This window comes from Notamacropus eugenii, chromosome 1 (genome assembly GCF_028372415.1).
Source record: "Notamacropus eugenii isolate mMacEug1 chromosome 1, mMacEug1.pri_v2, whole genome shotgun sequence".
Lineage (NCBI taxonomy): Eukaryota > Metazoa > Chordata > Mammalia > Diprotodontia > Macropodidae > Notamacropus > Notamacropus eugenii.
In genome coordinates, this window is record NC_092872.1 from 600,054,887 (window position 1) to 600,126,975 (window position 72,089).

General features: G+C 38.5%; 1 protein-coding gene across 1 annotated transcript; it reads right to left on the bottom strand.

Annotated features, from left to right (window-relative positions):
* Positions 1–33,415: 33,415 nt before the first annotated feature.
* CST3 (cystatin C) lies at positions 33,416–41,797 on the bottom strand. Its single transcript, XM_072634621.1, has 3 exons — positions 41,427–41,797; positions 36,350–36,463; positions 33,416–33,678 (listed from the first exon to the last, which is right to left on the bottom strand). The coding sequence occupies exons 1-3, from the start codon at positions 41,649–41,651 to the stop codon at positions 33,595–33,597; spliced, it is 423 nt and encodes a 140-aa protein (XP_072490722.1). The 5' UTR covers positions 41,652–41,797; the 3' UTR covers positions 33,416–33,594.
* Between the last annotated feature and the right edge of the window lie 30,292 nt (positions 41,798–72,089).

Sequence of the window (72,089 nt, forward strand, 5' to 3'; positions counted from 1 at the left end):
CTGCCTCCTGACTGTGGAAATATCAAAAAACTGCTTTCAGGTGCTCTCTAGAAGTTTGATATTTCATTATTTAGACTTTTTAAAGGATACTACTGTTCATGGATGGGTATGCCAATTTACTCTCTCATAAGGCCTAATTATCCTTCCTACCATTTTCCATGCCTTTGCTTTGTTAATTTTGGTATCCCCAGCATTTAGTCCACTGCTTGACATTCAGTAAGCATTTATTCATTCACCACACAATAAATGTCCTGGTTGTGAAAGAAAGGAAAGTTCCAAACGCATATTTGACTGTCAACTTCCAGTGATATTTTCCCCTCAAACTAATTTTTGAGAATTATTTTAGGCCCAAAAGTTTTCTGCTTTTAATTTATTGAAGCAGTTCTCAAAGTATGATTCAAGGACTTCTGAGATCTTTGAAGGTGTAGTCAAAACTATTTTCAAAATAATGCTAAGATGTTGTTTGTCTGTTAAAATACTCCTTTTTCTAGCTACATATCTATGCGAGGCTGGATTTTCTTCATATACTTCAAAGAAAAGAACAAAACACTACAGATCAAATACGGAAGCTGATATGAGGATCCAACTGTCTTCTATTAAGATAGACATTACAGAGATTTGCAAAAATATGTAAAACTACATCATTCTCATTAGCTTTTTGGTTTTGGAAAAATATAATTATTTTTCATAAACATGTTATTTATGTTAACACAATGGATTTATTATTGTGATTTTAGAATGAATTAATAAATGCCCATTTTAACAATTTATCAGTTTTAATTTCTAATATGATAATGATAGAGAACTATGACTCACATAAACAAAACCTCTTTAGGATACTCAATAGTTTTGAGATGTAAAGAGATCTTGAAACCAAAAGACCTGAGAATTTTGTTTATTGCATAAGGATTTAAAAAAAAAGGATGACAGTTTTCTAAAGTGTCTAGAAATGACATAGCCCTGAATTTTTCTTCTCTTAGACTGGCAGATGTATGATGGGTTCCTCATTTGACATACTTCAAAGGAAGCACACAGTTTTTTAATAATCAAATAAAAAATTTAAAGCACTTTGCAAACTTCTGATTGCTAGGTAAATGTGAAGTCATATTTTTTTTTTTTAAATTAGACAATGCTGGGAAATGTTAATTTTTTTCCTTATTAAATTAAGATATTTACACTTGGCTTCCTTGGTAACTGTCTTTTATGCCACCAATCAAGTTACATCCATGAATATCAATTAGTGATCACCCCATGGTTTTCTTGGGCCTGGACAACTATCTTTCCTCTTGAAAGGGCTTCATTTATGGTAAGTTTCTCAGTGGCAATCTGGGAGCCAAGTTCCATGAACTCAGCCAAATTTCCTCTTTTTCACTGAGTGTTACTTTGAGATTAACTTCAATGTGTAATGCTGTCAGATATTTTGAAAATCTCAGGCTGGAAAATCCATTACCAAGGTAACATTTCCCTCTGGGAATTCTAATGAGTTGGCTTAGCATGTTTTTCTTCACTTTCTTCTACCCCCTTTTAATTTCCTGAATACGGAGGCTATTCTTAATCAAGCTAAGGCCTTTGTAATTCTCAGGCTAGCAATGCAAGGTACTTGAATTAAAATATTAGAACTATGAATAAGGCTGTGGAAACCTCTCTCAAATTTTCCCTCAAGATCTATTTCCAAAGTTGTGAATGTCAGGGACAAAATGCTCTCCTGGAAAGAGTAAAATGAGATAATTATATTGACTTGGGTTGGAAAGAGTTACAACCTAAGCAGGTTCCCCATCCCTGAGGAATATATTTTTCCTTCTGATGGACCATGAAATAATTTCAAAACACCAAGGGATAAAGAAATGACAGGAAGTGGAAGTTTTCAAAAACCCTAGTGAATCAAGTGTGAAGAAACAATGTGACATTGTTTGAATGAGTCTAGTCTGGATAACCTAAATATGAGTATTCTTTATCATAAATTTTCTTACAAATTATACCTTAATTCTAGAGTGTAATTGTGGAGTGACAAAATCTATCTTCTATGGGCCTTATCTCACCTTTTCTTTAAATCATTCATTTCTCACAATATCCACAAAGTATTCAATAGAGTATTATTATTATTTACAAATATCTATAGAATATCTAATATGTACCAGATATTGTGCTCTTGAGGGGCATGTGGCATAGTGGATAGGGGCCAGTCTTGGAGTCAGGAACATCAGGGATCAAGTCCTGTTTCTCACCCATACTAACTGTATAACCACAAGCAATTCACTTAATCTTTTAGTGTATGTTACAGAGAAGTGACTGGTCAGCATTAGTAGGGAGAGCTTTCACACCAATATTTCTCAGGAATTCATGAAATCCTAGGTTCAAACTGTCCTCTCATTCCTCTTTCCCCTCCCTGTCAAGGAGAGATGTTTGATAAAACAAATCCATGAATGTAATGGAATAGTAATCCATACTAAGGCATTGACCCTTGTGTTAGAGACTCTTTCATCATAGGAAGGGTCTTCTGTCCACTTTGTTCTCCCCTTGATCTCTTGGCTCATAGCCCCCATCCAGGAAACCTGGAACAATGCATGCATGAGATGCCCTCCCCATTAAAATACTTGTTTCCCATTTGCAAGTATATGGTTTAGAATATCAACTCAAGTCAATTCAAAATGCATTTATTAAGCACTCATCATGTACAGTCTGATGATCTCATTATAAAGTTTTATTTAAAAAAAGCTTAAAATGAAATGGAAAGCTTTGAATAGACAACCATTAGTACTAAAGAAGTACATAATTCCCCTAGTGTGAGGGCTGATTGTTTAATAATAAACAATGAGGAAAACTAGACACTATTATGAAAGAAATTAAGTTCAGATGACCACTTCCCTCCTTATACCAAGATAAGCTCCAAATAGATATGTGACCTAAATATAAAAGATCACATCATAAATGAAGTGAAGAAATATGGGAGAAAATTATTTTTCAGATCATAACCAAATAAGGGATAAAGAAGATTTAAAATAAAATTGAGAATTATGATTAAAAACTTTTAAAAATTAATTTATTTGTTTTCAGTTTTCTACAATCACTTCCATAAGTCTCAGTTTTTCTCCCCCTCCCTCTCCCCTCCCTCCCCAAGGTGGCATGCAATCTTATATGGGATCTACATGTACATTTTTATTAACCACATTTTCACATTAGTCATGTTGCATAGAAAAATTAAAATGAATGGGAGAAACCATAAGAAAAAATAAAACAAAACAAAACATAACACAAGAGAAAATATTCTGCTTCATTCTGTGTTCTGATTCCATAGTTCTTTCTCTGGATGTGGATGGCATTTTGCCTCAAGAGTCCTTTGGGAATGTTTTAGGTCCTTACATTGCTGTGAAGGGCTAGGTCTACCAGAAAATCAGCCACATTGCGTCTGATACTGTATACAAGGTTCTCTTGGTTCTGCTCATTTCACTTGGCGTCAGTGCATATAAGTCCTTCCAGGCTTCTCTTCCTGTTCATCATTTCTTATAGCATAATAGTATTCCATTACATTCATATACCACAACTTGTTCAGCCATTCCTCAATTTCTAGTTCTTGGCCACCACAAAGAGAGAAGCTATAAATATATTTGTACAAGTGGGACCTTTTCCTGTTTTTATGATCTCTTTGGGATACAATCCTAGAAGCAATATTTCTGGGTCAAAGGGGATGTACATTTTTGTAGCCCTTCGGGCATAGTTCCAAATTGCTTTCTAGAATGGTTGGATCAGCTCATAGCTCCATCAACAATGAATTAGTGTTCCAACTCTCCCACATCATCTCCAACATTTATTATCTTCCTATTTTGTCATGTTAACCAATTTGATAGGTGTGATGTAGTACCTCAGAATTATTTTGATTTGCATCTCTTGAATCAATAGTGATTTAGAGCATTTTTCATATGACTATAGATAGCTTTAATTTCTTCCTCTGAAAACTGCCTGTTCATATCCTTCGATCATTTAGCAATTGGGGAATGATTTGTATTCTTGTAAATTTGAATCAATTCTCTATATATTTTAGAAATGATGTTTTTATCACAGACACTAGTGTATCAGTAAGAACCCCAACATACACAGGGGGGCCTGCTATCACAGGTTCTTAGATCTGCATTCATAAAAGGAAAGGCAACTTTTGAGGGTTAACAATCACTTTAATCAAGCACATGAATCATTACTTGAACCACGCACATATATTATTCATCCAGTTCAGGGGAGTCAGCAGCCTGAATTTCAACAGACGTGGCTTCCTCTGCCTGAATTCAACAGACAGGTCCAACTATCTGACCATAGTTATCTGAGAAGGAGGCACCGATATCTGAGTTTTCAAAGCTGGGGGTTCCTCAGCAGCTTCCAAGAGTCTTCATCTGGCCAAACAAACACTTCTAGTAAGCTCCAAAGTAAAACTTCACCCTCCGAGTATTTATACCTTTTTTAGAGTCAGAGGGCATCCCAACCCTTGAGAACCAGTGCCTCCTTAACAAAAGGTGTGGGCCTTCCTACAAATCTTCCCTAATTAAACTCCCCTAATGGGCCTGCCCATTAATGGATGGGGAAGATCTTTAAACACATTATCCATACAAATAAATATACTGTTTCTAGTTAAAGAAATTCTGGATCCATAATAGCAAGATTCAATCAGAGGCACTTGATTATACTATAACAAAAACAGCAAAAGATCCTGTTATGCTTGTTGTCACACTCCACCCTTCCAGGATCCTTGGCCTTATAATCTAAATGGCCATGGATCCTGGAACAGAGGCATTATACTTCTTGATTATACTAAAACAACAGAAGATCCTACTTTGCTTGTCCTTACAACTACTAAAAAGTTTTTGTAAAAATAAATGTAACAAAGCTAATACAAAAGGGAAACAACTGAGAAATTCTTTGCAGCAAATTTCTCTAATAAAGATGCCATTTCCCAGATACATAAGAAACTTATTCAAATTTACAACAATAAGAGTCATTCTCTGACTGATAAATGATCTAAGAATAGCTCCAAATCACTACCAATTAGAGAACTGCAAATTAAAACTCATTAGACTGGCAAAGATCTCATGCTGGAGGTGCTTGGGAAAACAAGCATATTGATGCATTGTTGATGGTAAATGTAAATGGATAGCAAATTTGGAATTATGCACAGAAAGATACCCTCTTACTTTGTTACATCATTGCTAAACATTTACCCACCCCCCAAAAATGAGAAAAATCATATAAAAATATTTATAGTAGCAATTTTTGTGGTACCAAAAAATGCAAAACTAAAGAGATGCCCCTCAATTGAGGAAAGAATAAAATAATTGTGATATGTGAATGTGGTAGAATATTATTATGCTATAAGAAATGAGGAAATAGATGAGTTTACCAACATGGAAAGACATGAGCTAATTCAGAATGAAGTAAGTAGAACCAGAAAAACTAATCATACAATTCAACATCAACATTATAAAAAAAGAATAATTTTAGAGACTTTTGTAAACTAATGAAGAGTGAAATGTGCAGATCTAGGAGAACAATTTATACAACAATAATACTTTCAAGACACACTTGGAAAGCTGTAAGAATCTATTTTATGTCTGATCTATTTTATGTCTGCTCCTGAATCCAGAGGATCGACGATGGATACTAACAGAGAGGTGATAGATTTAGGATGCAGAATGAGACATACATATTTTGGATGTAGCCACTGAAGATTTTTTTTTTTTGCTTAACTATGTATATTTGTTTCAAGGGATTTGTTTTTCTTCTCTCTCTTTTTCAATGGTGTGGAGAGTGTGGAGGAAAAAAAATAGGTTTCTGTTCATTTAAAAAACACTTGAAAAAATAGAAATTGGAAGGCTGCTACAGATGTGAAATAATGCATATATTTTAAGATGAGGTAATGACTGTTACTTTTGCTAAATTGTTTTACTTTATTATAAGAGGCTTCTCATGGAGTATGTGTGGGATATCTGGAAGTATTTGTAATATAAAACCAAAACATATCAATACAATAAGAAAGAAATTCTAAAGGTTAACCCTGAGGGGTTGGGGCTTCTAATGCTATTGCTCAAAAGTCTGTATTTAACTATCCTTTCTACTAAAAATTAGCCAGCTGACATCAATTAGATTTTACAAAGGGATTTTTACTGAGAAGGTATAGCAAGGATAGAAGTTACAGAAACAACTCTATCCCCCAACCTGGGTGGTACAGTCTCCCTTCCTACAACCATAAGGTCTTTGGGGAGAGTGCCCTCAATCATAAAGTACAGAAGGAATCAGGCATCTGTGTAGAAAGCAAAGGCCAAAGGGTGACTTCTAGAGCTGGTAGTACTTTACTCCCTTCATGCAGTCCAAAGCAACCTCACTTTAGGGTATTTCTTTGGCTCTTGCTCACTTGGGCAAGCTCCTTTCTGGGTAATGCTTATGCTGATAGGTCAGTCAGTTGCTGGGTTGAGTCAAGCAAGTCACAACGTTCAACAGACTCAGATGCTGGAGCTACCAGTTCTAGCTGCTAAAGGGACTTCTCTGATGAATCTCCCAACCTCATTTATTCTCTGTACATTCCACTCTTGGAATTCATTTGCTTAAGAGCAGGACAAAATAAACACAAGAGAAACAGAGGTTCCCATACTTCACAGACATGGGGTGACTGTAAAGGAAAATAGAGCATCTGATGCCCACTCATGACTCATTATAATTCTTTTTTGGCTTGTTGTTAGGAAAGGAATAAACCAAAACAAGGGGACCAAGAGAAGGGCCTATTAATCCTTTAGTACATAAACTCAGTTCTGACTCTCTCCCCCTAGCAGAGTTATCATTGGTTTTTCTAGCCCCAAGGCTTTTGAAGGCTTTACATCACCACACAGTCTGAACTGGAATCATCATACCTGATTCAGATGTGTCAGTTAGAATCACCATGGCATCTAAAGTTCTACATTTTGGAAGGGCAGCAGACAAAAAAAAATATTTATGAATGTTTTCAGAACTAGGCCTTTGTTGGCTAATTTGTACCTTATTGTCCCTAGTTGCAGAAATGTGAAGGGGATGGGGTAGAGATGGGACAAATACTCTCAATATTGCAATATTTATCCCCCAGTAAAAAGAAAATTTTAGTTCCTTTAAATTACACTAAATTTTAGATATAATGTTAATATTAAATGCATTTGCATTCACTACCCAGAAAATCTACATCAATTAAATTTTAAATCTTCTCTCTGATGAGGGTCAGGTTGTGATATGGTGGGATGTTTCAAAGAATTTCAGTGACTCAGGCTGACTCTAAGACAGAGAGATTTATTGTGGTTTTGAGGTTTCACACTCTGGTGAATGGCTAAGTTCCTCAGAGGAACTTGAAACTTCAGTAAGGTAAGATAGATAATTTATAGAGTATATCATGTTGATTACACAATAAAAATTTACATTGAACATAAGAATATGATTAATATTAAAAAGACAGGACAGGTTTGTTAAGAGATTAGATAATAGGAGAGGGGGTCGCTTCTATGGTTTGGTGGTCAAATATCCTGGTTGTGCTGCTTTCTGATTGGCTAACTATTGGGGTCCTTGTCTCATCAAGATAGGTGGTTAGGTGTTGTGGTCCTATCTTGGGCTTAAATGGATGATGTGGTTGTGGCTCGGTATAAGAACATACCTGTTCAAATACGTGGATTGGATCTGGGAGCAAGGGGCAGTGGGCATGCTGTTTGCTGTGACCTGTAAGGAAGTTAGAATTTTAATTGGTGTTAGCATTTTAATTGGTGGGGAGATGGGATATTATCTGTTGTCCCATTCCTAAAAACTGAGGGCAGTTTTACTGGGATTCTCTCATGTCCATAGCATGCATTATATTGCCTTCTTCCAGTTGGATTAAGTACTACATGAATGACATTCTCATTCACTTATTCAGACTGTATCCTAACTGTCAGGGGTGGGAAAACTGTGACTTTGAGACCATTTGTGGCCCTCTAGATCCTCAAGTGCAATCCTTTGACTCAATCCAAACTTCCCAGAACAAATCCTCTTAATAAAAGGATTTGTTATGTAAAACTTGGATTCAGTCACAAGGCCGCATTTGAGGACCTAGAGAGCCACATGTGGTCTTGAGGCCACAAGTTCTGCATCCCTGGTAGTCACTGGCTGAATAGTCTGGATATTTCCATCCTAGTACCCTGATCTTTACTTCTGTTCTCTTTTGCTCATTTTTCCTCTTTCTATTTTATTCACTGCACTGCTTTCCCCTTTTTTTCTGGGCATTATTGGCCTCTGTTCAGAGTGACCAAGAGAGAGAGTTTAGCTGAGAAGCTGCCTATGTTTACCATTTCCTCAATCTCCTAGCTCTCCCAGAGAACCACAGCTTTGTGAGTCTTTACTCCATCTTGATTGTACTTCCAAACCAGTTTATGCATCCATGTTTGATTCCACAATCAAGTTCCTACTATGTGCCAGGTGCTGTCCTAGGGGCTGGGCATGCAAAGATAAAGGAATACTAAGGAAGCATCTCTTCCTTCAAGGAATGTGTATTCTACCATGGGAAAATAACATACACACCAAAAAAATAATAGAAAAGACATACAACAATGTCTGGGTGGGGGTTGAAGAGGGGAATTAGCAAAGGCAAACTAGAAAAGGCAAACTAGCAACTAGAAAATGTTTCCTATAGGACATAGCACTAGACCTAAACCTTGAAATGAACTACAGCTTCTAAGAGGTGGAGATTAGAAGAGAGACCTTTTAGGCATGGGAAAGCAAACCTGTGCAAATACACATAGATAGAAAGTAGAATCTCACCTACATGAAATTAGCCTGGAAAGAGGCGTCAGACAAAGCAGGACTGTGGAAAACTGCAGATGTCAAACACTGTAGAGGAGCTTCTTGAGCAGGGGAGTGAAATGGTCAGAATTGTGCTGTAAGAACATCAGTTTGGCAGCTATGAAGAGAGGAGATGCTGGATTCATGGGAGGAGGGGAAGAGGGAAGAGTCCATTAAAAGGACGTTGTAACATGGCCCTGGTACAATGTGATGAAATCCCTGAATTGGGGGTAATTATGTGAGTAAAGAGAAGATATTCAGGGTTTTTTGTTCGTAAAGGCCACTGCAGCAGGCTCTGGCAGCAGCAGAGGCTGCTCCCAGCTCTTGTCCTCCTAGATAAATTATTACTCCTCTAGGGATCTAAGGGACAGGCACTGAAACAGCTCCAGTAAGTTTACATATAAATAAATGTCCTCATTCCCTTCCTAAGAGCCACAAGATCTTGGCAGTGAGTTCTGAAGGGCCCATTAGGGTCCGGAGGCAGCTGCAAGTGATTTACACAAGAAAAAAAGACTGTTTTCTCCCTTTTCCACTTCCTATTTCATTGAAACCAGGCTGAGGAAGGTGATAGAAGTTCTGTTTTCCATTTTCTGAACTTAGTGGTGAGAGTCAAGTAGTTTCATAATTGTATCAAATTTTGATTACGGTTGGGCATGTCTACACAGGGGTGGAATTCCCTTTCCATGATTCTGAATAAAGGCTATGGATCTGGTTCAAACATGTATTACTTGCAGAAAGAATAGTGGTGCAATTTCTCATAGTCTTTTCCCCTCAAAATATAAACTTGAAAATGGGTGTTTTATGGGTGTTTTTTTCACTTAACAACCTTAAGATATAGAAATGTTTGTTATAGTTCATTAGGATTTTAGTCAACCAGGAAACTTGGGGATTTGGAAGAGATTTTTTTTTTAATTTTTAATTTTGGTAGAAGGGTACTCCTATGCTGCTAAACATACTTCACATGGAATACTTTAAAACTACACCAAAGTCTCTCCCATACGAATACAGATGTATCTTACTAAAGTATTCTGAGACACTAACTTAGCATGAAGAAGAAAACGCTGCTGGCTTCTCTCTCAGGTGTCAGGTGTCCGACAGCTGACTGCCTGTAATTACACTCCCTTTCTAGAATTATTTGGGGGTTGGGAGAGTTGCGAAAGGAGGTAGAAGGTATAGTGAAACAATGAACTAAATGCTGGGAGAATACCCATGGCCCTATGTCCCTATGCATACAGGAAGTCCCAAATATCATAGTGAAGTCTTAAGCTATTAAATCTTTAGTAGAACTTTAATAATATAATAAGGGTTTTAAGTTATGAAAGCTTAAAACTGTACTGAAACTTTAGAGACATGCTGTATTTATATCTACTTTACAGTCAAATCCGAATTATCCTCTGCATCTCTTAAATAACACTGCTCTGCTTTGTATGATGGCATATACCAAGACACTGGCATCCTACAAAACCCATGACAGAGACAATGGCCACATGATTTTTATTTCTGTGGCCATAATAAGCCCCTGTGTAAAATTAAGAATCAGTGGATTTCATGTTAGAAGAAACTAATGAGATCATTCTATTTTACTTGCTGGTGGGAAGGAGGGCAATGATCACTGGTTCCATCTGACCAATTTTAGTCCTGCTCCCAAGCTCATTTGCATGGCAAGCAAATGGAGGTGACAGCCAGTGAAAAGAATGTCCTCTGCCTAGATCTACTCAATTCCTTCATCACTTTCTTAAGTACAGTCCCCAGGATAATTTGAAGAAGCCACAGACTAGTAACCCAGGGATATGTCAGGAATTAAAAGCAATTTTAAATTATAATTCAATAAGAATTTAAACTAAGGAACCATGAGTAGAAGCAAGAAAAAAAATTTTAAGGAAAAACAAAAATATCCTAAAAGCTTCTCTATTTAGCTGTCTATATGTGACTGGTTGGGCTAAAGGAGTTCTAAGGCTACAAACTAAAGAGTTAGTAAATCCTCCTTGTCATGGATCACAGCCACATGGCAGCTGCAATCAAACAGGAAATACTAGAGAGTAGCCAAGATATTAGCAGAAACAGCAGTTAACAAGGAGGCCTAGCAGAGAGTATGGCATCACAGAGACAACAGCTCAGCAGAGAAAGTAGTTCTCCTTGATAACATAATAGGACATTAGTGACTGCAGGTTGGAGAGTATGAAGTGCTCTGGCCACATATTTGATTTGGGAGTTGGGAGAGACTGGGTGGGACAAAAGAAGTGATCAAATGTTCTTATCTATATTCCCTTCCATTAGAAAACAAATGCCTTCTAAACTGGTGATTTTATGATAATATGGAAGTCATATGTCTGAAGTCAAATTAATTAGGTTGAAATTTGGGGGTATAGTAATTTGGCCCTTGGTCTGACAGTAAGTTATAGGAATATGTCTACTCGCTGCACTCCCTTCATATTTCTCTTTGGGGATATGAGTTTCTGATAATCCCTTGGAATCTCTAGTTTGGAGCTCATTTCTGATACCTCTATTATAAATGTTATATCTGGACCACATATCAACAAAGAAAGCAATAGCCCAAAGTCAGAGGTTTCTGGCATTCTTAAGAGTTTTTCCCCACCTCTTGATTTTGCTTTGGACTTCTTAGAAGTCTTTGAGGGCCATTAGGCTCCTTTAATGTGGCAAAGCACCCGGTGCTGATTCTATTCCAGTTGAGATTTACAAGGTAAGGGGACCATTGCTCATACAAAAGCTGACTGAAATTTTCCAGGTTATATGGCAAGAGGACGTTATCCCCAGGAGTTCAAGGATGCCTCCACTGTCCATCTCTATAAAGGTAAAGGGAATAGATTATCCTGCAACAATCACAGAGGAATCTCTCTCTTAGTCATTGCTGCAAGATTCTTGCTAGAGTCCTCTTTAATAGCCTGATCCTTCACCTGGAAGATGAGCATATACCTGAGAGCCAGTGTAGCTTCAGAAAGGGCTGAGAAACAGTTGATATGGTGTTTGCAGCCCAACAACTCCAGGAGAAATGCAAGGAGCAGAACAGAGGTCTGTACACAATGTTTGTAGATCTGACCAAGGCCTTTGACACTGTTAGTCATGAAGGCTTATGGAAAATTATGTCAAAATTTCATTGCCCAGAGAATTTCATCAGTATTGTATGTCAATTTCATGATGGCATGTTGTCCCAGGTTCTGGGTAGTAGACAATGCTCTCGTGCCTTCCCAGTCACCAATGGAATGAAACAGGGCTGTGTGCTTGCTCCCATGCTTTTTAGCATGATGTTTTCAGCCATGATGTCAAATGCTTTCAATGAGGATGAAAACAGCATCAAGGTCAACTACTGTACTCATGGTAAGTTCTTCAATTTGAAAAGACTACAAGCCAAGACAAAAGTGGAGGGAATGTTGGTGCATGATTTTCTGTTTGCAGATGATTGTGTACTCAATGCAGCCTGTGAAGTTGAGATGCAACAAAGCATGGATCAATTCTCTGCTGCCTGTGCTAATTTTGGACTAATAATTAACACCAAGAAAACACAGGTGCTCCATCAGCCACCACCACACCATCCATATGTGGAACCATTGGTGACAACAAATGGAGAAGTTTTGAATGCTGTGGATAAGTTCACTTACCTTGGTAGGGTACTTTTCAGGGATATACACATTGACAATGAGGTTGATGCACGTATTGCCAGAGCTAGCTCAGTGTTTGGGGGGCTCTGAAGAAAGGTTTGGGAGAGAAGAGGTATTTGACTGACTACCAGACTGAAGGTTTACAGAGCCATTGTGCTGACCTCATTGTTGTATGCCTGTGAAACATGAACAGTCTACCAGTGCCAAGCCAGGAAACTGAATCGCTTCCATTTGAACTGTCTTAGGAAGATTCTGAGGATCACCTGGCAGGATAAGGTACCAGACACTGAAGTCCTTGCTCGAGCTGAACTGCCAAGCATTCAAACTATACTTCAGAGAGCGAAACTCTGATGGGCTGGCCATGTTGTTAGAATGTAAAATGTACGCTTGCTAAAAGGACTATTTTATGGAGAACTCTCATGGGGCAGGTGATCACATGGTGGTGAGAAGAAGGGATACAAGGATATTCTCAAGGTCTCTCTCAAGAATTTTGGATGTGACTGTGGGACATGGGAGACATTGGCACAGTACCGCTCATCATGGCGTGCCCACATTAGAAAGGGTGCTGTGCTCTATGAGCAAAGCATAATTGAAATAGCACAAAGTAAATGTAGGATGAGCAAATTTGGAGTATCCAACCCAAATGTTCACACAGATTATCCGTACTCAACCTGTGGTAGAACATTCTGAGCTCGTACTGGTCTGATCAGCCACAGTCAGAAACACTGAAACTTGAGTTTATTATGGTGAGGTCATTTTGGTCATCTTTGAGAAAGAAGGACAACCACCAACCAGCCAATATTTTGTCCCATTCCTAAATTTGTGCTTTGCGATCTTTGAGCATCACAATTAACTGAGGCAAGAAAGATGAAATAAGGAGTTGGGAGGTGAGGAATGGCAGAAAGACATATCTAGCCTATTCTATAGACTTGAGCTGAGAAATGTGAGACATTCTTATTTACATATTCACAATGCCAAAGGGCCTATCTTTCCACACAGTGTCATTACCTATATAGCTGTAGCTCCACAGGAGTTTGGACAACATGACTTGTGGCTCAGCTGCACAAGAGTGGTGATATTATCCACCCTAAATATGCCTCAACTCTCCTGAATCAGTCTACAAACTTTAAAGTGAACTTTATAGATCAGGTAAACAGATAACAATTTCCTCAGGGCTTTCTCAGGTGATTTTTATCTATAAAGTGAATCAGAAGTAAAGTACCGGGTGCTAAAAAAGAATCTATTACTTTTATATTTTCCCGTACATATCTATTTTCTCTGTGTATGTCCCCCTAAGCCCATTCTTTGATCACTCCTTCCTCATGTTTTCCCACTCCCTAATACTGGTATGTGAGTGCCTGTGAGAGAGCACAAACCTGTGAATAAAGGAAAGAATGATTTATTTAAACTTCTATTAATAGATCCTATTTATTAAGTCTTACTAGGTATAAACAGTACTAAATTAGAAATAGAAAAGCAAGATAGTCCTTTTTCTGAGGGATCTCACATTCCAATGGGAAGATTTTACAAGGAAGGTTTTAGCTGCAATTTATAAGGAAATGTAGCATAGTCTAGGGAGCAGCAACAAAACAGATGCTCATGTCTCTTCTTTCATGTCATTTCTGCAAATAAAATCATGTAGATTTCTGATGTGTTGGAAGTCAAATTAACTAGGTTGAAATTCTGAGATATAGTAATCTGGCCCTTGGTCTGACAGTAAGTTACAGGAATATGTCTACTTATTGCACTCATGGCTATGAGTCATATCCAGACTCCTGTGGAGCTACAGCTATATAGGCAAAGGCCCTCTATGCAGAGAGATAGGTCCTTTGGCTTTGGGAATATACAAAGAAGAATGTCTTCCACACCCCAGCCCAAGTCCGTAGGATAGGCTACATCCATCTTTTTGCCATTCTTACCCCTCAACTCCTCATTTCATCTTTGCTGCCTCTGCAAAATTTGCATTTGACAATGCTAAGGAGTTGGGTGACAAGAACTTTCTTTTCTGGGTTTTCACTAGATGTGGTTGTGGCAAATGCATGAACAGCTGCCAGGCCCCATCTCTGCAAAGCTTGCCTCTCAGAATGACACTGCAGATGCTGGGGTGGAAGCATTGATCTTCTAGTGCCTTTTTGTTTTAGAGTCCTAGGCTACATCCACCAGGTTCTGAGAGGAAATGGCAGTCAAGTTGTTGTTCATGGTTTGACCATGCTGCCTTCTGTCTCATCCTAAAGGAACTCTGCTTCTTGGCACGGGGTGGGGGTGGAGGTGGGGGTGGGAGAGGGTTGAGGAGGGAATTTCTCTTGTCATTTATTTGCTATACTATTGGGTTAAACATCTTTTAAATGGTTTTTGGTTGAGTCATTAAAAGTAAACACATTCATTCGGATTTATGAGTTTTGAGTGGTTGCTGATCCATAATGTATCTTGAACTTGGGCTAGCTGTCTGAGGATCCCTGAGTGAAGGGGGTCCTGGGCACTACATACTATTAGAGATACTGAGAGGCTGAGACCTGCCCAAGATCACACAAATTCTAATTGATAGATACAAGATTCAAAGCCACATCCTGTGACTCGAAATCCAGCACTCTGAGTAGACACAGTTTATCTTTGCTCCCTTTCTACTTCCCCTATTAGCCTCTATTCTTTCCTCCTTCCTTGGCACCTTTTTTCAGAAATGGTTCTAAATGGTGGATTATGCATTTTTTTTCTAAATAGAAGGAACACTGGCTCAAGAGATCAAGGAATGGGTTTGTATCTTGGCCCCCCAGTGAATTCATTGTGTGAGTTTAGGTAAGTCATTTAAATTCCTTGAACTTCATTCAGTTTGCTCCTCTACTAGGTGATCTCCATGATCCCATTCACCTCTAAATTCAAGGATCTTAAGTTTCAGTTCCAAAGTTGGATTCCCCTTTTTGTGCTATGCCTCTCTGGACAGATCATCCCTTTAGATAATAGTCGATGTGGGCTCAAGAAATGTAAAGGGATTGTAATATGAAACTGTCCAAAGCAGACCGTCATTAGTAGGGCAAATCTTCTGCTAGAAACAATAATTCATTGCAAAAATAGATGATTGTTCATTTATTATTTTTGATTTCCCACAATATTTCTTTTTATCAGTAAAAATAATTGAAAACTGACTTCTATTTATTTTTGCCAACTGTCCTCCAAGGAACTCAGATTTTTGACTTATTGACATGAAGGGAATAGTCTGTGTTGCCCAGTGCAGCACTTAGTTTGTATTCCTCATTAACTATTTCTCTCTTCTCTCTCCAACTAAGCTATTTATGAGATGACATCTTAATTTTCCTCTGTATCACACCCACATAAGGCTGACTCAATAAATAATAGATGGCTGGTAATTATAGTTCATAAAGTGTGTTTCCCCATAGCTACCCTGTGAGGAAGTTAATGTAAGTATTATGTTTCCTATTTTGCAAAACAAGAAACCGAGGGAACAATGAGTTCCCCAGCTTTCAGCCCTCTCTTACCGGCTTTCTTTCTCCAACTCCAACACCTTCCCTCTCTGTAACCATGACAGAACAGGCCATGTCCTCACCAAGGACTTCCTGGCAGTGGTCCCCATCTAGAGAGTTAAGCTACTATTGGGAGAGCAGCATGCAAGTAAACAAATGGTTGCAGATAAGCAGTGGATTATATTGTCGGAATTCCAAAGGAACAAGGGATGGTTTCCTTTTGCCAAGGTAACTTAACAAATGTCATCAGATATTTCCCCACTCAGGCCCTTAACTTTGCCTCTAAGGATAAGTATAAGCAGGTGTTTTGGGGAGGAGCAGCCAAGCACACATTATTTTGGAGGTATTTTGCTCGCAATCGTGCTTCTGATGATGCAGCTGGAGTCACTTCTCTCTGCTTTGTCCAGCCCTTGGATTTTGGGAGAACCTGCTTGGCAGCTGATTTTGGGAAATCTGGCACTGAGAGACCTAGGAGACTGCCTTGTGAAAATCACCAAGTCTATTGGGATTTGTGGCTTGTATCAAGGTTTCAATGTCTCAGTGCAGGTTATCATTAGCTATATAGCAGCTTACTTTGGAATCTACGATACGGCAAAAGGTGTGCTCCCAGATTGGAAGAACAAGCTGTGGGAGAATATGACCTCACTGAGCTTTCAGCAGTGGATACCTTGAGAAACCGCTTAGATTTTAAATCTCTTCTCCCTACCCCCAAATGTTTGTTTATAGGGCTTGGCTGTTCAATTTTTTTTTTAACAAGGAAAACAACAATAATAACTGACATGTACATAACACTCTGAGGTTTGCAAAGCACTTTTATATATATTATCTCATTTGATCTTCACAACAATCTCAGTAATTAAGTTTTTTAAGTATTATTATCTGTCCTGGGAGGGGTTCCTTATCTGGTACAAGGAGCTGGACAGGACAACTGCTAAACAATTGTTTTATTAAGCAAAGATACAAGAGAGGACAGTTTCTCTCCTTCCACAAAGAAATGTTTAGTGACCCCCAAGTGAAAACAGCCTGTCAAGAAGCTCTGTTACATCTAAGAATCCCTCAACAAATCCAAGGTTAGGTTATCCTGGCCCCAAAGATTCCATACCTTTAGGTCAATCTACTTTTGGGAAATTAACTCAAACTCTGCTAGGTCTGTGCCATAGCATCCTGGCCTACAATTACCAGTCCTATTTTACATATGAGGAAATTGACTCTCAGAGACGAAGGGATTTGTCTATGGTCACAAAGATAGTAAGTATCATGGACAGGATTTAAATCTGTCTTCCCTATTTCCAGGTCCATGCTTTCTCCTATACCATGTTGCCATTTTCAATAAGACCATTAGCTATTGTGAAAGTTATGTATATAATATTTTATATATATATATATACATACACACACACATATATATATACATATAAAGTTTTCAGTAAAGATCTCTTTGAAATATTATCCATAGTAGATAGCATTCATATTAAGTATCTCTTTCAAAATGGTCACATTGTATAGTAGAAAGATAACTGAACTTGGAGTCAGGAAGGACCTGGCTTCAAATCCTACTTGTGGTATTTATTAGCTTTTTGAAAATGGGCAAATGACTCTCTCTCTCTCTCTCTCTCTCTCTCTCTCTCTCTCTCTCTCTGTCTTTCTCTCTCTCTCTCTCGTATACATGCGAAGTATGAGAGGTGGCCTTGGTGTATCGAGTAGAGAACCAGAAATGGAATCAAAGAGAATTATGTTCAATACCTACTTCTAACACATACTGGCTGTGAGATTAGTTAACTCACTTAACTTGATAGTACCCCAGGCAATTCTCTGAGACTATAAGTTATAGTATAGATGGCAAACTGCATTGGTAGGAGTTTCTTCACTGGGAGTTCCTTACACCAATGAAATCATAGATTGGGTTGGCACACAATAAGTGCCTAATACAGTCTTGTCTCATTCCATTCCAGATATATTAAAATAATGACCTTGATGTTCTCTATGCTTCTCCTTCTATGTACAGATAGTCCTTGATCCTTACATAGATCATCTCCAAACCTTGAAGATAAGACACAATTTAAGTATCTCAGTCCTCCTCCAATCTCTATTCTACTTATGGCTTCTAGAAAAACCATGGCTAGTCAAGGAAACTCATGACTTTGGATGACTGCTATCACATGCTCCTCTTTATGGGTGGCCAAAAGAATTACGGATTCTGACTTTTTCCACCTCACCAACTGTGTCTTACACCTGTAGACTACACTGACTTGAATTGCTTCTTATGGTTTGTTCAGAACTAGTAGGGGAGTGGAATATAATTGAGGACTTGGCCAGGTGTGTAGAGGTTACCATTATCTTCTTTGCCAGTCAGTCAACTAACTTTTATTAAGAGTCTTCTATTGCTAGGCAGTGTGGATTTTCCCAAAGAAAGGCAAAAGATACCTGCTCTCAGGGAACTCACAGGATAAGGGGAGAGACAAAATCCAAGAAAAACTGGTCAAAATACAAGTCAGTGAATTATTATCAGTCCAAACTTGATGCTTGAAATTTCCTTGCATAGTCTCTGTCAGCTTCAAAGCCAAGAACTTCAGTTCACATGTAGAATAATTACTGTCAACAAGTCCTTTACAGGCAAATGTAATAGGTATCTGGTGACCACAAATGTTTTTGATATTACTCCTCCCAAGCTTAGGGTAGTCTCAATGTAAGGAACAAAGGATTTAAATGGATTTATATACAACATCACAGGTGCATTCATGAAGCATTTGGTCAAATCTGTAAAAGTCTGCTCAGGGCTAGCTAGGTGATGCAGTGGATAGAGCATGAGTACAGTAGTCAGGAGGACCTGAGTTCAAATCTCAGACACTTGACACTCACTAGTTGTGTGACCTTGGGCAAGTCACTTAACCCCAATTGCCTCATCCTGGGTCATCTCCAGTCATCCTGATGAATGTCTGGTCACTGGATGCAGATGGCTCTGGAGGAGAAGTGAGGCTGGTGACCTGCACAGCCCTCCCTCACTGAAAACAAAGTCAAGTGCAAGTCATGTCATCATTTCTCTGATGACATTGTCTTCTTCGGCAGAGAAGGATGATCGCACAAAAGGCTGCTCATACTTCATGTCCTAAAATGTCCAAATGGTATTGGAAGAGTCAAGCCAGGTTGCTTTTTTCACCATTCGTTTTTTCTTCTTTTCTAACTATTTACTCAAGAATGTGAAAGCAGAGGAGCTTTGTAATGATATGTAGTTTTACATAAATTTTCTATAACAACCATCAAATCCTAGAAAAGTCTCTAGGTCATGAAGAGTAAATCATGGATGGTTATTACTTTCATGATTGTCTTTACAATGCTAATGTAATTACATAAGTTGTTCTTTTGGTTCTGTTCATTTCATTCTTCTTAAGTTTATGAAAGCCATGAAAATTACCCATTTTTGTAAAATTAATGTTGTACTATAAATTGTTCTTCAAGTTCTGCTTACTTTACTCTGTATCAATTTATAAGTCTTTCTATGTTTTGAAAATCATCTATTTCCTCATTTCTTACAGCACAGTAATATTCCACCATATTAATATACCACAACTTGTTCAGTCATTCCTCAACTGACAGGCATCCCTTGAGTTTTCAGTTTTCTTCTCCCACAAAAACAAAACAAATAAAACAAAATTTTCTCCCAGTTTTTGATCTCTTTTGGATTTAGACTTAGCAAGGGTATAGAGGAGTCAAAGTACATGCACTCTTTAGAAATTGTTTGTGTCTAATTTTAGATTTTTTCCAGTTTGGAGTCATGGATGGCTGTTATATTGATCATAGTTCTTAAAGCTTTCAAAGTTTTCTTTTTGGAACTGTCTCTTTCCTTACTTCTTATGCCACAATTGTATTTGATTACATTCTTGTAAATAAGTGAATAACACATTCGTTATGTGCAAAGCACAGTGTTAACCTCTGGGGATGCAAATAGAAGAAGGTAACACAGTTCCTGTTATCAAAGAGCTCATGTTCTATGGAAAAGACAAACACATATTCAGTTGCAAGTCAAATGGAAAAGTCCCATGATTCTTAGGGTACAGCAGCAAAGCAGATCTTGATGCATGATCTTTAATGTCATTTCTACTGAAAAAAATCCTATCAGTTTCTGTTGATCAACCATTGAAGAGTGCCATAGGGCCTCGATCAGTCTCTCCAAAAGTCATTGAAAAGTGACAAGTGCCCAGAGGATTACTTGGTAGAATTCTACTGGGCAGGTTACTATTTCCTTGTTTAGGAGATGGCTATTTCTTAATTTTTATAGGTTAGTAGATTTCCAACCTGAGGCGAGCTTGGAGATTCTCTAGTCCTTCCTCTATGTAATAATCAGGAAGAACCTCTCATTTTTCAGGTTTAGTCTTCCTCAGTTCATTAAACTGTTTCTGTCAGCCATAGGTCTTCCTTCTGTCTGGTATCTGCTACTATCTTCTGACCATCTCTGAAACCCATCATATTAGAAGTCTTTTGGGACTAGAACATTCCAAAGTAAAAACTTCAGTGTACTAACTGATCAGCACCTCTCTGCCTGAGACCTCAGGGAAGAGAAATCATTTAGATGAGTTTGAGTCAGACTTCTCCCTCTTGATAAAAAACAAACAAACAAACAAAAAACCCCCATCTATTTGCTTAAATCTGGAGTTGCCTGAGTTGTTCTGAGAACCATAAAGTGAAGATAAACCCAGAAGCCCCAGTGAGAACTTGGCCTAAGGTGGCACCAAGTCCTAGAAATAACTGTCCACATGACTATAGTGGATTCTATCCTCCTTCAATGGCTTGAAGACCACACAAGGCTCTCTGGCAACATCTCTGATTGCATATTCTACCTGCCCTTATGAATGCCACTTTGAAGATGGTCATCAAGTATACAGAGTTGTCACACTGCTCTAGTAATCTTCTCTTTTTATTTCTATCTTCCACTCTGTTTCCTTGGGTACTTACAGTTAAGCTATGTGATCTTCCCTTAATTAAATACATCAAATAACTGGTTTCATCCACTACCTTGTCCTTCCTACCTTTCCTCACCCTCATTGTAGAATCTGACTTGGTATGTGCTTCCTCTTCCTTTTCCACCCCCAAACAAAATCAAGTAAAACAAAACAAAACCTAAAGGCTAAAGCCCCATTATTATTCTCCAGCCTCTTGGTCTTTGGAGTAGAGATTTGGGGAGAAACTGGAGATCTAGTATAGGTAAATTTGGCCTTGAAAGAGTAGAAGGGTGCAGAAAGATTTGCTAAGGGTTCTTGTTCAGTATTTGAGGGTAAGGCAGAGAGATCTGAAGTTAGAGGCAGAAGAACTGAATTCAGTGTCCTTCTTAATAAGAGATATGGGAGTATTTGAGAAACATCTTTAACCCTCTGCAGTTGATCATACCAGAGGGCAATAATTCTGTTCTCTCACTAATTATCCTAGTTGCTTGTAGACCAAGGAACTGAGAACCCAAAAAGCAACTTCAGTGTTTTGAAATGAGGATTGGTTTATATTCATTTCTACAGGAGAACACAATTAGAAATCCTCTTGTTTGGGGATTCAAGAGATTATATGCATGAAGTCTAATACATATAATAATAATTTGAATTAATATTTGTTGTTTTTACTCAGTTGTTCAGTTGTGTCTGACTTTTCATGACCCCATTTGGGGTTTTCTTGGCAAAGATGCTAAAGTGGTTTGCCATTTCCCTCTCCAGCTCATTTTACAGATAAGGAAACTAAGCTAAACACGATTAAGTGACTTGCTCAAGGATATGCAGCTAGTGCCTGAGGCCAGATTTTAACTAAGATCCCATCATTTTACCCACTGTGCCAGATAGCTGCCCCAAATCATATAGTACAACTATAATTACGACTAGATGGCACAATGGACAGACAATATTTGTAAAGTACTTAGCACACTGGCTGGCCTATATGAAGCACTATAGAAATGATAGCTGTCATTTTGATTATACTGTTTATATTTTGCAAAGAACTTTCCTCCTAATAACCCTGTGAAGTATACAGTCTAAATATTATTATCTCCATTTTTTAGATGAGGAAAATTAAGAATGAACAAATAAGAGTCTGATTGTACAGCTAGTAAGAGTTAAAGTGGGGATGTGAATCTAGATCTCCTGAGTCTAGGTTCAGTCCCTTGCCACGCTGCTCCACTTAAAGGCATGAAATCTGATCCTAGTAGCTTATTACAGCACATAGAATCCCCATTAGGTTATTAGGACAGTTTCTCTATAACTTGATGAGATACATGGGTAGTTCCATCTTGTCCTTCTTGTCTTTGGCAATTGCTTTTATTATTTTTTCAAAGCTTACAAACTTTGATGGATGAAGGTACTTTCAAGAAAAGTAAGGAATTTTGGAGGAGGCAAAGATTTAAGGTGGAATAGAATGAGTGGTAATGTTATGAAGTTTTGAGATGTAGAATTTGGGACAAAAGGAAATTCAAGCTGAATGGCCTATATTTTCTCAGTAAAATAGGAAGTGCTAAAAAGGAGAGAAAGGGGGATGGCATGTATGACTTAAAGAGAGAGTTTGGAGGTAGTTCTGTGGGGAATATGACAGTCAATCATAGAAGAATAAAAAGATTGTTGTGCTTCAAGGAGGACAAAGTTGAAAATTAGATAACATGTAGTGGACTCAGCCATGTAAGTCGGAGTGGAAAAGGCAGATGATGGGAGATCTTCTAAACCCCCAGATTTGGGGTTTAGAAAGACATGAAGAGCAAGGGATTCAAGAGTGGAGGATTGTAGATTATCGAACTGGTTTTGTGTGTGTGTTCGTCCTTTGTTGCTGAAGAAGACCATGCCATCAGAGAAATAATCACATGACTCGCACTTGACTTTGTTTTGAGTGAGGGAGGGTTGTGCAAGTCACCAGCCTCACTTCTCCTGCAGAGTCATCTGAATCCAGTGACCAGATATTCATCAGGATGACTGGAGATGACCCAGGATGAGGCAATTGGGGTTAAATGACATGCCCAGGTCACACAGCTAGTGAGTGTTGAACTGGTTAAATAAGGAGTCAAGGCTGCAAGAGATCAAAGTGAGACCAGTGCAAGGGTAATGGACTGGGAGAAAAAGGAAAGGTAAAGTAACTTGTGGTCATAAAAAGAATGACAGATAGTTTTACATTTGAGTCAGAAGGATAGATGAAAGTATAGCAAGGCAAGCAAATGGAGGAATTTCACAATTCTAGACCATGGAGGCCACTTTCTTAGGTCCACATGAAATATATCATCAGTTGAAGAGCAGGGTAAAAATCCTTTTGGTGGTGTCAAGACAGATTATGGGGGACCTCAGCATTAGGCTATATATATATGTATATGCATGAATATGTATGTATATATGTGTGTATGTGTATGTATATATGTATGTATATATATATGTGTGTGTGCATATATATATGTATATATGTATATATGTATGTGTGTACAGAGATGGGGTGGAGGAATTGGGAAGGAGAACCAAGAGGGATTGGAAGGGATTCCACCTAGCCCATATCTTATAGCATTTCATTTTAATGAATTACTCTTGCTAAGTATGTAACTTGCAAAACTCATTTGTTTCCATAAATACCAGGCAAATGTAAGTCCCTTCTAAATTTGGTGCCTTGGAACGTAGCCCAAGTACCTTTGCCCTGATCGTGGCTCTGCTTATTTCTATAGGAAGGTCTGGGAACAATTCTACTGCTTGATTTCCCCTCTTATTTAAATTGTATTCCTGCCCCAGTGAAATACTTTGCCATTTGATTTAAGGCCTGTTCTTTTGGTAGAGAATTCACTGGACTGGAACACAAGGCTAATATTAGCTCCCACATTGAACCAAAGAACAGAATTGAGTGGGATATATAAGTAATTGTTAATCATTTTTGTTTCTTCTCTTGAAAATTACTTGTTTTTTTTCTTTGGCCGTTTATCTACTGGAGAATGACTCTTGTCTATATTGTTTATTGTAATGTCCTCAAAGACATGACTGGTAAAGGATGTCTTAAAATAAATTTTTTCAACCAATAAAAATCTGCCTTCTCTTCTTCCCTCCTCCCTTCCTACCTCATTGAGAAAGAAAAACAAAACCTCTGTTACAAATATGTAAAGTTAAGCAAAACAAATTTCCTCATTGGTCATGTTTTTTAAAAACTTGAATTTATATTTTAAATCTAACATCTCTCCATCAGAAGGTGGACAACATTTTTCATCATGTCTTCTGGAACCATAATTAGTCATTGTGTTGATCAAAGCTTTTTAGTCTTCAAAATTGCTTTTGTTGTTGTTGTTGTTATCTTGGTCACTTCACTCTGAATCAATTCCCACATCTTCCCAAGTTTTACTAGTTAGATCATTTTTTCATATGGCTATTGATAACTTGGATTTTTTCCCCCTCTGAAACTGCCTAATCTTGTCCTTTGGCCATTTATCAATTATTATTGTTATCAAATATTATTTATCAATGATCAAAATTAAGGAGAGGCTCTTTTTCTTACAAATTTGAATGCATTTCATAGATAGACAAATGACAGACAGATCTTAGAAACTGTATTTTTATCAGAGAAACTTTCTGCTAAGAATTTTTCTCCTTTACTCAAGTTTTTAAAATTTTTGTCGCAGTGGTTTTGTTGGTGCATTCACAGTTTTAATTGTCAGTTGTGTATTTCTATCCATCCTATTCTTATAATTTTCTTTATTTCCTATTCTATCTTAAAAGAAAAGTGCAATAAGAGGGAGTGTTCACAGCACCCTTTCTCCAGTTTTTATGCAGCATACTTCTGCTCCCCTACCACTCTTCTCTTTACCTCACACAGAGCCCAATCACAGGTGTTTATCCTTTCATCCTTTTCTTTTAAACTCCATTTCAAGATCCATCTTCCTTAGAATTTGTTTTATGACTAATCCTTCTCTTAATCTAGATAGGTGAGTGAAGTGTATTTCTGAATCAAACTGTGTTTATGTGTATGTGTGTGTGTGTGTGTATGGACTCATGTATACTCCCTCCTTTAAATAGTTCAGATGAGAGTGAGGTTCAAACATTGTCCATTTCCATCACCATTTTCTTAGTCTTCTACCCCATTATGAAAGATAATTTTTTTTGTCATTAGTCCTCTCTCTTCCCTCCTTTCCCCGGCCCCAACATATTCCTTTTCCTCTCTCTTCCCACTCACTTTTTAATTTCATTTACAATCACTAAGAGGACCTCTGTCTTATTACATTCCCCCTATGACTCCTAATGGTGGTAGAGTTCTGAGAGGATATATGTCTCATTCCCTGATATTAGACTATAAATGGTTTATTCTTATTTAGTCCTTTATGATTGTTTGTTCATATTTACCTTTTTTATGTTTCTTTTGATTCCTTTGTTCGATATCAAGATCAAAGTTATGACTATCCATGTGTGACTGAGGTGGAATGCAGGTGTAAAGGTCATGGGAGCTGAGAGGGTTGAATTACTGGGAAGCAGGAATATTTGAAATGACATCAAAATATATCACAATATTTAGATACAAGGATAGGGAGAGATGACAAAGACAATAAACTGGGCACTACATTCCTTGAGAAAGGGTGCATAATGACCTGGATAGAGTCAATGTGAAAGACTTGCTGATTGTCCTTTGTTCCTGAAGAGGACCATGAATCCAGTTCCCTTGCATGTCATGGCATCACCTCTCTGATGCTATTGTGATGTCTTGATCCTCTTTGAAAATAAAGGATGATCATCAAAGGAAGAGAATAACTTCCTACGTACCCAATATTGGTTTCATTAAAGCAAGGAATGAAAAGCTTTCTTGATTATAATCAGTTTAGCAAACTTCATCTAATCCATGGATGCAAAGTTAACAAATGTTTTTCATCACAATGCTCTTGTGGTAGATAAGGAGGGTCCTTCTAAAGAAGGACAAACAGCAACCTCTGTGAGTAGAGAAGTAGCTGGCCACTAGATATCAAGTTTCCAGTTGGGCGATACAGCTTTCTTTCTTTCTTTCATGTGAAATAACAAATCAGATGGGATTATAAAGATGGATGAAGCAAAACTCAAAGGGAGAGGAGTTGCTGAGTGATGGAAGTAGCAAGAGAATCTAAAAGTGTCAGTGATGAACAAAGAGTATGCCTACTTTTCCTTTTGGCCCAATGTGTTTAGGAGGAAAGGGGAAGAATGCAAAGAGTCATCTAAAACTAGAAAGAATGTCCAGTGTCTACTATGGTAACCCAGATTTCTGTGAGTAAAAGAAGTTGGAAAGAGTGAGAGAGGAGGACTATTTGGTAAAATAAAGAGAAATTTCTCAACAGTACGAACATTTCATTGGGCATAATGGAAAGGGAGGGCAGTGCACCATAGGAATTTGGGAGGGGAAGGGTTTAGTTGTTTTGGGAAGAACTGAAAGAGTTGGGCACTGAATCATAAGGATTAGAAGAGGAGGAGGTAAGAATTAGGTCCCCACTCCTAAAATGGGGAAGTAGAACAAAGATTAAGGAGTGGTTTAGACTTTAGACTGACTCTTAAATGAGTTTAAGGTTCCTTTTAGCTTTAATGATCTATGCAGAGCAGGCTTGCTGGGTACCTAGAGGGTGAAGGGCAGTGTGAAGAGGAACCCATAAAATTTCAGCTGCAGAGGCAATCCAAAGAGAGGGTGGGGTTTTATAATGTTATCACTTTCTTTTTCTGTTATAGAGGGAAGGGGAAAAGAAATATGTCAAAATTAGTTGTTAGAGGGGGAGGAGAATCTTACAGGCCATAGAACGAAGAGCCTTCCTCCTTTCGACTGTGTAACATCCCAGGATGAAGCAGGTATTTTTGGTATCTCTTTTTAACTCTTTGATAAAGACAACTAATCCTTTCAATGACCCATTCTGTCCCACTGAGACTATAACTCCAGTTCTATCAGAAATGCTACTGTGGCTCAGGTTAGCAGATTAGAGGGGGAATCTCCTACCATACTGATCTGAGTCAAGTTCCCAGAGAAGGCAGTACCATTGCTCAGGAGACAACATGGTCCAATGGGCACAGCACAAGGTGAGGCATTAGAGGCTCCGAATTCTAATAATAGTAACAATAGCTGATATTGATGAAGCAGTTCAAGATTTGCAAAGCACTTCATGTGCATTATCTCATTTGATTCTTACAATAACCTCATATAATCGTAGATAATATATGTGTACCCCATAATATTGCAAGTATTCTAATTATAGATGAAGAAGGAGAGGCTCAGAGATGTTAAATAATTTGGTCCAGCAGCTTGTAAGTATCAGTAGCAGGACTCACACTTGGGTCTCTGTTGACTCTACAATTATCCCTTCCTCATTGAAACTTTCCCCATCAAGGTTTCAGTATATCATGTGGAGGCATAAAAAATTAAATGGGAATTTTGGGGGTGTTTTGTGGAAGCCACAGATGAAATGCGAAGGCCAGTAGATGACACAGAAAAAATTTAGAAATTCAGAAATGAATAAAATATGTGAATAGTGTTGTATAATATCATCCTATCTCATCTTTTAATACCATAATAATTCAGAGTTCTTCTCTGTTATGAAGGGAGAGCCAAAAAACGTTATGAGGATTTTCCAGATTGAGGGGTTGCCATACCCCTAACCCCCATGGTGTGAAAAGGATAAGCATATTGATTGATAGCTGTTTTTTCAACATGTCATGCTGCTATAAATAACTAGCAGGTGTTATATCTGGGGCAGGAAATGTTCCCCCAAATAGCTCCAGGTTGTCACTCCCATCTAGCCATGACCTGTAGATGAGACAAGAAGAATAAGGTAGAGTTCAGGCAAGGATCAGCTGGGATATGGAAGCACCAGCCATCTAGTAATTTTCAATTTTCAGTAATCATTCTTACTAACTGGACACTAAGTTCAGTTATTTTTAGTCTACTGAATGACAGCAAGTTCCATAAATGAGCTTCAAATGTTGGTGCTCTGGGGTAAAAGTATGCTGCCCCCTACCCTAATTATGTCTCTTACATACTGCCTCTCTTGGGCTAGCTGGATTTTGGACTCACAGTATAACCTTAGGTAAGTAGCCCAAGTTTTCTGTCAGTCTTTACTTGTTCAACGGATTGTTGTAAGGATCAATGAAATCCTTACCTTGAAAATGACAGACTCCTGTCTAATGGGAGGGGTGTGTATGAGGAAAATCCACCAAGACTTTCACTGTATTCTAGGCCTACCCAAAAGAATATGACCATCTGGGGCCCTTTCATGCTTTTTTTTTTTCAAGTCCCAGTCCCCAGTGTTGTTGCTATTTATTTTCATCTCTGATTTAAGGTATTTGTTCACTCTTTCAGTGAGCAGTTGGCATCCCTTAAGTTTCCCTTACGTAAAATAACATTTTGAACAATCCCAAGGAAGCCATCCCAACTAAAGACAAATATCCAAGTGGTTCAGAGCCCAGACACAAACAGAATGGGTAGAAGCAAAGTATGACAGATTTATGCTTTTTGGGGGAGGAATCTCTGTGTCTGCTGATTATGTTTGCAGATTGATTAAGAAGCCTGGGCAGATGCCTAGGGTTGAATACTAATGGCTTCTATAAGTAATCCTGTACAATCCTAAACTGGTAGCAGTTGCCAGGGCTGGCCAGCACCTGGTAGCTTTATTTGAAAAAACAAATGTTAACAGGAACTCAGCAGCACAGCAAACATGGAGTTGGCCGCTTGAGTTTTCAAGAAGTAAAGGACTATGGTTCCAGACAGGAGGTCTATTTTCATTAATCAGTAGGGACTGCTGCTGTGTGTCATTATGCTTGAGGTAATTATTATTGTTTTCAATATTCTCCCCTTACTTCCCCCTCTCCCCTCCTCTCTCACTGTGAAAGGAAGCAGGAAATGCTGGCTCATTAGAGAGGATGAAGAGTTCCTAAATGGAAAAGAAGAAAGAAACCAGGACAGGCAAACAGAAACAATGATGGTGGAACCATGAAGTTCTAACTGGGAGGAGATCTTGGGTGAGGAGGTACCAAAAAGGAACTTATGTGCTCACAAGATCACAAGTCAGGCATAGATGTGCAAGGGAACAGCAACTCCCCCTCCCCCACTCCACCCCACTCCTTTCCTTCCCCCCTCCTTAATTCCATGGAATACAAAGGAACTGTGGCTCTGGCATACAGTGGGGTGAAAATACTGATCAAGAGGCCAGATCTATGGGTCTTCGTCCTTATATCTGACTATTGTTGGGCAGAATCATAGGAACTGAGTAGGAGAGGGAGTAGATCATAGGCAGTTAATCCACAGGTGGACTGGACTCTGAACCTCCTCCAGACCACAGGGGCATTGTGGTGAAAAACATTTGTTAACCTTGCATTCATGGATTAGATGAAGTTTGCTGAACTGATTATAATCAGGAAAGCTTTTTGTTCCTTGCTTAAATGAAACCAACGTTGAGTACGTTGCTCTTTTTTTGTTATTCATCCTTCATTTTTAAAGAGGACCAATGACATCACTGGTGAATTCTTGACTAATGTATGAGTGAGGCAGAGTTGTACAAAGTCATCAGCCTCACTCCCTCTTCCAGAGTCAGTGAAACACAAGTGGCAACACAAAAGTCAGGATGACTGGTGATGTCCCGGGATGCCATGGAGCACCTTGGCATCTTCCATGTCTGACCAAGCTCTAAGTGCTCCACAGCACCTGCTTCAGCCATTTTCATGGCTGTTGTAACAGATTGTTCTCATCTACCCATTGTGCCAGGGGAAGTCTTCACATACTTGGAGTAGATATCCTTCTAACTCATCAATGGCTTTGAGGCCTGTCAGTTACCCTAAACCTGGTTTTTAGCCCTTCTGCCAAGATGGTTTTACCAGGGTGTGGCCACTGTGCATGCTACAGCCTACTGGAGCTACAGGTGAGAGTTGGGAGGTGGACACCAAAGGTAAATGAACATCCTTGAAACGGTTTGGCAACCCTCATGCCAGAGGTGCTAGTCCTCCCTGAACACCCCAGCTCAAGCACTCTCTTCTGTATGCAATCTTTCTTGTTCCCCTGACTCAGCTGGTAGTGCTTTCTTTCCAAACTATGTGATAGTTAACTACTCTGCATTTGTAATGTTTTACCTTATGTTCTGAGATATATATATATATATATACATATATATATATATATATCTTTACATGTACTTATTTTCCCTTTTAGAATGTAAGATCAATGAGAGTAGAAATTGCCTCATTTTTTCTATTTATATGCCTAGCACCTAGTAAAGAGCATGGTACACAATGCTACTTTTTGTTTGATTGATGAAAGAAAATTGACTAATCTGTTCATATCCTTTAATTCAACAATGAACATATTTTGAATACTGAACATATTTCGAGTACTGAACACTACCTTTTGATTTTGACTTTCTTGGATTGTGTCCCAAAAAAGTCAAAGATAAATGTAAAAAGTCCATTATATGAAAATATTTATAGCCACATTCTCTAGGCAAAGAAGTAGTTGAAAGTGAATTCTGATCGATCGGAAAATGGTTGGAAAAAACTGTGATGCATCAATGTAATGTGTTATTGCATCTAAGAAATGATGAATACAAGGAATTCAGAGCAACGTGGGAAGACTGATATGAACTGATATGATGTAAAATAAGCAGCAGCAAAAGAAAAATATACAGTTATTGAAATGTAAATAAAGTAAATCACTAAAAAGCTGAGCTCTGAATGATAGAAACTCCTCGAAGAGATGGGGGACTACTTTGATAGAATATTGCATATATTGCCAAACAAGGTTTCTTTGTTGGATATTTTTGCTTAATTGTTTTTCTTCATCTCAAAGTTGAGTTCATTCTGGAGGGGTATGTGAAACGACTTTGATGGTAAAACACAAGATAAGGGGAAGGGAATGAGTATTTATGTAGTGCCTGCTCCTACTAGGCATTGTGCTAAGCTATTTTTTACCAATATTATTTCCTTTGATCCTCACCACTCCACTAGGTAGGTGCTATTATTATGCCCAGTTTGCCATTGAGAAAAGCAAGGTAACAGAGATTAAGTGACTTGCCCAGGGTCATTCAACTTGTGTCTGAGGCCATATTTGAACTCAGATCTTCCTCACTGCCCATTCGGTGCTCTATCCACTGTGCCTAGATTCCAAATAGGCAGAGGGAAATCAAAATGAGGGCTGAGGTGGGTAAATAGAAAAAAACTGATTGGGAGGGAGTGCAGAAGAAATTCTGGATGCCCAGTTACACAATCAGTTTGAAACCCTTCCTATAATGAGTAGACCTGATCTGAGGGAAGAGCAGCTTCGTCCCACACCCTAGAATAGCACAAGTACTAACAAGTGCAAGGAAATCCGTCACTGGGAGACAATGGAGACTGATGACAAACTACTGAAGGGTGTGATTTTACCATGGTGTGTACCATGGTGATCTGACTTCCTGCATCATGTTATTTAAGGCATAATAGCACCTGCTGAGACTTGTTCAACTTTTCAAGTCATCCACTTCTGATGGCACAAAACTGGACATTAAGGGGATATCTATCAAACGGGAAGTGTCTGAATGAGTTGTGGTATATGATTGTGATGGAATAATATTGTGCTATATGAAACGATGAGCAGAGTGGTTTCATAAAATAACCTGGGAGGACTTATAAGAACTGATGCAAAGTGAACAGAACCAGAATATTGTACACAGTGAGAGCATTAATAACAATAATCACTTGTTGTACTTCTGATCAATACAATGATCCAAAACAATTCCGAAGGGCTCATGATGAAAAATGCTATCTCCAGATAGAGAACGGATGATCTCTTGAGAATACATGGAAGTATAATTTGTTTTATTTTTCTTCTTTTTTTGGCAACATGGCTAATATGGAAATGTTTTGCATGACTTCACAAGTATAATTGATATGCTACTGCTTGCCTTCCTAAAGTGGAGGAAGTGATGGAGAGAATTTGGAACTCAAAATGTTTACAGTGAATCAATTTTTTTAAAAAAGTCATCTACTTCTATTGATTTACGTGGGAATGAGTGATGGGAAGTATCTAGAGATCATGACGATCTAGCAGGCAATATAAGGACTAATTCTTTTTCTAACTAAAGCTTGAGACTTTGAAAAACGAAAGTAGTTAGGTTGTGGGTTTTATGAGCTGACTTTTCATTAATTAGTGCTTTACCTTGACTGCTGTGAAGGTCCTTGAGGGAAGGGATGGAATTTTGTCTTTCTTTGTATCCTCAACATACTTAGCATAGTTCCTAGCACAGAGTAGGCTCCTAATGTTTGTTGACTTGACCTACCTCATGATCTTAGGTGCTAGTGAGGTGTGAATTACCCGTGTGCAAATGATGCTAAGAGATGGATCAAACCATTATTATTATCATTGTTTATCATTGTTATTATTCATTATGGCTTGTCAAAAGTGCAAAAGGATTTTTCCCCCTTTTTTTGCTAACTTCTGCAAAAAGTTTTGCAAACCCCATACTTCCCCTTAACTAAAAGAACAATAGATTCTATCAAACTAAATCTCTGGATATTTGTTAGTATCCAAGCTAAGCAGACTACCAATTTTGAGATAATAGCTGCTTCCTAGTATTATCATATCATCTTTAGATTAATTAGGAGAATTGGGCCATTATTGGTTTTGATTCAGACATCAGGTACCTACATCCATAAAGTTGTTGAGTATCTCAATATATGCCATGGCCAAGTTTCCTCAAAGACAGCATGGGTGTAGAAAAAGACTATCCATGAAGTTGGCAACTGGGTAATTAATACTCAGAAAGGGTTACTCATGAGGTCAAGAATGTGCAGACTGAGAAATCAGAACTACTAATTTGTCAAAAACAGAAGACTGGGGGACCTTACTGATAAGGATGGGAAGTCAGAAGTTGAGCCTTTTTCTCTATATAAGCAGAAACAATATAGCCTCAAATGCAAATGGCAAAGCCTCATCATGTAACTCTTTTGGATTCAGGCATATGTGTCGGGGCAGAGGAGGGCAGAGTACACCTCTAAAGGACCAGAAACTCTACATTCCCAAAGATGTAACTTTCAACTGGAAGTAACTGAGGTTGTCTTAGCAGTTTTTTACACTCCCTGCAATCACAATCCTTCCGAGATCTGGCCAACATTTAACTCCAACAAATTTCACTGGCGAGAGTGTGTGTGTGTGTGTGTGTGTGTGTGTGTGTGTGTGTGTGTGTGTGTGTGTGTGTACACATACATGTATGTATATATAATGTATTATATTAAAAAAACTACTTTAAAAGGTAAAAGCAAAACTTGTATAACTATAATGTGTGTGTATATATATATATACATATAAAATGCATGAAGTTTTGCTTTCATCTTTTGATAGTATAGCAGGGAGAGGGAAAGAGTTTTTAATATTTACCATATAACCGTTAATTTAGAGAGCATTAGCTGCTAAATGTTGGGGAACAAAGGAGGGAGACTGATCACTCTGAATAAATGTAGCTGCTTTTATCAAAACAATTTAAAATTTCAAAACCTCTCGTATCTGAGAATCCGCAGTATTTGGAAAACACACGGAGAAAGTCTAAGTATGAAACCAATTAGTAATTCAAAAAGGTATTTTGACAAGCCTTTATTTCCTTCTCCTGCCAGCATAGGGAGAAGATTACATCATTACCTTGCACAGCATTAAAATTAAGCAATAATGAATCAAATAGGTTGTGTTACTGCTCTTTTTTTCAAAAAGGAGAAAACAGCTGCAGCTCAGACTGGTTACAGATGTGTACCAGGATATGCCTAGGCATCTTTGCATTCATTCTTCAAGAGGGTGGTTTTGCCCAACCAAGGAACAGTATACACCACAAATTCACAGACGGAGTGCTGGTGGGGGAGAAAGAAAGAGAAAGACCAGCAATGAATATGAAGAGAAAAACATTTTAAGAATGGACCCACAATTATCTTTTCCAATAGGTACACAAGTTGGACATTAAAGGAAATAGGATGATGATCCAAATTCATTACTACCTAAATTTCAGAGTGTACTCCCAGACTGAGCTTTATACCTGTCAATTCATTTGAGCCTCATAGTTACCCTATGAGCTATCCTATATGCTACAGGAATTATCTCCATCTTGCAGATAATGATACTGAAACTGAGTTTAAACTAATAACTTACAGAAATCCTTTCCAACCTCCTATCTACTCCAATTAATCATGCATACTTTAGAATTTTCCTTATCTTTAATAAAAAGAAAGAAAACAGGTATACATATACATAGGAATTGGATATATGGTATGCAAGGACACTCTTGAAGGTTAAGAGGATGAGGATGGCTATGTGCTGAGGTTTTCACCTTGTGCTAAGCATAGCCTGCTGCCCCTCCACCCCTTTCCAAATAGCATGTTTTGATTACATGCAGAATCATGCTCAGTGCAGGAATCTTTGTTTCTAGGCTGCTTTCCCATAAGTCCCTGGGGCTGAAGTGTTTTGGATATTCTTTTGGGGAAAGGTAATGGGAGAAGAAAATTGTTCTGGCCAGAGTTGCACTAGCTCAGGGGAGGTACCATGTTGAGTACTGTGGAAAGATCTGGGTTCAAATCTTTCCTCAAAAACTTACGAGACTGATAGCATAACCACATGGAAGTTATTAGAAAGTCATCTCTCAGAACCTTAGCTTCCTCATCTGTATAATGGGGATAATTATACCTCACTGGATGTGTATAAAATGCTTTGCAATCTTTAAAGTGCTACCTAAGAGCCAGATGTTATTAACCAAGGACTCCACCTCTAAAAAAAAAAAAAAATGGGTGGGGAAGAAAGAAGATGTAAAGAGAGCAAATCTCTCCCCAGAGCCCTGAACAAGCAGAAGGAAACTAAGGACCCCAAGGAAAAGGAAAGGCAAAGGAGGGGATCACCCCATCTTCTGATTCTGGACATTTTCCCTGGCCTGGAGATGTCTCCCTCCTCATCTTCACTTCCTGGCTGCCTTCAAGTCTCACTAAAATGCAACCTTCTGCAGGAATCCAATCCTCCTTAATCCTGGTGTATTCTCTCCATTTATTACCTCCAACTGATTCTTTATCTTGTATGTACACAGTTGTTTGGACATGTTGTCTCCCCCATCAGACTGTGGGTTCCTTTGCAGAAGTGACTTTATAAAAAATAATTTCTTTGTGTCTCTAGGGCTTAGCCCAGTGCCTGGCACATAGTGGGCACTTAGCCATGACCAGCTACAGGGAAGCTTCCCTAACTTAACCAAATTCTATTTCTGTAAGGAAAATGATGTCTTTTGGGACCTCAGGTGGTAAATAATGGGTCAGACTGTTAGGTGATGAGAACCATCCTAAAGTGCTGGCTCTGTTTGTCATTTGGAAGAAGGAGGTAAAGGCTGAAATAGTTAAGAATTAAGTAACACTATGAGTAAGTCACCAGCAATCCAGGGGGATGGCCTCCTGACTAGGCAAGAGTAAACCTGACACTGAAATCATGCACTTGAACAAGAGAGTTTGTATGAACGAACAAAATTTGTCCTATCTGTTCTGTCCTGAGAAGAAGTCTTATTCTTGCCTGGGAAGTACAGGCAGTGGCTGAGAAAAAGATTAAGTCCATTCCATAGTGGTGCTGTCAGCCTCCTTTTGTTATCCCAGACAAAGCCCATAGCACTACTTAGGTAGTTTCATCATTTTTTATTATGCTGACATGACCCAGGGATGGATACTGCATCTCTCTCCCATTTATTTAGGTCTTGCTTTATTTTTTTAAAGACTGATTTGTAGCAGTGTGTGAGTACTATGGGTGTCTTGGTTAACTCTCGGTTATTTTATGCAGTTATTTTAAATGAAATCTCTCTGTCTTTTCCTCTTTGATGACTTTTTTGAATGTCTTTCGCATTCAGCTATTTTGCTGAAGCTGCTACTTATCCACATTAATTTTTTTATTTTACTGATTCTCTAAAATCTTCTATGTAAACCATTTTAGCATCTGTAGAAGGATAATTTTGCTTCCTCTTTGCTGATGTTCATCACCTTAATTTCTTTTGTCTTTTTGTCATAACTAATATTTCTGGGATCTCTATCTTCCATCAAACATCAACTCAGGCACTAGTTCCCATTACTAGTCTTGAGCATGTTACTTAAAACTTTCAAGGCCTCAGTTTCCTTAAGGGTAAAATAAATGAGTTGGATGAGATTACCTATGAGGTCTCTTTCAGTTCTAAATCTCTAATTTCATGAAAATCTCTTCAGCAATACAGATCAGTAACTTGCCTACACCTTAATCTGAGAGTTACCTAGGGAAATGAGAGGGTGACTTGCTCATGGTCACACAACCAGAACGTATCAAAGGCAGGGCTCAAACTTAGATCTGCCTGACCTCAGGGCTCATCCTTCCTTACTGATGTTTCTCCCTGGCTTTTTTGAAATGCTACATAAACACACTCTGAGCATCTGATAGCAAAATATGAAACCTTTTTGGATCCAAAGAACTGCCTCCCCCCTCAAAAAAAATTCACCCTCAAAATAAAGGGCCTCTTAGCTTCTTTTAGTCACATACCTTTTGCAGAGTTGGGTCTTCATGATAGGGGCAGCTTTCAAGGTTAGCCATAGACTTGGTGCAGGTGGTTCTACCAAGCTCAGCTTCAATATAGTATTTTACACCAGACACAATCTGTGAGTAGAGATATCAAACCAGTGAATTAAATAAAGTCCTCTTCCATTTTCGCATATTTTACATTCATACCAACAATCATTTCCGTGATGAATTCAACTTTTATTAAACAGCTCCTACGTATGTGTAAGGCACTGGGATAGGTGCTGAGGGTACGAGGAAGAACAAAAACAGTCCCTGCCTCAAGGAGCTTACCTTCTCCTGGAATAGCATTCAATTTTCAAGAAAACTCAGTTTTACAAAATGTTTCACTTCCCTAATGATACTGAAGAAATTAAATTAGGTTTTTTATTTAGTGTGAAATTTTACTGACATCAAATTTAAACCAGGGAATTCCTGGTATGAAAATTCCTTCCACTAATGCAGAATGGCAACCGCCCTTTTCTCAGACTTAAGAACTTGCTGGGGGCATAGGGAAATTTGGTGGTTGAATGACTTGCTCACGATCACATAGCATGTGTCTGAGGCAGGGCTTAAGCCCAGGGGTCTTCCTGGTTCTAAGGCTGTCCTTGTATCCACTAAATCATGGTGCCTTTCTAAAAGAGGTAAATCAAAATATATTTAAGCATACAAAACACACACATGTGTATGTATGTATGTGAATGCATACACATACTATATATGCTGTAATATACACACAAACATGTGTGTATACAGACACATGTATACAAGTGTGTATATGAATGTATACAATACTACACATATGCACATATAACACACACATATATATGTATATGTACATACATGTATATAAGAGAGAGAGAAAGTGCTCACATCATTAGGGAACTCATCAGCAGAAAGCTGGCCACCAAGTGATAAACATTTTGGCCACAGCAACTCAACAAACAGTCTACCAAGGCAAAGGGGGGGTTGCTATCTTCCGCCAAGTGGAAGAACTTATAGATTTATTCAAGTATCATTAGAGGACAATGTGTTCTAGACCAGGGTATTTTTCAAATAACTGAAGCTTATCTTTTCAATGCCTAAACTACTTTAAAAACTGTTTAAGGAAATCTTTCTAAGTTATAGTCATATTTCATAGTTAAAATACACTACTCCTTTTTTGATGACTTTTGATAATAAAGTTATCAATGACCCTTGCGCCTCCTTGGTACTTCTCACATAAAATATGCCATCTGCTAATTCTGGTCATTTTCTCTGGTTGTCTGCCATGCTTGGGACTGACATTCACACTCTGTCTCTTTCTCATCATTTCCTCTTTCTGGCTTCCTTCAATTCTCAGAAAAACTCCCACTTTCTCCAAGAAGGCTTTCACAGTAATTCTTAGTCTGAGGGCCTTCCTTCTGCAATGATCTCCCATCTATCCAGTACAGAACTTGTGAACTTGTTTGTTCATAGCTGTTTGCATACTGTTTCCCACATCTGACTATGAGCTCCTTGAGAAGAGGTATTTTTTAAAACTTGGTTTGTAGCTCCGGTGTGATGGTGCCTTGCACACGGGCATTTGCAACAAAGGCTTGTTGTCCAACTTCTGACTGAAAGAAACAATGGGTGGAAGTTGCAAAGACACAAATAAGATCACTAGATGACCTGAGAGGTCATCTAGTTCAACCTATGTATTTTTTCACTGAAAAGGAAAACAAGACCCAAGGGTTAAGTGACTTGCTCTGATCATGTTTTCTGACTCTTGATAACCCTATTTGGGGTTTTCCTGGCAAAGACTCTAAAGTGGTTTGCAATTCCTTTCTAAAGGTCATCTTACAGATGAGGAAACTGAGGCAAACAGGGTTAAGTGACTTGCCCAGAGTCACACAACTGGTTAAGTGTCTGAAGTAAGATTTGAACTCAAGAAGATGAGTTTTTTGATTCCAGGCTTGGTACTCTATCCACTGTGCCACCTAGCTGGTTCAGGTCATACAAATGGCAAATTCAGGGAACCTGAATGGAAGAGAGGTAGGAAGATACCAAATCCAGTCCACTTTCCATAACCATTAGAACAAGTCAAAAGCAGAATGGGAGGAGTGTGTGTCTTTCCTTCACAGGAAGTCTCTGAGCAGAGAATAAAAACACCACCTCAGCACTAAACTTCTAGAGACCTCTGTCTGTAGACTGCAGAATAAATTCACTGGGCTTTAGAACTTCTGCCTTTGGTTAAGCTGTTCTGATATGTTAAGTGGGTGTTAGATGATGTGTTCCTGTAAGTGAGAGAATGGAAACTCTGGTAACCCATCCTATCTAGCTAGCCCCAGAACATACTTAGCATCTATCTATCCTGCTCCTCCAGACTAGCTCTAGCACTGTCCCCAGATTTTTCCTCATTCCAACACAGCTTATTGTGAAACATCCCATGGCTCCTTCCCATTCTTGTGACTCCCCCAGATCAAAACACCCAATCCTATCCACTGGGTTGTAAAACTCCTATAGTAAAATCCTTGGCACATAGCAGGCCAATAAACGATATTTCATTCACTCATGATCAAGGATGCTATAGCATAGAGTCTTGTTCAGAAAGAGATTGGACTAAGCTACTTCTTTGGTCCCTTACATGCCTAAGATTCTGTGATTCTATAAATGTTAAATGTGTTCAAATGAGATAATGTATGCAAAGTGCTTTGGAAATCTCAAAATGTCATACAAATGTAGTAACCTACAACTAGATCAGGATTCTGGCTTCCTAATAGAAACTTATAGCATCTTAGAAAAATGACAGACCTAGAAATTACTTTCAGGATTAAGACACAATCACAATAAACCTTACCACCAGGCTTAGTTCAAGTGATGCATGCATGGCCCAAGACATTTTCTCCTTTTCAGATGGGTACAGGAAAAGACACCAATTGTGTGGACATTTTCTAAGGCAGAACAGACTGGGTAACCTTTCCCACAACCCTCAAAAACCCAGAGAAATTGAAAGTTTGAAGCTTCAAGTCTAAAATTCTGTGTCACAACAATCCCTCAAAACAATGTCATGATAAGCGGGATCTTAAGTAATTTCTCTTACACAAACACATATGCGAAACACCAACCAGGCTTGACCCTAAAGGCCATTATTAGGCAACCCCAGACCTATCCAACATCCAACCAGTTTTTCAGAAATACGGAGCAGAATAACATTTGAGAGGAAAACAAAAGAAAGAATAAATAAATAAAGTTTGACTTTTTAAAAAATATACTCTTCAAATGTCCAATCGACTGAGGATTCCTAGCCTGTGAGCTAAAACAATCCCAAAACCTAAATACAGAAAAATGGACCACCTCAGACTAATGATATCTGACAAACGGGTCTTTCATTAGAGTATCATTTGCCAGAGGTGAATTTCGGCCATTAGACAATGAGGCATTTTTCTGACCTAATGTGTTCTTGGGTATTATAGGGAAGAGAATGGGCCAGGGATAATTTATATTCAGAAACTGAAAGAACCTTAAAAGTTACCTATTCCATTTTTCTAATTTTAAAGATAAAAAGATAAAGATAAAATTGAGAGCCGCAAGTTAACTGATTTGCCTAATGTCATGCAGGTGTTAAGTAAGACAGCTCAATTACGTCCTTCTAGTCTTTATTACTACCTGAAAAAACAGAAAAGCTCAAAGATAAAAATGATTGATTCACAATTGTTTGGTAGAAGAAAAAAAAATTACAGAGATAGTAGGTGCCACAGAACAGCCAGTTTGGGTTCTCCTCTGAACTTTAAAAAAACAAAGATTAAAAAGTCAAGATACTAGTTAACACCCCAACTGCCTTGCTGACCAAGAGCTATTCTATTCACTACTGGACTTGTATCCACAAGAACAGGGTGTAGGTTAGTCCCAAGAAGAACTGCCATCAACTCCATTTTCCTGTATTCAGACTCCCCAAACTCACAGTGCAAAGTTACTTGGTACGTTAGTCACAAACTTGGCTCCCATCACAGCCTGGGGGATGAAGAAGAATGCATTACAGCCAAAGAATAAATACTCCCGGTAAATCCCTGTGGTGCGGGGTACAGCATCCCTCACACTGAACTGCAAAGGAGAAAGCACACTGGGTCTTCTACTTCCTGAATTCATCCAATGCAAACTTCCCGTTCCCCTTTTTAATCCAAGTGACAGTGCAGAAAAGCCTGGTTAGGTAGGAGAGAGAGAAAGCATTTGTTTCTATTTGCCCAACAGAGGACAATTCACCTCCTAAATCACGGTTCCTTAATCATTTCCGGATGTTTTAAGGATCCTTTGGGCAGTCTGCTGAAGCCTACAGACCCCTTCTCAGAAAAATGTTTTTAAATGCATATATATGTTTTAGGTACTATATACCAAACACCTCGCTAGGCACCGAGATGAACAAGGTGGACAGGGTTGGTACTAACAAAAAAAAGCATATGCCCCTCTCTCCTTTTAACAAACAGAAAGTGACTAAAGCGTAAAGCTGCATTTACATGAAGTCCAGAAATATATATGAAGTGCCTCCTGCGTGCTAGCCACTGGAACTTAGCGCAGTGCTTGGCATATATGGTAGGCATTTAATACATTTTAGTTAATTGGGTCAAGAGAAACAACGATACAGTCCCTGACCTTAAGAATATATCTGTGTATATCTCTAGACACATATGTATATTTATGCACAAAGATAAGCATACGTTGCATATGCACTCATTTGTACACACAGCACATGCACATATATACATATGTGCACACCTATATATATATCTACATACACAAAGAAATGCATAATTAAAACCACACTCAGACACACATATTTAAAATTCACAATCCCAAATGAGGGTCTCTTGCCAAGCCCCTCCCACCCCCGCGCTCAGATTCCCCCCCCCCCCCGGGATCACAGGGGAGGGGCCCAACCAACCACCAGCTGGGGCAGAGGAGGGCGCCTGGGGTGGCTTCCAGAACAGCGGGGCGGGATGCCGCCGCTGGAGCCGCCCCCAGCCTGGGAGTCCCGGCGGAGGGTGCGGCTCCAGGCCCTGCCTCGGGATGACGGGGCCCGGGAAGGGGAGAAGGGCTCCGCACAGACCTGTTTCCTGACTCGCACCACCCTGGACACTCGGCTGTGGTACATGTCGTTGCTGGCCTTGTTGAATTCTCTCAGGGCGAAGCCGAGCGCTTTTTGCACGCCCTCCTCGTTCTCGTTGGCCTCCATGAGGCCGCCCAGGAGGCGGGGCAGGCGCTCGGCTTGGACGGCGAAGGCCAGGGCCAGCAGCAGCAGAGGCAGCAGCAGGAAGGAGCGGGGACCGGCCATCGTAGCTCCTGGGAGTGCGCCGCGAGGAGAACGTAGCTGAAATCTCTGCTGGGGGACGCGCCTCCCGTGGCCTGGCCAGGCTGGATCTAAATAGCTCCTCGCTGGGCCCCGCCCCCAGCCCGACCCCGCCCCCAGCCCGACCCCGCCCCCAGGCCGGCCCCGCCCCCAGGCCGGCCCCGCCCCCAGGCCGGCCCCGCCCCCAGGCCGGCCCCCGCCCCGACCCCGCCCCCAGCCCAGCCCGGCCCCGCCCCCAGCCCAGCCCGCCCCCGCGCGGCCCTTCCTCCGCCTGCCCCTCCCCCGCCTGCCCCTCCCCTCTGTGCAAACCCCGCCCGGACGCCGCGCAGCCCGGGGCCGAGGCTGCAGCCGCGGCCCGCTTGACCACTTTTCCAGTTCAGTTTCGTTGTTTTTTTTGGAAAGAAAAAAAAAAACGTCGTATGCCTAGGCAGAGCACACAGGGTGGGAGGTTGGGAGTGATTTCCATATCCCTTTTAGGACTTCCTTAAAAAAACTCCTTTAAAAATTGTTTTAATTTTCATTTGGCAAGCGTTTGTTATCTATTTCTTTGTTACGTAATTACAAGTAATTTGTTTTTTACGCACGCTTTGGGGACCGACGTTATTTCTTCCAAGCGTGCCAAACCTTTGTATCCTCAGCATTGTTACAATGTACATAGAACAGGGAAACAAACGATCCCTGAGGGAGGGCCCCTGGCCCTCCTGGCTTCCTTCTAGATTCAGCTAAAAGCCCAGGGGGTACTTTTCCCACCCATCCCCTACCCCCTACCCTCCTCTCACCCGACTGAGATTACCTTTTAGTCACGTGGCCTGTCTGTTACATATATACGTACATTTTTTTAATCCTTGTTTCCTCGATGAGAGTGTCAGTTTCCCGAGGTCTGGTACGGTGTCTGTGGCTTTCTTTGTATCCCGGACAGTTAGTCAATTTACATTTGGGGCTAGGGAGGCCCCAGCTCAAATACGATCTTAGATACCGATTATGTGACCCTGGGCAAGCCACTTGCTCTGTTTGTTACAGAGTAACCCTACCTATCATATGGGGATATTAACAGTGCCTACCTGCCTGCGTTGTTGTGAGGACCAAATTAGATACTATTTGTAAAGCACTTAGCACAGTACCTGGTACACAGTAGGCACTTTATAAATGCTTACTCCTTTTCCTTCTATATTAAGCACCTGCTGTATTCCAGGGACTTTGCTAAGTGCCAGTGCCTGGCACATAATAAGCAATTAAATGTTTCTCAACTTTACATTTTATGTGCTTTCTTTTAAAAAAAAAGTTTCCAAGTTAGTACCAGTCCTGTCCAACTCACTGATCAAAGTGCTTAGCATAGTGCCTGGTATATAAAAGACACTTAATAACTACTTATTGATTGATTGATCTGAATTTTATTGCTTCTCAAAGTTGACTTAATTTACATAATTAAAGTCAGTTTTTTTTTTATATTCACTTCAGGTCTGTTGTGTTCACTATATCACAATACAATCTTCTCTTGTATTTCCTATTTGGGAGGTAAGGTAGTGCACTGGAGAATGCATTAGTATTGAAGTCAGAGGATTTGAATTCCAATCCCACCTCCTCTACTTCTTACCGGTGTGGCATTAAACAAATCCTGTAACCAGTCTGGCACCCAGTCAATCAACCAGTCAATTAACCAACCAACCAATTAAAAGGAGTGTAATTTTTAAAGGCCTAGGCAACCTGACCTCAATCTATCATTCCAATTAGATGTTATTCTCCACCCCTCACTTTAAAATTTAGCCAAACTAGCCTCTTTATTCCTCACATACGACTCTCCATCTACTATGCCTTGACACTGTCTCACATCTGGGTTTCACAGTGACTCTTACTTCTTTTTCATAGAGATCCTTTCTTAAAGACACAGATCAAGTACCATCTTTTGCTTGAATCAACCGAATGCTAGTGCCCTTCCACTCAAACTACCTGGTATTTAACAACTTTGTATTTATTCTCTTCAAATTTATGCTGCATATGCTTATGTATATATATGGACTTGTTGTCTCTGCCATCGGAATGCAAGTTGGGCATTACTTCATTCTTTCTGTTTGTATCCCCAGCATACAGCTTAGGGAAACAAAGTAGAAGCCTCTTGTAGTAATCTAGGTGAGAAGTGATGAGGACCTGGAGTAAGGCAGTTGTTATGTAGTAGAAAGATGGGATTGGAGATAAGAAATGTAATAGAGGTAAAAATAACAAGATTTGGTTATTGAAATGGAATATTATTGCTCATTAAGAAATGATAATGTGGATGATTTCAAAGAAGTCTGGGAAGATCTGTGTGAACTGATACAGAGGGTAGTGAGCAGGATCAGGAGAACAATTTCTGAAGTAACCACAATGTGAAAAGCAAAACAAAACAATTTCGAAAAGAATTAGAACTCTGATCCATGCCATGACAAACCCAGGTGCTACCTACCTCCTGGCAGAGTAGTAACGGACTCACAATGTAGAGAGAAACATAGAGTTTTGGGTATGATTGATGTGAGAATTTGCTTTGCTCATGCATATCTGTTAGACTTTTGTTCTTGTGGTTAATTCTCAAAGGGGGAGGAAAGGCAAAAATAAATGCTTGTTAGAAAAAAAATAAAAATAGATTTGATAACTGATTGGATATGTGGGGTGAGAGGCTGTGAAAGGTCCAAGATAGTGCCCATTATGAACTGGAGACTGGAAAGGATGGTAATACCTTTGATAGAAACAGAGAAATTTAGAAGAGAGCAGAGTTTAGTGGGGCAAGATAATGAATTCAGTTTTGTACATGTTGAATTTAAGGTGTCCTTGGGACATCCAGTTTGAAATAGCCAGTTGGCAGTTGTTGAGGCAAGAGTGAAGCTAAGGAGAGACTGGGACTAGATATGCAGACCTAAGAGTCATCTGCATAGAGATGATAGTTAAGACCAGGTGAGATGATGAGTTTGCCAAAGAGACAGAGAGAGAGAGGGAGAGAGAGAGAAGGAAAGAGGGAGAGAGAGAGAAGGAAAGAGGGAGAGAGAGGGAGGGAGAGGGAGAGAGAGAAAGAGGAAAAGAGAGAGGGGGAGGGAGAGGGAGAGAGAAGAGAGAGAGAGAGGGAAAGAGAGGGAAAGAGAGAGAGAGAGAGAGAGAGAGAGAGAGAGAGAGAGAGAGAGAGAGAGAGAGAATAAAGAGGGAGAATAAAAACGACGATGGAACCATGGGGCACAATGATAGAAGGCATGATGTGATTGATAGACAAACAAATGAGATGGAAGACTTGTCAGATAGGTGGGAGGGAGGAGAACCAGGGAAGAAAGAGTAAGTGTCATGAAAATCCCTAACATTTAGAGTATTAAGGAGGAGAAGGTGGTCAAAAATGTCAAATGTGTTTACATTTAGGGTTAGGATTGAGAAAAGAACATCAGATTTGCAATTAAGAGGTCTTTGGTAACCATGGAGGAACAGTTTCAGCTAAGTGATGAGATTGGAACCTAACCTCCAGGGGTTGAGGAGTGATTAAGAGGAGAGGGTAGAGGCAGAGTTCAGACAATTTTTTCAAGGACTTGGAAAAAGGGAAGCTTTGGGGAGGGGGAATGGGAAAAACTGGTGTAAAATGAGGAGATTGGAGTAGATTACTGGGAAGGTGCCTTCATATTTCAGATCTATGACTTAGATCCTATGAGTCTTTGAATTTATCACATTGTTTATTCTTTATGGAGCAGTAATGTTCTATTTACTTGTATACTAAAATTTGTTCAACCAAATTCTTCATTTCTCAAAAATACAAATACTGGATAAAGTTAATGAATTTTGTCAGTTGTTTATACCTAAATGTGAATAAGTTTAATAGCTGAGAGGAAAATAAATTAAGAAAATGGGAAAATTCTATAAAGATCTCCATAAGAAATTGCTTTCCCTGTTTATAATAGCAGTGCTCTTACTTTTGAGCTTTTAACAGTTCCTAATACATCACTATACTACTATATCCCTAAGTATACTACATCATAATATTGGTTTAGAGGTCAAAAAAATATTAGAGGTCATCTAGTCTATCCTCTCCCCTATCATTTTATAGATGAAGAAAATGAGACCCAGGAAGGTTAAGTAACTTGCTCAAGATCATAAAAACAATCAGTAAAAGTAGCAGGATTTGAACTCCAGACTTATGACTTTAATTCTAGTTTGCAATTTCTGTTGCATTATCCAAGTAGTAATGGTGCTAAAGGAAATAGAGACGGTAGGAATAAGTGGAGCAGATGAAGTTTTGATGAAGGTAGTCTTTGCTTGAGGCAACACAATTTTGAGAGCATCGAGTAATCAGATATCAAGATATCTGAATGAGGAAAAGATGATAAATGCTTTAAAAAAATCACAGGCATTTTTTACCAACACAGGTGACTGAGAAAATATCAGTACTGATGGAATCCTCAGAAAGCTGCCCCCAGCCCCAAGTCTGACTTCCTTATGGGTCCCACTGAACAGCAGGCATGCCCTGATTTGACCACATAATTTAGCTTTAACCATACTAGAGAATCTCGGACTCAATCACAGGTCCCACTGAACAGCAGGTCCACTGCCCCTAGTTAGCCACTGCCCCCCTCCCCCCAACATTCTAACTTCCTCACATACGCCTCACTTCCTCACCAGAACTACAGGTGTGTCCATGAACTCATATTTCTCACAGAAATAGCAGGCATGTCGATTGTGATGGGATCCCAGCCACTGCCTCCAGTTAGCCACTGCTCTCAGACCCATTCCTCATGAATTCTCTTCACAGAAACAGGTATGTTCATGCACTCAACCACAACCACATCCATTTAATCTCAGGACCACAATACTCAGCCAATCAGAAAGTAGCACTCCTGGATGCCTGAGCAGGATGTGAACCCCCAAATAATAGAAGTAACTTTCTCTAAGTATGCACTTGTGCAGTAATAGCAAAAACTGTCCTTTAGGTGAACTTATGACATAGAGAAACTTATTATAATACCAGCATCATACATACAAGCTCTCCCCCACCCATGGGTTTTTCTATATGCATTGTGGGTAATCACATGGGAAGTTCCACTAAGGCTGGGACCCCTCTTCATTACCTAATTCCTTGACAAATGCCTCCTGCCTTTTCAATATTCTTAATTTCTGTTGCGTAATCAGCATCATTAACTATAAATTTGCCCATCTTGTCTTATTAAGTTGCTGGTTCCTCCTGGAATTCAGCCTGTTGAAGGTATCATTCCAATAAATGCCTATACTTGGATTGGAGGTTGTCTGATTAAATTAACTCAACTTGAGAAGGTGCTGCTACAATACACCATGAAATCACAACAGTACTAATTTGTGGATCTAATTTCTTATCTTTACAAAATATTAGAATGAATTGTACACACATGGAGGGTATCCCTGAAGAAGTTATGAGAAGGGACTAGGCAGGCTTTCAGAAATGTCATTCTACATCAAACCACACATTTATAATTACACAATTGACTGAAAATTATATTGATTATAAAAAACCATACTACTTACTTTTCACAATAACAAAAAAAACCTTAACCTAGAGTGCTACTCCTCCAACCAGGTGCCTGCCCTTTATATACCAAAATCATCATCTTGATGTCATGGTCCTCTTCGAGAATGAAGGACAAACACAACAAGAACCAAAATCATGAGATTCCTTGAAAGATAAATACAAAGAAGTTTGCTCTATGACTCTCTGGTTCTCCATATCAAATGAGGTATAAAACAGAGAGTCATATACTCATCAAAGGGAGTCATTTACAAAGCAAAAGGATTTGTTATCATGGACAATGTTGCATTTGAAGATAGGTCTTCTTGACCTTTAATCTGGACTCTCACCATTATACCAAAGTGCCTCCATTCTAAATAGAAGGTGCGTAATAAGTGTTTATTGCATTAAATTTGCTGAATTGAACATGAGGAATGGAATCTAAACAATTCTAGTTATTATCCAGGAAAGTAGGATTCATTCAAATAGGTACAGGGGGCGGTTGTAATTTGGGAGACTTTTCCTTGTAGGAATCTCCTTGTCTTTGAGACCTCATTCTCTAACTCTTCATAATGACCTTGGATAGAAGTCAACAACTCTCACATTGAGGCATACTTATGTTTGTTATGTTGAGAACAATCGAAAACTTTTGGAAATACTATGCTTTTCTTCAGGTTGCTAGGGTGGAAATGACTGAAACCTTGGTTTGAAGTGACCATATCAAGAGAGATATAGAAGAAAATTAAGAGCTGATTGACACACAGGCTAGATTTCAGAGAAAAGGTTCAGAGGAAGGATAGGTATGATCTCAGATTAAAATTCTAAAGAAGGCTTCTTTAATCAGCTTCCACCTACTTAACAGAGAGTAACATGCATTTAGAGAGTAATAGTGTTCTCAGCATTGGAGATAAACAATTGGATTGGCTTTTGAGAAGTGCTAAGAGGGTAAGGGGGGGGGTACATCCAGAATATTTAAAAAGACAGAAACATTTACCTTTTTTTTTTTTTTTTTTTTAGCAGTTAAGAGATCTTTGGTAACTTTGGGGAGAGCATATCCAACTGAATGATAAAAAGCCAGTTTTCAAAAAGTTGAAGAGTAAGAAGAAAGGAAGTAGGACAAAGAGTGTAGATGACTTTTTTCCAGGAGTTTAGTTATAAAAGGAATTTTTAGGATTAATGGGAACCAGTTTCCTAATTTGTAAAACTCAAGCATTGGACTAAATGATCTAAAAGGTCCCTCCTAGCTTTGAAATTCTCTAATTCTCCAATCCTTTTGTTATCATCCCTCAACAAACGTTGACTGAACAGCCAAAGTATGTCCAACTTTGTGCTGGACACCATGGTAGACATTGTAGAAGGGGAAAATGTACTTTGTGCTCTCAAGGACCTTGAAGCCTACATGGGAAAACAAGACTGATTCACAGGTTACAAACTGCTAGAGAACAAAGCAAACTGTATGTAATTAAGTATTAGGTTGTGTGGTTCAGGAAATTGAATGCTATGAGAGTAGGGATGAAAATTGAGAGCAGGAATAAGTGTCCTTGGGTAAGCCTCAAGACATAGATTTGCAGGGAACAAATAGAGAACATTATAGAGGGTTGATGATCTCTAATTCTTTTCCAGAGTTAATATTCCAGAATGCTAGACTGAGTATGTTTATCAGGTTACTTTCCAACTTAACAGGACAAATCCTTGGGGAAACAATTGGGTAGTAGGAAAGTAGTAAGTTTAGAGGTGAGAGGTGGTGGTAAAGTAGGGATGCTATGGAAAACTGGAAAGAGAAAAAGAACCAGCTTGGCAATTTTGTCTAGTTCTTGTTTTTTCTGCTCCCCTCCCATTCCCTCAGATATGTCATAGGCTGGCAAGTCTGGGAATGAGAGTTTAAAAAGGAGGATTTTATTCCCAGCCTTATCTCTAACTCTATGTGTGGTCTTACAGCAAGCCATGTAACCTATCTGTGCCTTATAAGGATAAGGATAAGAATAATAATAACTGCTCCTTATTTACCTTATAGGATTACCACGACAGCTTAAACATAACTTGTAATTTTATATTATTAGTTAGATCATGATGCTTATTGGACCTTGATGCTAATGAGGACAAGGTCTGAGTGGGTTGATTCTCGTGTATAACATAAACCTTTGGGATTGCCTCTGTTCTTTGGCCACAGATTGTAGTAATATCTTCTTATACAATGTGCTGGGTTGGTCCTACACTACGTGTATTCCACAGAACAAATCTGGAACCATTACTTGAATATGCCCTATGGGGGGCAGTCATTAACATAGTCCTGTATCCACATGACATTTGTCAGTGTTTGCCATTTATAATGAATCACATTTACATAGCACTAAAAGCTTTGTAAAGCATTTTACATTCATTATCAGCCCCCTGTGAGGGACATGCTATTATTATTTCAATTTTACATATGAGGAAACTGAAATTTCAAGTGACTTACTCATTGTCATATAGCTGGCAAGTATTTGAGGAGGGATTCAAAGGTAAGTCTTTCTGATTCTAAGTTGGATTCTTAACCCACTACACCACACTGCCTCAATATTAGCACATGGATTCTCATGACTCAGCTTTTGAAGTCTTCATATGGAAGCTGTCATGTTCATCGGAGGCATTATGGAGTATTTTCTCAAGTTCAGGGTAGGCCTGAGTCTTGTCTAAGAAACAAGTACAAGAAAGGAGTATAAAAAGAGAAAAGATGAAAGGAAAGAATATGAGAATAATTCTATTTGAAGGGTGGTTCTAGGAAAATAAGAGGGTAGGACAATCAGTTTTTTTGATCAGTGCATCTGATTCATGGGGTGGAATTAAGGGGGTTATTGGCAGGAGCTTAAGCCCTTCAGCAGCACATGGACAAAGAACTTAGTTTCTAGTTAATGAGAATAAATCTTCAAAATAGGAAGTTGGCAGCTGGAGCAAGCTCCTTCCTCATTCGATGTTATTTCACTGACTCTGAAGGTATCAAGCTGTATATTCCTACAGTGGTTGAGACTTAACTTGGCTGTACAAATTCATGGGTGTGGATGTAAGTAAAATGCCTACAGTTCCTCACTTTTCTTATATTTATTTTGGTTGCTGGGTCCAGAAGGACTGGGAAACTCCTTCTCTAGGGCCCTTCTCATCTCTGAGCCCAGGCAAACCCAGACCAGGGTCAGTCTTGGAGGGAGACCTGGTTCTCAACAGAGGGATCAAGCTGTTTATTTATTTACATTTCAACTCTTTATGTCTTAGACTAGGGGAAAATTACTTACATTTTGCTTTTGCTTATGTCTAGGGTCTTTTCAAAAGAGGAGGGTCTTGAAAGGACTTGAAGTGCAAGGTAGATCAGATATTTATTTCTTTTCCACAAAAGAAATTAACAAGATTCACAAAGTAATAGTGACAGAACAATGAGATCGAACAACGTTAGCATATAACTACTGCTCAACTCTTCCCTGTGTTTAACACCTAAACATCAGAACATGAAAGATTTTTCAGGACTGCGGAGCAGGCATTTTAGATTTCACCTTGTCTCTATCCAAACCATTTCCTCTGATTCCCCATCTTCTGGCAAGCCAGGCCAATGATTAGGCTCCTTTTCCTGCTGTTGGTCATATTCTCCCACGTAGAAACTTCAGCTGCCAGTCAGATTCCACTGAGGGACTCAGGAGATCAGACTTTTTGAATTCTTGAAACTGCCTCCATGGGTGGAACAATCCATCTTTTCAAAATCAATGCCCAGTTTTCAGTACCCCAGAAAGATGCAAAACAGAAAAGACAAATGGGGGCCCAAGACTCAGGCTAAAATCACCTCAACAAGCCTCTGCTTTAGCTCCATCTGTTCATAGCTGCCATTCTGTCACAGTGAGAGAAATCAATCACTTGTGAGGAGCTCAAGGAGGAAATGTTACTTGTCACCCCTTGAATTTAAAGTTAAGAAAATGTTCTGGAAGCTATTTCTCTTTTTGAAATGATGAAGGACCCTGCCTCCCACCTACGTTTGCTACACCTGTGTGGAGGGAGGGCCTGTGTACCATCCAGGGTTTGGTGCATCATACCAAAGTCTTTTTGTCACTGAGTTCCATGGTTTTTCAGAAATGGTCAGTGTACACAGACCTGATAGCTCATGGGCTATGTTTTAGCCAGAACAGATGTGGAGAAGGGAAAAAAAGATATTCCTGTCTATCCTCCATTATATAAACAACCTTTGAAGCTCATAGATAGGTGACTCTCACAGACAAAAACCCCAGAGCCTGCCATCATTAGCTGAGTAAGCAAAGGGAAAAAAAAAAATGTCTATTTTCTTGATGTTGATAGACTGCTGAAGTGTCTGGAAAAACTCAGAATAACACAGTGTACCCAGATGGTTTGAGTATTTTGGGGAAAAAGAGACTAATTCAGTTGTTCCATGTTTATTGTCCTTCACAGATGAACACAGCAAATTTACTCACCTCACATGTTTAAAAGTCAGTGGTTGGGAGGGTGTTTATGCTTCCAGATTTTCAAATTAAAACTAGAAAACCAGCCAGAAACTGCTCCTTGTTTTCCCACATTCTCCCCTGAGAACAAGATGTGCCAGCCACATTGGAGCTCTCTGTTCTCTGCAGGAAGGAGAGCAGTGATCCCTGTGTATAATATTTGCTGTGGAAGAAGTCAAACTTTACAAAAATCATTGAAGCTACAATGAATCAGGATCAGTCTTTTGAAACACAGGAATAAGCCTTTGGGAAAAACATAAAAAGAGCCAAAAAACTAAGCCAATAGTGTTTAGACAACTTAATTAATCCTAGACAAATAAGTAAAGATACTGAGAGGGACTTGGCCACTCTAAGAGTGATTCCTCACAGCGAGGGAGCCTAGAGCTTTGAGGCCACATGTGGCCCTCTTGGTCCTCAAGTCCTGCCGTTTGACTAAATCCAAACTTCATAGAACAAATCCCTGTAATAAAAGGATTTGTTCTGTAAAATTTGGACTCAGTCAAAAGGTCACATCCAAGGACCTGAGGCTACAGATTTCCCACCCCTGCCTCTAGAGTCTAGTAGACTGTTAGAGAGTTCTTCAAGTCTGAAGAACACTGGAAAGACCAATTCAAAATCACCGCTGCTAATCATTGCTATTAAGAAAAAAAAAATGCTTATCATTGGCAAGAGAATACTTAGAGCACTGAAAATTAGATAAAAAGGTACTTTTACATTTTTTTTGGAAAAAAGGTAGTTTTTAACTGATTAAACTCATTTTCCTTCTACTAAAGGCCATGCCAAAACTGTTGTCAGAACAAATCTGGGTAAGCCGGATGTAGGCATTTTCATCTAGCCAAAAAATATCTTGGTTATTTTTTACTTCCAATGAACTTAAAATCTTATCCCCATTGAGGAAATGATGAACTCTGAACAACACATTAATGAACTCTGAAAAACATATTAACAAACTGAGAAGTATTCTGGAATTTTAGAAATTACCAAATAGAAATGGAATATTGCAACATGACATTGTACCATATCACATGTCATAGAAAGTTAAGAAGTTTATCTAAGAGATGGAGATAAACATGCATCAATGGCCAGGAAATTCTTCTGATTCAAATATCATTAAAAACCTATGAGCTATAATTAAGGCAAATATAAGGCAGTTATATGGTAAAAAAAAAAATTGGGATATCCACCCCAGATATTCATATGGGCTATCTCTGTCCAACCTGTGGTAGAGCATTCCAAGCTCATATTGGTCTGATCAGTCACAGTCAGACACACTGAAATTTCCCTTTACAATGGTGATTCCTTTTGGTCTCCTTTGAAGATGAAGGACAACAACCAATCATATAGTAAAGCAGAAAGAGTTGGACTTGGAGTCAAGAACATTTGAATTCAAAACTTGCTTCAGACACTTACTAGCTCTGTGACCCTGGGCAAATCATTTCACCTTTCACAGTATTAGTTTTCTCATCTATAAAATGGGGATAATAATAGCACCTATTTCATAGGATTGTTGTAAAGATCAAATACAATTAAAAAAAACCTTATAAACACTATGTTGTTATTGTTTAATCATTTTAGTTCAGTCTGACTCTTTGTGGCCCATTAGGAGTTTTCTTGGCAAAGATCCTGGAGTGGTTTGCCATTCCCTTCTCCAGTTCATTTTACAGATGAGGAAACTGAGGCAAACAGGAGTAAGTGACACAGCTATTTTCTGAGACTGGATTTTAGTACAGGTCTTCTTGACTCCAGGCGTGGCTCTCTGTCCACTGCACCACCTAGCTACCCCTTAAAGTACTATTTAAAAGCTATTTTAATTTTTATTGTTATTATTATTATCACTATACTTAGATGTGGAAAAATGAACTTTCTTCAAAGGTATGTTTAATATCCCATGTGATGTATAAACTTCATGATGAATTTAAGAATATATGTCAAAATCTCACGAATTTACTACCAAATCATGTAAAAATAAATGACTGTAGCAAAAGGAGGGCCAATTATACATCGTATTTGTTAAAGATGTAAAAAGTTGCACAATTTATTTTATGTCAATATATTTAATTATTTTGTTGTGTCACCAATGATTTGCCACCAGTGTAAATGATCTCTAAGCTCCATAAATAGAGCTTCCCACTCAAAGTACTCTGAACAGTTCTATATTGGATCCTGTAGGAGATGATAAAGAGGTCACTGACTTTATAATGGGATGGCACTTTTGTGATCTTATAGACCAACACCCCCATTTTACAAATAAGGAAACCAAAGTACTGAGCAGTGAAATGACTTGCCCAGGATCACAGAATTAAGCCATCTATGAGATAGAATTTGAACTCAGGTCTTCTTGACTCCAGGTCTAGAGCTGACCTTGAAGCCAGGAAGGCTCGGATTCAAGGTCTACCTTTAATACTCACTGGTTGTCTCACTTTATTGCTTAACGTCTAGCAACTTTCTAAGACTCAAAGTTGTAGAAGATGTGCCAACCTACATTAGTAGAGGGAGTTTTCTTATTTGAGAGTTCCCTCTATGGTTAATACCATACCATGAAAGAATTAATTATTTATAATTCTTCTTCACTGTTTAGGATCAGAGAACACCAGAGGAGGATGGGACTTCAGAGGTCATCTTGGTCTGCTCAGACCAGAATCCTCTATAGAGCATATCCAATAGATAATGCCTCAGCCTTTGCTTGAAGATGTTAGGTGAAAAGGAATCCACTAGCCCCCAAAACAGAGATGTCTCTGTGAGAGGAAGCCTTTTTCTTTCTAAAGCCAGAATATACTTTTTTTTTAAAACTTTCACCTGTTCCTTTTCTGGTGTCTGAAACTGAACAGAACAAGAATAGACCCTGCTACTAGTTATAGTTCTTGAGAGCAGCCATCAGGCCTCTGTATTCACAGATTGCCTAACTCACCGTTTCCTTGCCAATAATCTCTTGGCATGTATCTGGAGTCATTCTGGGTGCCTTCTACTGGATTCATGTCAGGTTATCAAAGTTCTTTCTAAACTATGATTCTTAGAACTGAACTTAATACTCCAAACATGGACTAATCAAGGTTTTTACCTGGTGTGACCTGTTCTTTTGAAAGGTCATCTCACATCTAGCATAATCCTGAGCATAGAGGTCCCAAGTCCCTGGTCTTTCTTTCCTTATAAAACCTTGTTCAGAAGTGAAATCAGGAACTGATCTTGATGGCATTTACCAAAATGAAGTTGGAGAGTCTCTTTCAGTCTTTTGGTTTATAATTTTAGGCAGCAGTTCTGAAAAAAATATATCTCAGTGACCCCTACATGGTTCCAAGAATTTGAAATGCCACCCCCCACCTGCCCCTACTTTAGAAATTTCCTCTTAAATGTCCAATATCTTCCCAAGACTAATTTGAGAATCTATGTGCCAGTTTTAATACAGCACTAGAAACTCTGGCAGAAAACAAGCCTTGTAAATAATAAACCTACACTATTTACCAATGAGACCTCTAGATTCATGACCATTGCAAAAAAGGCAATCAGGACATTCTAGGACAGATCTGTTTATTTTGTGATTAATAAAGAATAAGGGAATTTTTCCTAAAAAGCTTGGTGATCCTGAATTTAGATTTGTTGTTGTTCAGTAGTTTCAATTGTGTCTGACTTAATGTGTTTTTCTTGGCAAAGGTGATAGAATGATTTGTCATTTCCTTCTCCAACTTATTTTACAGATGAGGAAACTGAGATAAACAGGATTAAGTTACTTGCCTGAGGTTGGGCCAGTTAGTAAGTGTCTGAGGCTAGATTTGAACTACTGTAGATAAGTCTTCCTCACTCCAGGCCAGACACTCTTACCACCGTACCACCTACCTGCCCTGAATTTAGATAGAAGGTATTAAAAAAAAACCCTTTCATTATTTTATTCTTTTCATTAATTAACTAGTGTTTATTGAGTGCTGTCAAATGCAAGGTAGCAAGGGAAATAATGACTATCAGGGGCAGGAATTTGACTAGGCATGTGCCTGCTGAGCAAAGTCTTGCATATGATTCTTATCCGAAGGAAAAAATAGATAGTTTGAGCAAAATTCCACGATCTGACTGGGTGTTCTGAGAGAGCAAAGTTCCCTTTTGTAATCTGATAATTTGTAACCATATGACTGTGACCATCATTTGTTCTTATTTAGTTGTGTAACTGTATATGTGAGTGTATGAGCACACACACAGTTGGATCAATGTACAAAAGATTTGTTTTGTTTTTCCTTTGAAAATATTCTTATGTTCCCATCTACTCTCCTAACCAGACAACCTACTGTGTAATGAGCTATCTATCACATAGAATTTTGATTATGGATGTTCTATGCCATATTCAGAGTTGCTTTGCTCTGACATGAAATGTCTCTTAAACATGTCATAGAATAGGCCGGGTCTTGAATAAATTTCTTTATCTGTTCTCATACCCTCAATATCCACTGAGGAAGAGAATTCTCAAGAAAGAGAATTAAAGAGCATTTTGAGGTTGATATTCTATTTATACGAAAGGAGGAAGAATAAAAAACTTTTTTGGTGGGGGGGGGATGAGGAGGGAAGAGTTTAGTTCTTTTAAAATGTGTCTTCCAATTTCTAAATTGCAACTGAAAATTCAGATTGTCCATAGGAATATTTACTGGGTTCAGATGTTGCCTCAGATAACTATCTAGTTAAGCAATCTTTTGCAGGTTACTTAACCACTCTGTGCCTCAGACAATTGTCTAGAACTGACAACCCTAGTCACTGAATAGATATTACCACAGTCAGCCTGAAATCTCCGAAAGACTTTAGCTTAAAAAAAAGCAAGATCTTCTAGTCATCCTGATCTATAACTGGCCATCAGATCCAGATGGCTCAGGAGGAGAAAGTGAGGCTTTTTGCTTTGCACAGCCCTCTCTCACTTAAATCCAATTGATTTGTAAGTCATGACATCATTTTCCTGATGTCATGGTCCTCTTCAAGAATGAAGGACAAATCACACACACACACAGGCATAGAAGTTGTGACCAGATGTCAGGCAGTCAACTAGCATTTATTATTATTTATTAGTGCTAAACTGAAATGCAAAGAAAGGCAAAAAAATCAATCCCTACTCTAAAGGAATTCACAGTCTAATGGAGGGAGTTCCCATATTTACTTACACTCAGGCAGAGATGCTTTATATTTAAGTATTTCTAACTGCAATTATTTTTCAATCTTCTTGTACTGAAATCCTGAAGATCCTGTCTTTAGACCTTCAAGATCCTTTAGTATTTTAGTAACTAAATCTCTTAAGTTAGGGCCTAGGACAAACCTAATTTTTCTTGATTCCCATCTATACAGAATTGATATAGATACCACAAAGAACTTTGTAAATCTTGAAGCACTATATAAATACTAATTATAATGATGACAACACGTTTTCATTTAAGAGTTTTCAACTTTCTGCTTAAAGTTCACTTAGGCTGAATCAAAATAAAAACTGACTCTTTTCTACATGTAGAGGAGATGGGCTAATCTTCTTTAGTTTAACAATATGCTTCCAAGCAATCTCCAAATATGTTGCAATTTTTATCCCTATTTTTTCAGTTGTGAAGAATTTATAAGATTTATATAAGGACATTCTAGGAAATTGAGACACAGAAATACTGGGACCAGACTCTCAGCTTAAATGAATTAGGTTCAGCCTTAGGGGCAATTTCCCTTTTCCAGAAATCATATTTCTTTGGCTCACTTCTTTCTCCTTAATCTCTCCTTCCATCTCCCAGTTTCTTCTGGGAAATCTCAGAAGAGCTCAAGTCTAGGTCTTCCTAAGTATGAATGAAAGATTACCCTGATATGATCCAAGCACTGGGCATGCATATCAAGTATAAAACAGCCTTTTCCACTTCTTGGAGAACCCAAAAGCAGTAGAGACCTCATAGTAGCCCATAAATACTTGATTACCTTTCCCTTTCCAATCTGAGTCCCATTTTTCTGCCAAGGCTTATACTACCACCATGTGGTTTACATTCTGCTTGAAAAGGAACACACCCTCAGATTAATAGAATATTAACCTCCTGACATTCCAGTGAGTCCTACTTTCAAACCAGATATCCTCACAGATCAAGTAGCCTTATGGAGATCCTTACAGGTATCTACATTTATGACACAATACTAAGGGTTTATTCTTTAGTAGGAGGCAACTGATCTTGGATTTAGTAGTGAGGTAGAACCTTTCCTATTGAACCTGTACTGTTTGAATAAATCATGCTATTATTGGAAGGCAAAATTCAGGACATTTACTTCCTGATGTTGTGGCACAGCCCTTTGCTTCACTTCTGCCTGTGAGGAACCACATGTACCATCCTCTTCTTCTCAAGAAGCTGACACTGCCAAAGAACTGCCCTTCTCCCCATTCCTAATCTTCCTCCATCATCCAGAAAGCCAGAGTTCATGAAATTAAGGCCTAGGAACTCTTGTTACTCCACTACTACCTTCACCTACTACTACTTCTGAAACTAAAGGGGTGATGGTGGTTAGTGGGCCCTCTGGGAGGCTAAAATCTCTTCTCAGGTCTCTGATCTCTATGTATTTCTCTGAAAAGGCAGAAAAAGATGGTCTGCTCTTTGAGGGAGATAATTTTTCATGGACCTAGCATAAAGTGGTAGCTCTGACCCCCAATACTTTAAATCAAAGAAATCAGCTCAACCAAGGACCAATGCCACAGTACATGTGCCCTAGTTTTTTCAGTGCCCAAATTCAAATTTTGACCAACGGATGCAAAATCCCAGACAAAGGCTCATACTTCCATAACCTCATCCAACAGATCAGGTTACTCCTCTGATCATTCTCCTGCATAAATACAAGGAAACTGAAACTCAGAGAAGTTAAGTGAATTGTCCAAAGTCAAGGATTTGAACCTAGATGCTATCTGTGGCTTCAAAGTTAATTGTTTCTGCCATTGCAATACACTACCAATAGTTCAAAAAAATCTCCTACAGATGTTTCACTGTTTATAAGAAGGTGGAAGTAATGCTTTTTATAAGAATTTTAATTCCTCTTTTCTGGCTAACTTCCTCAGCAAGAGAAACAGTGAGTCAGAAGGTGGAAAAGACAGAAAGGGGAAATGAAATTCAAAATTGTAAATTTGATTACTCAAATATAACTTGAAAAACAAAACCTTATAGGGGCTTTGAAACATTATTAAAAGTCATTTTTACTTTAGCAGGATAGAATTTATTCAACAAGAATTTATTGAGTATCTACTATGTGCAAGACACTGTTGAAGAGAATAAGGTAGAGGTCTGGCCCTCAAGGGGGTTAGAAATTAATGAGGCAATAAGATAATTATGAACAGATATAACAGTGGTAAGTAGATTAATAGATGGAATAAACATCTATTTAGTACCTGCTATGTGCTAAGCACAGAGTTAAATGCTTTAAAAATATTATCTTATTTGATTATCACATAAAAAAGATATAAACAAGTGACTATTAGAATTCTGAGAGGATTCTGAGGATTGTAAGAGATAAAAAAGGGCAAAAATCCTTGAAATTTTTACAAGTCTATGAGGATTAAAACAGAAAATGAAGTACCAGAAATAGGAATTATTGGAATAGTGATTGCTTAGGAAATGAGCCTTGTCATACAAAGTTCCATATAGCAAAACCTATGTTCACTAAGTTTTATTTTCTTTTATCACTTAAAAATATTTGAAACTAAATCTAGAAAACATTCAGTTTGTTGTTGTTCATTTGGTTCAGTTATGTCTGATATTTTCTTGGAAAAGATACTGGAATGGTTTGTTATTTCTTTTTCCAGCTCATTTTACAGATGGTGTAACTGAGGCAAACAGGGTTAAGTGACTTGTCCAATGTCATACAGCTAGGAAATGTCTGAGTGCAAATTTGAACTCAGTAAGGTAAGTCTCCCTGACTTCAGAACCTACACTCTATCCACTGTACCACCTAGTTTGCTTCAAACTTAATCTCACTTTTTTTCTTATTTGACAGTTATTATATGCCTCTCATGAACTAAATTCCTTACATTTTGACAGCTTATAGGCAATGTCTGTCACCATACATGTAGCTTGTCCAACAGAGACGTTTGTTATAGAGGTCTCCAGTTGTTTGTTTTTGGATGATAAGTGTTGGTTACACCAACCTCTGAAACATTAAAATACCAAAATATTAAAGAGCCTGTTCATCATGATTCATAATCACTGAGAAGAGTTTGATTAAGTTATCCATACAGTGAAAATCAAGTGGATAACAAATGTCCATTATCAAGACTGCACTGTGCAGTTTGGTGGAAAGTCCAGAGGGCAAGTGCGTGAGTATATTAATACAGATAGGCCCTATGGACAGTGAGTTGGGTGCAAAACAGAATCAAAGAAAAGGGTGCTAAATGTGGAGTAGGCTTTGATACTTAAGTAGTGAAAAATTATGTAAGAGAAGTGTTAACAGGATGCCATTAGAATGGAACTAGGAATTTTTGTACCTTGGGCAAGCACAGCAAATTGAGTCTGGGGCAGCAGTAAAGAAAGACATCCTCATATTGGAGAGGCAGGGTGGATATCATGACTGGGTAGATCTTAGATACCATGAGATGGCTAATGGGGTGGCAAAGGGATATAGCTTCCAATTTAAAATAACTACTTTTGATAATTTGGGGCTGAGGTCATTTGTTTCTTTATACAGCACCCAGGAATTTTGGGGATATAGAGCTGGCATCCCTCTTCCTTTTGGGGTGGGCTATGGGAAAGGGGCTAGAGTGGTAACCCATGTAGTGCATAAGTAGATGCTTTTGAGGAGAAAACTAAAAGAGGATTTGAAGTCATACCCCTCTCCATCCAAACCAAACCTTCAAAGAATCATATTAGGGTTGGTTAAGACCTTGGGGATCACTCTATCCCATCCTCTATTTTAAAGAGGAGAACATTGAGACTGTACAGAGAAGTGACTTGCCCAAAAGCACAGAGGAAGGTTCATTCAACTTTTATTAAAACTGAAGGTGAACTGAGGGTGAGATGTAGTTAAAGAGAGCCCAAATCCCAAAGACTCATAGAAATTACCAGGACCTTGAGGACCACTTAAAGCCTTCAGATTCACAGAGGGAAGACCAAGGTGTAGTGTTCATGTCTGAGTTGGAACTAGAACCAGATTCTCCTCACTTCCGGAATCAGTGCCCTTTCAACCAGGTGGTAGAAATTTGGTCTCTCTTTGGGGCACAAGGTTATAGGGAACTGCCCCAAATCAGCATTTCTTGATATTATGACACAGTTCAAGGATCTAGGCAGGGGAGACATCCTTCTGGTCCTTTTAGGTATACTGTGGCCCAACAGCTATCTGTCCCTACCTCTTGTTGGGGAGTATTTTGGAAAGGTAAAGTTTTGAGGGAAAGAAAAGCCCACACTTCCTTGAGTCATGCAGGTGACAGAAGCTTTACTAGGAAGGCATGGCCCTCTAGGAGGGACTAAATTGATTTATACCACCTGATGTTACCTATTCCCAAAAACTAGGAGTGGAAAATTCCTGGATGTGAAAAGATAGTCTCCCTTCCCCTTGGCCCAGGGAAACACTACCCTTTCTCAGGGCAGGAAAAATGCTGAAGGGGACTAGGATACACTATTTCTCCTTTCAGCTTAAAGGTGGCTCACTATACTTTCAATCTATTCCACTTTCTTAATCCCCAGCTTCCTAGGTTTATGAACATTTGAGAAGCAGGAGAAGATAAAATCATGGAGGCAGAGTTGTTTCTCGGAGACCAGTATCCCAAAGGTCAGAGATACCGTCTCCCTTCTCTTGCCTTGTTCTGATCCAAGAGTCCCAGTAGTTTTCCCAGGTTGGTATTGGGGAGAAGGTAGGGAAGGAAAGAGCTTTTCCTATTCTAAAACTAGTCTTCAGCTTTCTCCATTTCTCCAGGTACTAGACAAGCTTCAGAGAAGTTCCAGGACACTTTTATCTGCACTTAGTAAATAGACTCCCTGGATGACAGGACAAGCTTACTGGGTCAGGGCAGATCACCTTTCCAATTCTTATGCATGGCGAAAGCTTCAGACTCACTGATCTTGGCTTCTACCTGACGAAGTGAATGAACAATAATGCTGTTGTCATGCCAGAAAATTACTCCACTTTTGCAATCTGATGACAAGTCCTATTTGCCACAACTTCAACTCCAGAACCAGGGCCTAACCTACCACCAGATGTATCTCCTACCCTTTTCTTTAGAGGAAAACAATAATTTGTCTATCTCCTATTCCCAAATAATTTCCTTCACTTTTTCAATTTTCTACCCTGGAACAAAGTTGTGGTTGTCCTGCCCTAGTTACAATTCTATTAGAGTTCTGTATGGTTAGAACAAAAAGATAGGTTTGTTACATAGTCAGTACAAGAGACAACTCATGTGCTCTATTGGTATCTTTGTAAAGCCCAGAGAAAGCAGTACTGGATAAACCCTAAATGGTGGATATCTGGGAGTCAATGGACAAGAATCTCACAGAATTCAAGGTTGTATATTAGTCATGGTCTGCCTTGTTGGAGGGAGTACCCACATTACTGAGATTATAAACTCAATGAAATATGGATTTATTTGTAACAAACATTTGAAATGCATTTGAAATTCCAAAACAATTTGAAATTCAATGAATAAATTTGAAATAATGGTTTGAATAAATAATATTTAAAATGTTTATCTGCTAAAGAAATCTTCAGGATATGTCCTACCCCAAGATTTCACATTGGCATGGGTTTTGAAGGCTGCAAACACAAGGGACAAGCACTCGCAGGTCCTACCAAAGGTATATCCTCACTTGTTTAGTGTGTGTGTCTCTCTCTGTAGCCTTTCATCATTCATTTTCTCTCACTGTCATTCCTCCAAGGCTAATTGAGGCAAAAAAAAAAAAGATTAGTTCCCTACAAAAAAGTTCACAAACATTGACAGAGCGCGCGCGCGCACACACACACACACACACACACACCTGTGAAAGTATTAGACTTTCATCTGTTCTTTCATGTGACAATGCCATCTCCTGCCATGCCACAGATCTCCGCTCCTTCTCTAAATATCCCCGTAACTTCAGATTTAGCTTATGGGGTGAATAACTATATACACATTCTTCTTCCTTGGACTAGGGAACTCCCTGAACTCATGATTGACTGTTGCTGCAAATTATCACTGACAGGCAGCATCTAACTCAGAATCAGTCAAAATATAAATCAGTTGATGATCATACTTCCATACTTCTCCTCCTCCTCCTTCTTGTCCTTTTTTTCCTCCTTCTCCTCCTCCTCTTTCTTCTTCTTCAGGTAAAATGACTTTAGATTTTTGCCACAGGAAAAATACCAAAACTTTTTTTAGTAAGTTGTCCACAAAAGTATATGTGTATAAACAGAATTCCAGGATCATTTTTTTTTCAATTTGTATCCCCCAGTGCCTACTACAATACCTAGCACACAGCCAGCACTACATAAATGCTTATTTGTTGATTGATTCAATTTCTGAACAGAATTGTCAGAGGAAACAATGACCTGAATAGTTGTTGGAGAGGATTCTCTAAGGAAAAAGTGTCATCTAGGGGAACTAGGTGAAATTGCAAGTGCTGCACCTAAAAAGATCTAAACTTAAACCATTTACTTTATTTAGATGGTCAAACAAGGCAAGAGAAAGCTGTGGAAATGATTTCATTTTCACAGGATCACAGATTTAGAATTGGGAAGAATTTTAGAAGTTACCTAGTTCAATCTCTTCTTCACAGAAAAGGAAACACTGGTCATAGGATTACAGGAGTATAGATTTGGAGCTAGAAAAGACATTAGGAATCATCCAGTCCCTGTCATTCTATAGCTGAGGAACCTGAGGCCCAGAGAGATCAAGTGATGTTTCCAAGGTCATGCAGCTAGTGGAAGATCCAGGACCTGAACCCATGATCCATACTTCTAAAGGAACTTATATCCAGGGATGGGCTGGAGCCAGCTCATACAGACCACTTGTTAAATTTTCAATGGGAGCAATTACACCTCAGCAAAGACTATGATTCTGGGCTTGATTTCTTGTTTGTTGCTTATTTAAGCTTAAAGAAGTGATAGAAAAACTCTTCATAAGATAGATTAAACTTAAAAGTGTGTCTTGAGTACATTTTCCTCAAGTGAAGCAATTATTAAACACTTGTTAGTACATTCTTATCCATATACATACTCTCAAAAAGTTCTGTAGACAGCCACCTTCAGATGTAAGGACCTCTATCTGTGAATGGGAAGCCAAAATCTCTGAAAGTGAATCTTCAGCTGGCAAAAGAAGCAGGTTTTTGGTGATCACCACTCTCTTTATATGAGTTGTCTCCCTTGCCTTCCAAGGTAGAGTTAATATGTAACAAAAAGGGTCTGTCTAGGTTCACATATGACAACACTAATGAAATGGTATTTGACCAATTGGTTAAAAGCTGGTTCACATTTCTCCAAGAGGTATTGAATAAGTTAGGTCAGGTTTCCTTTTTGTGTGTGTCCTTCTGCTTTTGGGCCTCAACCACATATCCTCACATGAAGTCACTGAGAGGCTTAACAATGATAAAAATAATTCGCATTTTTAAGAGTAGTCACCAAGTCCTAGAAGATGGCAAGTTTTTTTTATTACATAATCAGTCAGTGAGTGTTTCTAGTTTTTCTAAATCAGCCCTCACTCCTTATTGGGATTCCATTCTAATTGACCTGACTACTTGATAGACTCTCTGAAGGATTGATACTTGTCAATTCAGGTGGGTAGGGAGGGTGGGGGTGGGGAGTGGGAGAAAGAATTGAAGTCAAGGGAAGGAGGATGAAAGGGTGGAAAAATATTTGACAAGTATTGGAAAAATCAGCTTCCTTCTATGGCAGAGTACAAACCTACTGAGATTTTGTTGTACGGTCTTTGAAGAATGCAGAGGTGGAAAGACAGAACCTAGCTTGGATGGCATGACAACTACCATGTGATCTTCCACAAACACAAATATGGTCTCCCAGGGCTTTGCATGAAGGTTGTATTAAAGTGACACTAATGGGGTTCTTGGATGCCTGTGGTTGGGTCCCAATTCTAAAATCACATTTTTCTCTAAAAATCACATATTTCCCTACCCTGTCCCTGGCAGTTTCTCCACAACCCAAGGACAGCCTGCCCTAGCAAAACCTTTATCTTTCTTTCTGATGCAGTAGCCAGTTACACCTATAGGATTTATTAGTTTGAACCAGTTGTATACAGGCTGAACTGCCTGTGTAGAGAGTCATTAAGATACTACTCACTGACCAATCATATGTATTCTAGACTTAGACATATGTATACTCCCCCACGTTTATCTTGTCTAACAAGATGGTATTTCTCAGTCAGCCCTGAACATCAGCTGACTTATTGACATATTAGGACAAAAATTGCACTTCTATGTACTGTTTCCCCTCTTTAGGCCATTTCCCAATGAACTCTGGGTAAAATACCTGTGCAGTAGACACTAAAAGTTCATGTTCCTTTAAGTAATAACCACTCTTTAACCACTCCCTAATCCTGCCCTAAATCACCTAGTTAGCATATTTGGTACATGTTATACTATAGAATATCCTATATAGACTTTAACTGTACCCCTCTAAGGTTTCAGGTTTCCTAAGAACTCTTACCCGCTGAAAAGCATAACAATAAATCTTTACCACCTTGACTGCAAGAATGCTTGAGTCTGCAAATTCATTGCAGATAACCTGCCCCTGTACTCTGGTCTTTGGGGGGCTCCAGAATTTGTTCCCCATTTTTCCAATCCTCATCAACACCTCTCTGTGAAGAAGTGCAGAAATCTATCAAACAATCTGAAATGCATCAATCCTGCCATCCTGTGTTTAATTACTTTGAAAATATATTCAATCAGAAATCACAGGAGAGACCCTACAGAGGTCATAGGAGAAAGGTTGAATTTTCCAAAGCAGTTGTGGATTTGTGCTCCTCCCTTGTTCTATAACCACCTTCAACTCAATCTAAAGAAATTCAGGGAGGAGACAAAAAGGCTTCAACTCATTAAGAGAGAAAATCATTGGCTGATAGAGAAGATCACTTTCATCATGAAGAACCAGGATGCATGTGACGTCTTAAAAGACTACAGACAAAGATAGGATAGGAGAGAAAGAGAACTTCAGAGAATAGACAGAGAAAACATATCCTTTCAAGAAAAGCTTGCAGGAGAGGATTTTTGAGAAGATGGTGAAGTGGTCAGAAAATTCCAAGCTTTCCAGATTTCCCCCATAAATGAGATGAAATAGCACCTCAGGGTAAACATACAATGATTAAAAAATAAACAAAAGTTGGGGCAGTAGATTAATCATCCAGGAACAATTGGAGATCTGAAGAAAAATCCCAGGATGAGGTTTGGTCCTTTTGAAGAATAAAAAACTTCAGGCTAGTTCCACTGAAACTACAAACAGTGAGCAGTGGGATTAGCTGAATTGTGAAGCAGCCTGGTCTCAGTCATAGGAATTTTTATCCCTGGGACAGTGAGGGCAGTTGGGCTCTTAAGCTAGGGAATATCAAGGGAACCTCTGCTGGCAGGGAATGCTAGACCCAGCTGTACTGCAGAGACATGGCCCTGTATGAGATGGAACTAGTACATACGCAGTGAGTGAAGAAGTAGTGGAGTGGGGACACTCTTGTCTGTGAGCACTTACAGGAGGCTGGAGGCCTTGGCTTTGTTTTCAGGCCAGAGGGAAAAACCAAAGGAAGATCTGAGGCCATAGGCACCATCTTCCATACCACAGGACTAGAGGTGATTACAAAAAATAAGCTGCTACAAATTTAAAAAAATGAGCAGGCAAAGGAGAAAGAATCCAACCATAGAAAATCATTGTGGGTTCATTTTCAGAGGATGATACTGAAGTAAAGAAACCCTCTTCTACCCTAAAGAGTAATATCAAATGATCACCTGCCCAAAAAGAATTCATAGAAGAACTTAAAAAAAACTTTAAAAATCAAAGGAAAGAAATTGAGGAAAAAAGCTAAAAAGAAAAAAAACAATCCAATAAAAAACAAGAAGATTATGAAAAGAAAGTCAATCAATTAGAAAAGGAGATCCAGAATCTTAAAGAAGAAAACAACTCCTTAAAAATCAAATAGGGCAAAGGAAAGCCAGTAAAGTTATAAGATTCCAAGAAAATAAAACAAAATAGAAAAAAATGAAAAAAATGAAAGAGAATGTAAAACATTTCATAAGAAAAACAATTGATCTAGAGAACAGACCAAGAAAATAAAAGAATAATCAGACTACCTGAAAGCTATGATCAGAAGAAGAATCTTGATACAATAATACAAGAAATAATTAAAGAAAATTGTCCTGGAGCATTAGAATAAGAGAGGAAAGTAGAAAAAGAAAAATCCACCTATTAGCACCTGAAAGAGATCCTACTAGGAAAAGGCATAGGAATATCATGATTAAATTGTGAAGCCCCCAGCTCAAGGGTAAAATATTACAAGCAATGAGAAAAAAAATTAAATATGGTGGTGCCACAATTAGAATCACACAAGACCTAGCAACAGTGACACTAAAAAGACCACAGGTCTTAGAACACTTAGTGTATTGAAGAGCAAAAGGACTGGGATTCCAGTCAAAAATATTCTACCAAGCAAAGCTAAACATAATCCTGAATGAATAAAAGGATATTTAACAAATTATCAGACTTTTAGGACTTCATTAAAAACAAACAAGACACTTGAACTTAATAGAAGATTTGACATACAAGAGCCAAGAGAAATATGAGATATACACCAAAGACTAATTACAAGGGACTCAATAAGAACAGACTGTTTACCTTTTATAGGAGGATATGTAAAATGTATGTCTAAGATTGTTATTAGTAATTGGGTAGCTCATGAGAATGATTGGATATGATACAATTTTATTTTAAAAAGTAAAACAGTTTAAGAACAGCTAAAAAGAGTAACTATCTTATACAAGTGAGATGCTAGAGGAAGAAATGACACAGAGGAATTAGTTTGGGGAGGAGAGCTGGTAGTTCTGGAAACCTACTTCATTGGGAATGGATTCAAGAAGGAACAATACATATATATATATGTATATATATTTAGAAGAACATAAAAATCTTCTAAATTCAGAAAGAAATAAAACACTAAGGGGATAGGGAGTGGGGAGAGAATAATGGAAAGATCTTTAGCAGGACTGGGAGGAAATAGGTTAAAGGGGAGTATAGAAGGGTATTTAGATGAATGTGAATGGGAAGATAGAGAGGGATTCTTGGAGGGGAGTAGGTTACGTAATAGGAGGGCAAAGTAGCAGGTACAAGTAATGTAGAGGAGTTAGGAGAGATGGAAAAATAAGAGATGAAGCATGAAATAAAGATCAGTAGCAGAATTTGTTGGGGGAAAATAGGAGCAGGGGTGGTGTTCAAGATCTTGGACAAAATTAAATCTAAAGTAGATTTAATTAAAGGAGAAAAATAGAGAAACTACCTTATGTGTCAGCCATATCCCTCAATGTTGCTTTGGACAATTAAAAAAAAAATTAAACAGTATAAAGTTGGAATATTGCAGTGGTGCAGGAAATGATGAGTTGATGGACTTGGAAAAGTATGGAAAGACTTGGACTTATGAAGGAAGAGGTTATCCACTCTCAAAGAAACAGAGGACAAATAAATATAGTACAGTCTTACATAGATTCATATGAATGTATATATCTTTATATGAGTATGGTTATAGATATCTAAGTATATGTATGTGTAAGTAAAGGTGTATATATTTTGTGTGTATATGTCTATATATGTATGTGTATGTAGGTATATGCATATCCATATCTATAAAAAAACATATCTGTGCTTAATTGTAACCTTTTGGGGGGAAGGAAGGAAGGGGGAAAAAGAATAAAGTAAAAAGTGCACAACAGAGAACAAAAGAAAATGTACAAGGAAGCAAAGATGGATGACTCTTAACAAAATGCATAGTATTATATAGGTTTTTTGAAATGGAAATTTAGTGCTGTATATTTTGACTTCTCTTATGCTTTACTCTGCACATGGCAATGCTTTTTTTCTTTTCTTATTTTTATTTAAATTTCAATATTTAAGTTTATGATATATTTCTTTTTCTTTTTTCATTGTACATTTAAGTTTTAGAAAAAAAAAAGAAAGGCTTGCAGGCTGTCTGCCTTAGTATAAACTTCAAAGATAGTATGTAGATGGGGAAATGGAAGAAAACAACAGTGATACTATAATTGAAATTCTTCAAGCATGTTGCTCTCATTTAATGCAAGGGGTGGCATGCAAAGGGGGCGGCATCAAGAAAAAGACTACTCAAACAGAGAAGGGTGGAAGACTGAGACAGTGACAGAGAAGATGAAATAATGCCTGAAGATATCAAGCAGAAAAAAAGTTGACATGAAATAGAATAAAATAGAAAATAAAACAAAAATAGCCACTCTTCCCCCCCAAAAGAAGACATGATAAGTACACCAGTAAAAGATTAAGAAAAGAGAATATATGAATCAAAGCCAGAAGAAATGGAAGAGATTGGGTCAAGGCTGTTGGAGGATGTAAAATCAAGAGTGGCAAAGTTGGAAGTAGAAATAGAAACACAGAGTAAAATGCTGCAGGAAGTAAAAATAATGATCAAAATGAAAGAAGAGGAAGAAGCAGGTCAGCTGTGGAAGAAAGAGTCAAAAGCAAGAAAGATCATTCTGAAAGAAAAGGAAGACATAAGAGTCTAAACTGAGAGGACATAGAGTCTAAACTGATGGACGATATAGAGTCTAAACCGATGGTGGATGTAGAATCTAAACTGACAGAGGAAACAAAAGAAAGAGCAAGAACGACTAATATGGAAGAAGAGATAAACCGATAGAATGAGAAACCCAAAAAGTTATGTTGCAAGGACCAGAGAAAGAATTTCAGGATAAACTCCTGGAAGGAGGAGAAGTAGTAGTCAATGTAACAGTGTAAGAGGAAGACCCATTGTATAGAATGTTAGAAGGAAAAGAGTCCCAGATACTCAAAGCTTTGCAAAAAGAGCAACAAGGTATACTCTATCTTGTCCACTCCTTTTTGTGCCATTAGAAACCAAGAGGAAAAGTGAAATATCAGCAGTGTACAGTGTTTACTATTATCATGCTAAGTCAGCTGTTAAATAGGGAGTGGAGATGTTGGGTGTGGCTTTTAAAGATAGAACAAAGTAATGATACAGCAAAATTATTTTTGTCATTTTTCTGGGTTGGTATCCAGCCCCAAAGATGGAAAAAAATCAGCACAGTCAATTAACATGGTGAAAAAGTCTGAAAATACATACAATGTATAACAATTATGGACCTTATATCTTTAGAATGAGTGGGCTGGGAGTATCCTTTCATATCTCTTTTTTGGGGTATCTTTTGCTCATAATAATTTTTCCTAGTATACTTTTGATTTTTTAAAGAACTGTGCGTGTGTTCTTTTCACATACATACATACACACATATGTATATAAAATCTCTTGATGCACACCACAACTCTATAAGGTAAGTGCTATTTTTACAGATAAGGAAAGTGAGGAAGTTATGTGACTTGTCCAGGGATACACAATTAATAAGTGTATAAGGCAAGTTTTAGATTCAGGTCTTCCTAACTCTAAATCCATGAATTTATCCCCTGTGCCACCTAGTTACCTAAAGTATTGTAAATGAAAACAGTAAACAGCTGTTTTCAAAGTCTAGCTACACCAGTTAAGCAGTGAGTCTTAGGAATCAAGTCAAGGACAGCACCAGGAACATCAAAAGTCAAAGAAGTTTAGGAGATAAGTACTAGGCATCTTATTTAGATAGTGAAATTCCTTTTGCCTTCACCGGAGAAATGTTTGCAGTTGGAGCTGCACCAAGCAGAGTTAGCCCAGAGTCTATAGGGGAAATTAAGGTAATTACAATTATGTGATTGAAATTGGGAGTGAAGGAAGAGCCATGAGAATGGCTGCTCAAGAGATGTCTTCTGTTTAGACCCAAGCATTTGACCAGATCACTATCTAGGATAAAGCTTGTTTGATCACTCAGTGATTCATTTTACGAATTTTGTGTATATGTTTTTTTAAGATCATAGAAGTATCATCTGTTTCTAAAAGGCCTGAGAATTCCATAATTCATTTAACTAGTAGAACATAATCTTCTTGAGGGCGGAGACTGTATCATTTTTGCTTTTGCACTACTGGTATCTAGCAAAGCACATCACTCACATTAAATACTTAATAAATACAATCGGTTCTTATCAACCTCAGTAGTTATGTTCTACAAAGTCACTGTGAACACTGAATTAGCAAATACTGAACCTTTGCTCTTAGGGGAAACACAGGTTCCTATGAGTCTCTGGTCACAACCTTTACTTTAGTACTTTCCAGAGTGGTTTCACATACACATTGGTGAATTTCTTCTTCCTTTTTCTGAATATACCACATAGTCAATTTGTGAACATTAAAACTGCAACCAACAGCACTATAACTCTTTCTTGCATGAAGCTTGTCAAATACACGTATTTTCTCTATAACGTACATCGCAGCCATTTTGTGTTTGAGAACACTAGACAGCATTTTGAATGGTGACATCAACAATAAAACGAAAAAAAAAAACCTGATGGTACCAAATAGATTGTGAAAAGGACATTTGTTTATAGCATGAGAACAGAAACAGGAAGGCAGAACCTCTCCTGGTTCGACCTCAGCTGGAAAAGCATGAGTCGATTGACTCAAATTTTTCACTGCTCTGCACATATCGGTGAATGATGGCAAAAGTGCTGCAAGTATTGATTTTGAGATTAAATTAAATTAAAATTAATTGAATAGGCAAATTTACACATGGAATTCACAAATTATGAAGATGCAATGTACTTGATTAATTGAATGGAAATGGCCTACCATTATTATAACTGCCTTGAGAAGGTTCTGAGAATGGAGAAAGAAAAAAAAAATCCCATACAAAACAACTCAGCAATTTTTGATTAATCTTTGCTAACAATAGGAATATTTGTCAATAAAGCAATCTCTTCATTTTATGGACTAATCTATCATTATAATCAACTGTCTTCATACTTCCAAGAAATCTATAAATAAGAAAGAACCATTTAGTTGTCTCACTTGTCTTCTGATAAACAGTAGACTTGAGAACTTCCCTGAGGAAGTTCAAAACTAAGTATCAAAACTAAGATTTAAATGTAAAAAAATGTCTGATTTTGTGGCTTTAGAAGCACTATTAACTTGAGAAGATTAACTTGTAGTACCCCATTAAGCTCACTGTTCCAACTCACCTAGATTAGTGGATGAGATTCTGTTGAGGCAATGATTACTTCTCCATCAGAATTCTAGGTGTAATCTTAAGGGGTAGAGATTTCTAATAGTCATTCCTGGTTCTCTGCCCACTGTAATTCCTAATTTGATCAACCAATTAACACTAGTTAGCTTTTACAGAAGATAATTTACTGAAAAGGTATATCAAAAACTGTCTTTTTGTAATAATTCCCAACTGGGTGGAGTGGGTGGGTTGTTTGGGGGAGGGATAATATTCT

Coding starts and splice junctions, on each gene's coding strand:
- CST3 (XM_072634621.1), bottom strand. CDS start 41,651: ATGGCCGGTCCCCGCTCCTTCCTGCTGCTGCCTCTGCTGCTGCTGGCC. Junction 36,464..41,426: donor TGGTGCGAGTCAGGAAACAG/GTCTGTGCGGAG, acceptor CTCTACTCACAG/ATTGTGTCTGGTGTAAAATA. Junction 33,679..36,349: donor AAGACCCAACTCTGCAAAAG/GTATGTGACTAA, acceptor CTCCCCCACCAG/CACTCCGTCTGTGAATTTGT.